This window comes from Cupressus sempervirens, chromosome 4 (genome assembly GCF_028749045.1).
Source record: "Cupressus sempervirens isolate cs-2001-9-10 chromosome 4, ASM2874904v1, whole genome shotgun sequence".
NCBI classification, from domain to species: domain Eukaryota; kingdom Viridiplantae; phylum Streptophyta; class Pinopsida; order Cupressales; family Cupressaceae; genus Cupressus; species Cupressus sempervirens.
Window position 1 is genome coordinate 91,200,816 of NC_143121.1, and position 72,089 is coordinate 91,272,904.

Consider the following 72,089-nt stretch of genomic DNA (forward strand, 5'->3'; position numbering starts at 1 on the left):
AGAGAGGAGAATAAGGAAAAAATGATGGCTAGATTTAATGGATGTCAGCTAACCCTAAGATCTACGGTGATATTTTAGCAACAACAGATCATAATTACCTATTTAAGGAGATATAATTTTTTTTATCAAAGGTTGGTTCATTGTTCATTGGCGATACTGAGGAAAACTCATGAAAATAGAGTAGTATAGAAGAAGTTAAGAGATTGGTGAACTGTGATTACTTGAAGGGATGCCAAGATTATCAATGATGGAGATGTTAATGAAGTATAGTCAATGAACTAGAAAAAATAGCAAAATGGAGATTTGAATCTACAAAGTGAGTTATATTTTATAGATCATACCTATTGTGATGTAGAGCCTAATCAGACTTATTGGTTTATTCGACGTGGTTTCTCCCCAGATTATTTCTATGCGGAGTTTGGGGGTAGTTTCCTTGCAGGGTCCTACACACCAAAAATGATGTTATATTGTAAAAGGCATCAACTGTTTTTTTTTCTATTGGATATCTTATTCTAGTCCTAATTTTGTAAGTGGTAAAAGGCTTGTATAAAAGGGCTTAGGGTTAGGGATTTTATAATGGATGATGATATTGTAGCTTCTTGCGATAGTATTGAGATTTAAGGGATTGCAGATTGTAATCATTAGACAATAATAATATTGGACTTGCTATTGGTGGATGTAGCCTAGGGATTGCGTGAACTGAGTTAAATTTTAGTGCCTTGCATTCTCTTCTATGCAATGTATTATTTTATGATATTGGTTATATTTCCATGTAACTACTATTTCAATCTAAGGTTAATCCTAACAATACCCATCATTACTTTCTAATCATTATGGAAGTGAAAATCCTTAATCAAGGTTTATGTATAGGTCATTTGTAAATCCTTTAATCAAGGTAACATTCTAAAGAAATGACACAAAGTCCTTTCACCAGGTAACTCCTAACAAGGTGATTAAATCCTTTAATAAGGTCACATTTAATAGTGTATTTTTTAACATTTAAAAGGATTGGCTTTTAGCCGAGCTCACTTCAGAAGAGTGAAAAGTGGTAGCATGCTACTTGTTGGTGTTTTACAAATTAGGATTCCATGTTTTGGATGAAAACATGTGTTGAGAGCTAAAGCTAAAAGTTTGAGAGTCCAATTCGATGACATGTAATGAAAGAATGTAAAATTGTTGCTCAATATTGTGGCCAAATAAAGGATGTTGTGAATGCTATTAGATAGGTCGGAGCAATAATATTTGATGAAACTATGATAAGTAAGGTATCAATAACTTTAATTCCTATACGAGAAATTAGAGTATTTTAAATTCAACAAATGAGATGTACACCTGGTAATGATCTAACCTTGGATATTCTAATTTGAGTTGTCAAATTCTAATAAATATCCCGATGCTAGTATTGAATGTGCTTCCAAGTCTCAACTAACCCTTGATAGATATAAGAGAAAGAAGAAGATAAAACACGTGGACATTGATAGTGAATCAAATGACGATCTTGATGATCTTGAAGTATTATTAGCAAGAAGGCTACCAAGAGGAAAATGAAACTACAAAGGTAAACTCCCTCATATATATTTTACATGTAACAAAGTTGGTCATATTGTTCCAAGATGTCCTGATAAAAATGGAAATTAAGAAAGGAATGATAGAAAATAGTTAGGAAGAAGAGAAAATAAAGAAAGTCTTAGTAACAGAGACTACAAAGGAAAAGCTAAGAAATCATGTTATATTGCTTAAGATGATGGATCTAATAGTGATTCTAATAAAAATGATGAAGAAGTTGCCTATGTTGTAATGAAAGATGAGAGAACTACACTAATTTCATATGTGAACAAGAGTGATAGATGAATAATTGATACTAGTTTCTCACATCATATGATTGGTGATACAATTAAGTTTGAAAATTTAGAAAACTATAATGGAAGTAGTGTTAAGTTTGGAAATGATACACCATGTTATGTGAAAGTTAAAGGATCAATTATAATGAATGATAAGATTAGATGTAGTGATGTGTATTGGGTTATTAATTTAAAATATAACTTGTTGAGTGTGGCATAGTTGATTAATTCAGGCCACCTAGTTGAGTTTCAAAACAAGAAGGCAATGATTTATTATGCTATTGGTAAACTAATTAGAAGTGGTGATCAAACAAGATGTAACTTGTTCTATCTAGAGGTATCTAAAGATAATTTTCTATTTGCACAATTTGAAGATATCGGTTATGGAATAAAGGCTATGCCACATGAATTTTGATAATTTGAGAAGCATTAGTAAGAGGATTACCAAGATTGAGTGAACCCAATAAGGTGATGCACAAACAATGTCAAATGGGAAAAAAGACAAAATCTAGTTTCAAGAGAAAAGACTTATTATTTTGATGATATTTTGGAATTGGTTCATACTAAATTATGTGGTCCTATAGGAATCTAAAGCTATTAAGGTGACAAATGTTTCATTCTATTTTTTATGACTATGATGATTGCAATGTTTCTAAAACAAATTTGATGCATTTCAAATGTTTAATTGGTATTTCACTAGATTTGAGAAAGAAATGGGAAATATTATAAAGTTCTTGAGATCAAACAGAGGAGGTGAATTCATATAAGATGACTTCAATATATTCTACAATGAAAAAAGCAATAAAGAGACAAATGTGTGCACCTAGGACTCACCTATACAATGTAAAATTATGAATATATCAACCATGGACTAGACAAGGACAATGCTGATGGAGAATAATATTTCACAAAATTACTGGAGAGAAGTTGTAAGTACTATAATTTATACTCTAAACTGAGTTCAAGTGAAGGAAGACACAAACAAAACACCTTTTGAACTATGGTATGGCTAAGCACCTAATGTTAGTTATTTTAAAGTTTTTGGAAGCAAATGTTACACATGGAAACATACAAGGAAAGAAAAACATGATGCAAAAAGTTATGAAGGCACGTTTCTAGGATATTCCACTAAAAGAAAGCCTTATAAGTTTTTGAATTCTAACACTAAAAAAATTGTAGAAAGTGTAAATGATAGAGTTGATGAATTTGTATAAAAGAATGAGGAAGAATGAAAGAAACAACCTACACACTACATAAACTTTGTCTAGGTATATGAATGTGAACCTAGCACCATACTTGAAAAAAAAAAAAAGGTTGTCAAGCATCAGTAGTTGGGTAATGTTAAAACAGAGCAGAAGAGCTCATTCAGGTATCAGTAGACTACCAAACATCAAGCTATAGGAGACAAGTTATAGATAGTAGAAGTCAAACATTAGAGAGAGGAAATGAAGTAACAAATAGACCAAGCCAAGTTATAGCTAGAGATACCTAAAGTAGAAGAGAAAGAAGAACCAAGTGAAATAAAAGACGAGAAGAGAATGCCTCAACCTATCTTAGCAAAGTTTTTAAGGAGGAATCATACACAAGACCAAATCATTGGAAGAAAAGATTTAGGAGTCATGACAAGAAGTAAGTTGAAGAATGATACACATTTATTATGTGATGTTAGGCCTAAATTAGTTAAAGATGCTTTGGAGAATGAAGATTGGAGTAGGTTAATGAATGAAGAAATTGGTCAAATAGAGAAGAAAAGAACATGGACATTGCTAACCAAACCAAAGGACAAGAATGTTGTTAGAACTAAGTGGGTATTTAGAAAAGAGTTGATTGAGAAAGGTGAATTCACAAGCAACAAGGCAAGACTAGTTTGTAAAGGATATGCACAAGAGGAAAGAATATGATTATGGTGAGATATTTTCTCTAGTTGCAACATTGGAAGGAGAAATAACTTTGCTTGCATATGTTTCTTACAAAGATTAAAGGTATATCAAATGGATGTTAAATTTGCATTTCTGAATGGAATTTTAGAAGAATTATACATTGATCAACTTGAAGGAGTTTTTGATCCTAACAAGAATAATATAGTACATAAAATAAAAAAAGAGTCCTATGGTTTCAAGAAATCCCCTAGAGCATGGTATGAAAGATTACACAATTTTTTGGTGAAGATTGGTTTTGCAAGAACTAATGAAAATAGCAATCTACACCTAAAAAGTGAATCTAAGAACAAGATAATACTAGCTAAGATTTTTATTGATGATATCATATTTGAAGGACATGGTATGTTGTGTAAGACATTTTCTAATGAGATGAAAAAGGAATTTGAAATGTCATTTTTTAAAGAGATTAAGACCTTTTCTGGTTTACAAGTTTATTAGATGAAGAAGGATGTTTACATTTTTCAATCAAAGTATATCAAGGATATATTGAATAATTTTGGAATGGAAGATTCAAAACCAGTTGGAATACCTATGGTTATCTATCAAATTTTTTTAAGGAATGATGATTTAGGTGAGGTGAATCAAACAATATACATGTCAGTGATTCTAAAATAACAATATTTTATGCATAGTAGATGCAACATTGCATTAATTCGTATTGTTGCTATATTTTATTTTGATCCTAGAGAAAATCACATGATTGTTGTTAAAAGAATACCAAGATATCTAAAATATACAAAAGACTATGGATTATGGTACAAAAGAGTGACAAGTTTCAACTAAAAGTGTACACATATGTTGATTGGGATAGAAACATTTATGAAATAGAGAGTAAAAGAAAAGGCACTTTTTTCTAGGAACAAGACTAATTTCATGGACAAGCAAGAAGAAAAATGTATTTCTCAATCCATAGTATAGGCTGAGTATGTTTTAATAGTAGTTAATTCTTCAACATTCTGTGTATAAAGAAATTTTTGAAAGGTACGAAGGAAGAAATTACTAAACCTATTGTTATATATTATGACAATGCAAGTGCTATAAACATATCAAAGAATCATGTGATGCACACAAAGACGAAACAAATTGCTATTAAGTATCATTAATTGAGAGAGTTGGTACAAGATGAAGAAGTGAGATTGGAGTATGTGAACACAAAGGACACAATTTCTAATATATTCACTAAGGCATTACCTAATGATGCATTATGAGTATCTAAGAGGCAAGTTAGCTTCGTGATTCCCCTATCATAAGTAGGCTGAATTGATATGTTGCATTGCATCAAATGATATGATAAAAATATCTTACACATTCATGCAAAGAAGTCACACTTTAGTAGCTAACTAAAGATTACAAATTTATGAACTGAAGCATGAGAAGGTGAGACTACAAGGAGTCAAGATAAAGAGAGAGTGAATTATCTATAACTTTAAGATAGCGATAGATTGGAGATATGTGTGAATGGTTGATGTCTTTGGAATTTGATGTGACAACTAGTCTTGCTCGTACCCCAGTTTATTCTAGGGTCTTGGGTGATCCCACAATAGTAGGTGCCACTTTTTGACCAATTTTGACACTAAAAACAATATTTTTGAAACAAACCTTAAATTTGAGTGATTATAGCTCTAAAACTATAAATAATTTCAAGATGACATAAACTAGTGATTTCTAGTACTCTGTTCCTACTTTGTATCCATATTTTTTAATTAAAAATAAATATTTAAGTCAAATTTTTGTTCTCCTTTGAAAAGTGGTACACATGAAAAATAAATATTTTAAAAGAGTGACAATCATTTTGACAAGCATAAATTTTTTTCTAGAAATGATAATGAGGTAACTCTTTTGGTATTGGATTTGTAACATCAATATCTAGAGGATGCATTTAGTTTGCTTGGATTTGGTTGAATATTGTATTGTTTATGAAGTGACATCAATCATAATTCAAACATATGTTCATTTTGACACAGACAACTTGAACTCAATTTATCATAAATCTAATTTTCTATTTTTAATAGAAAGTTATCTCAACAACCTATTTCCTAGATTTTTTTTTTTTTAAATGACCTACATTACAATTTTTTTGAAAGTGTCGAAGTTAGTTGATGTTAAATCATTAATGAAACTATAATGAGTTAAACTCATATTTGAAAGTCTTAATGAATATAATACTTGTATTACAATTATAGTCATTGGATATCTTGCTCCGAGCAACAAAAATTGGCTTTTTTAAATTTTATAGTAGGAGATCATTCGATCTCAATTTTGGGCATCAAAATAATCAATTTCAATTTTTTCAAAGAAAACAACACCAAAATTTTATAAATTAAGGTGTTTGTGTGAACACTATGTTCGTACGAACATTTTTAACATGTTTGTACAAACCTATGTTTACACAAACATAGAAGAGTAAATATTCAAGTGGCCATAAATTTAATTTAATGAGTTCATGTGAACATGTAAAATATTTTGTGTTCACCTGAACATGTCAAAAAAACAAATGCTGACATCACCTGGGTAGTGAGGAAAAAAGTTTGAAAGTGAAGCCAAATATTATAAAGTTACTATAATTTTTTTGTAAAGTTACTACAAATTTTTTAAGGCAAGGGCAATTTTTTTATTTTCATAATTTTTTGATAAGAAACAAGAAAGGAAAATAAAACAAAAATGCAAGGAAGAGATCTCATGAAGTAGAAAAAAGCAATCTTCAAAATATTTTGGTACGTTATTATCAAATTAAACAAGGTCTTATATATATATATATATATATATATATATATATATATATATGTATGTATGTATGTATGTATGTATGTATGTATGTATGTATGTATGTATGTATGTATGTATGTATGTATGTATGTATGTATGTACATACGTAAGTACGTACGTATGTATGTATATGGTCTTGAATTTAATTATGTATCAATCTTTTTTTTTTAATCTAGTTTGGTTCATTTATAAACTTGTTGTAGACAATCAACAAGGTGAAGGCAAAGGAAATGTGGAAGGAGGCTCAATAGAAGTAGAAGAAATGCATATGGGAGAAGGATCACGATTGCTCCCTATAGAATCTCAAAAAATAAATATTGAAGAAGATTCAAAATACCCCCTACAAAAATTCAAGTAACAGAAGTTGGAGAAGGGTCAAAATCTTTCCCTATAGAATCTCAAACAATGAATATTGGAGAAGGCTCAAGATTGCTCCTTATCAAAATTCCAGTAATAGAAGTTAGAGAAGGGTCAGGATCAGGTGTAGGAACTGGTATGGATGAACTCGTAAATATTACCCAATCTATAAAGAAGGAAATTTCTGATAAAAATTTAGATCATTTACTTAAAATGGATGCAGATAAATTAAGAACATTTATAGATATTTTTCTACCCTTAAATTTATATAAGAAAAGGTCAATGAATAAGAAGATAAGAGATATAATGACTAAATTTGATAATATAGAAACACTTGAACAAGTTTAGTTGCTTTCACTTTCACTTACACAAAAGAAGTTGCAAGAGGCATTGTAATATTTAGGTGCAGACACAACATCAAAGAAGAAAATATTTTCTAACATGCAAACTGATGTGATTGAAAATGTTAAACAAGGTTTGAGAAACATAGGAAAGTAGTCTCGAACTAAAGATAAGTCCATGACAAGAAAAGTGATGTTAATGTCTCTTGTAAGTAAGAATATGACCCAAAATAGAAAAATATGTTCAATTTCATCTAGAATGGGTTTTAGTAGGAAAGCAATGAGAGAATATGTTAAGAGAAGATTAATTCTGGATGATAGTACTATGGAAGGCAATTGGGCAATCATGTGTAGAGCACCTTGTTCTGATAGGAATGATGAGGGTTTAAAAAATTTAGTCATATCATTTTGGATTGATAACACTTGTCCTTCATCAAATAGTAGAGATGTTATCAAGCATAGGATTATATCTGGTCAATATGAACAACATGAGTTATATGTGTCCTTTTATAGTGAACATCCTAATTTAAAAATTGGGCAAACATTGTTTGAAAAATTGAAGCCACACTTTGTGAGGTCAAACGATGTGTTTGAAACATGTTGTTTTCATCATCATATCAAGTTTTACCTCCACTTTCATGTATTTCAAAAGTTTGTAGAAGACACATATGGTTTTCATGTTGCTCTTCCTAATAGGACAAGTGAGTCTATATCATCCATTCTATGTGAATGAATAGATGATCCAACTGGTCAAATAAATTAAATCAAAGGATTGTGTGAAACATATGGTGAATTGGCTCTATTTCCTTTGGAAATTGAAAATATTTATGTAACAAAAAAAAAATAATTGCAAAAGTTGCAAGTATGTGAAGAATGAAACAAAGATGGGGAAAGAGATAAAAAGTTTGGAATATGTTGAAGAGGAGTTACATATTATAACATTTATGGACATATGTAAGAATTTCATTCAACCTTATATTTGTCACACATTTTTTGCAAAGTGGCAAGTACAAAAGTTTCAAACTTTGAGAGATAATTTCCCCCTTGGAATGATTGTATCAATTGTTGAATTTGTAGAGAACTATTCCTTTGTTCATCAAAAAGCAATTCAAACATATTTTTTCTTTTCTAAGCAGGTCACTATTATGGTACATGTTTTTTATAGACCTGCATGGTTAGATTTGGATGGTGTTCAGAGTACAGTTGAAACACAAGTCATTAAAAAGGAATATCACTTTTATATAAATGATGATAAAGAACATGACATTCACTATGTAGAACATTGCTTCAATATGTTTTTTTCTTATTTGAAAGAAAGAGACATAAATGTTGATAAACATTATGCATTATGTAGGTATTAACATAATAAGAATATAAAACACATATGGAATTTCTTTGAGAGTGGGCATGAAAAAGGTCAACATGATGGTGTTGGAGCTTGCATCAAACATCCTCTACAAAAATATCAAATGAATTATTAGGGAGTTCATATAAATGATGCACATGATGTTGTTGAATAGTGTAAGACACATTTTGCATCAAACAAGGTTGGAACATCATCAACAACAAGTCGATAGCTACCATATAGAGTGTTTTGGGAGATAACAGGTATGGATGTGTACATTTGTTTAAATTTTATGCAATTAAGTTTAAAAATTCATTTTTAAGTTTTATCTTGATTCATTGAAGTTTAAATTTATTTTGTCCATATTTTTAATGTAATGAAATTTCAGGTGTTAATAGAAAAAACATGCATGGTTGCAAGAGGATACAAAAGACACATTCCTTACATTAGATCATGAGTACAGATAATCACAATTGCACATTGAAGACAAGAGAATACTCATGTTTTTGTGACAGTTGCATTGATGAAGACTATCAATGATGCATCAATCAAACATGTAGATACACAAGTGCATGGATTTCAGTACTAGTTCATGTTATCAATACATTTGATAAAGATGATGAAAATTTTGATGATATTCCATTGATTTTTTATGATTATAATCATATCTCTAAATTGGTAAAAGTGGGTAAGTCTCATAAAAATTAATCTCAACTTGTTATTTAATTATCAATGAATTATCTTATATATATTGTACAAATGTATGTATAATTGTTCTGCAAGAGATGTCTTTGTAGTGATTGCTAAGCCTAGAAATCATGAAGGTGTTAGTTATTATTTATTGGAATGTACTACAAAGAGAATTACATTATATGATCTTGAATAAAGTGATGAAATGTTGTTCCCCATAGGTATTATACATACATGTGCACATACATATATGAATTTATATATATCTAGGTAACTTTATATATATCAAGTTTTAAAATATTTAAATTTGTGGTGCAATTTATGTTGTGATACAAGGGAAATATTTGAAGCAAGAAAAAATAATCCAACATGGAACACACTTTGTTGATTATCAACCTGACAACAAGGTTTTACAATACAATCACCTGGTTGTTGCTACTAGTCTTTGTCTACATCTAGTCAAATTTAAGTGTGTATGTTGCAACTGGAGACTAGATAGTGAAGACCATGAGAATATAGACCTTTAAATGTAAAAAATTAGAAGGGATGAATGTTATATTAATTTAATAATATTATCTTAACTAGATATTACTTCTTTTTAAGATTTATTTTATAATAATTCGAATTAATTTAAAGTTGTTTGCCTTGATATATCAAATTTCGGGACCTTTAATTGTATACATTTTAATAATATTAATTACCATATATGAAGGTTTTTAAGAATATTATATTTTGTAGAAGTTTTTAAAAATAGTGTATTGGCTTACCTACTAGCATATTTTTATCCACATAAACCAAATATGTATCTTTAGCCCCACTAATTGATTTAATAGTTAGAAGGAATGAATGTTATATTAGTTTAATAATATTATCTTAAATAGATACTAGTTCTTCATAAGATTTATTTTATAATAATTTAATTTAATTTAAAGTTGTTTACCTTGATATATCAAATTTCAGAACCTTTAAATGTATAAATTTTAATAATATTAATTACCATCAATGAAGGTTGTTAAGAATATTATATTTTGTAAAAAGTTTTTAAAATAGTGTATTGGCTTACCTACTAGCATATTTTTATCCACATAAAACAAATATGTATCTTTAGTCCTACTAATTAATTTAACAATTAGAAGTGATGAATGTTATATTAGTTTAATAATATTATCTCAAATAGATATTAGCTATTCATAAGATTTATTTTATAATAATTTTAATTAATTTAAAGTTGTTTACCTTGATATATCAATTTTCAAAACCTTTAAATGTACACATTTAATAATATTAATTTGGTCATGGATGAAGGTTGTTAAGAATTTTATATTTTGTAAAAGTTTTTTTAAAATAATGTATTGACTTACCTAGTTAGCATATTTTTATCCACATAAAACAAATATTTATCATTATTCCTAGTAATTGATTTAACAAATATGTATCTTTAGTCATACTACTTGATTTAACAAATATGTATCTTTAGTCCTACTATTTGATTTAACAAATATGTATCTTTAGTCCTACTAATTGATTATTTTTTAATGATTACAAATAAATATAATGTTTTAAATTTGTAATCTAAATCATTTGGGTTAATTTAGTAGTTTTAAGCACCTACATTAATTCAATTCAATCACCCTATATTATTATTATTTTAAATTATAAATTATGTTCATAGATTAAGTTGGAACTTCTTCATATTTAACTATTGAAGTAGGTAAAGAGAATTTAATTTGATTATTTTATAATGATCACAAGAAAATCTAAAGTTTAATATCTGTAATCTAATTCATGAATAATGTTCTACTAAAATACAAAAATATACACATACATAGGTCTCAAGAATAAACGTCTACATCTAATATCTCTACTGAAATGCATATATGTGCAAACTATAAGTCTCGAATAAAAATGTATGTAGTAAAATATAAATAGTCAAATACATGTCATTCAACTAATGAAGTACTAAATAGTCAAATAAATAGTGAAATGTACATGTCATCGAGGTACTGAAATACACATGTATGCAAGTATCCAAAATATATAAGTCTCCAATATATAAATGCATCAATATATATATAAATCTACTACTATTGGAGGGACCCCTAAAGATGCATACAAATAGAATTAACCTTTGATTGAGTTTTATGTACATCCTGTGGCTGAGGTACAACAACCAAGCCCTACAAATATATATACATTAGAACTATCCAAACATATATATAAATGTGTATATGAATAAGAGTGCATATAGTTTGAAACATAAATAACTTTACAAACTATTTAATACTTGCACTTAAGCACTACTAGGTGTCTTAGTAGAATCTTCTCTCTAACGTACATGCCCTGACCCAAAACTAGATGTAATCATCTACTCAATGACATGTGCTGACATGATTTATTATAACTTTAAAATATCTATCTGAACTATTTTTAAATTTCATATATTTAAATTAGAAATATTATATGTATGTACCTAGGTCTTAGGAGGTGGAGGATGATCATCAGACTCCATCATATCATCTATTGATGCACTTCTAGTGTCAACATCTTATCCTAATACGCCAACATTATCTCCCGAAACTCTAACACCTACTAAACCACCCTCAATGCCACAATCTCCAACTACTAGTAATGATGAATGAAGTAGCATGTGTAACTAGATGGGTAATGGTGCAGAATCAGTACTGGGTCGAAATAAAATGTCCATGTATGATGAAAATCCCATGTACGATTTGCATCCTTTAGGATAACTAAGGTGCATCTTCGTCTTGAGCATTCGACGCAATTGTTGTCGCCATCAAGGTTGATGACTTGCATAGGAGAGAAAGCCTTGGCCACTAACTTCTCCTACCCCTTTTCTTTGTTCTTCTCATTATTCCCAACCTTTCTTATGTCTGATAGAGATGCTCCTCCACAAGTTGGAGTAATCTGTACTTTCTTCTCACATGGTTGATCTTTGCCTCCACCAACAAACTAGATTGAACCTATTAATGTTGAGGTAGCACTAGTCGTGGAGGTAGCTATAGTTGACTGACCAGTTCTAGAATCTACTTTGGTAGAGCATGTACTTCCCATTCATTTCTTCCTTTCTCTAGTCCATGTCACCCACTATTCTATAATTTTGATGATCCCATGCATTAGGACCTCCACTGTATTGACAATATTTAGGTGGAGTTGACACAATGGGAGTCTTCTTAATTTTCTCATAAGATAATGGATGCATGTAGGAGGCATCATTTGCAAGATCAAAAGCATCAACAATGTCATTTAAGATTTTAATTTCATCAATTGTTAACCTAGACCAATACATCTCACTAGTTTTGTATTCATCATAACATCTTGCCCAATAGTCTTCAATATCTAAAACAAATCTATCAGCATACCCAAGCTTCAAATGATCTCTCACAAAATTCACTAGGTCATATTGAGGTATTATCACCTCATAATAAACTAGTTTAATCTTGTTGTCAAAAATCTTGACTAGATTTTGTGCATTGGATCTAGAAGCACAGGAGTAAGGTCCAACCACTATTGGGAAGAAAATCCCAGCTATCTTTGTCACATTGGAACACACTGTGTTCACTTCTAGTATTTGTTGAAATAACTCAAAAAGAACAACCTTGACCTCAGGATACCTAGGAAGCCTTCTCAGAAAACTATCAAATGCACCAATCATCAGGTAGGAGAAGGTCAAAAATTGGATTAAAGAAAATCGAAGCTGGCCTATAGCCAAAATAGCTCTAGGTGAAAATCTTTCCTCAAGGCAGCCTTGCAATTCTTGACACAACATCATTGTGTAGGCATTATTAACTTTCACATACTCTTCAAAGCTCCTCTACTCTACAGCTATAGGTGGAGATAGAACTCATGGAATGCACCTTCATATTTCCATCATAGTATTTGATACTGGGAAGACTTGACAAGAGGTGATGTGTGGCTAAGCCATTTATTATGTACGAAGACATATAGAACTATCTGAATGCCTTAGCCAAACCTAGCCAAGAAGTAAGCTCTTCACGTATGATCTTAGCCCAATCAATTTGTAGTCTATTAGCACATATGACATGCACTAAGAAGAAGTGTTTTTTTCTGAAATCTAAGCTTTCTTCCCTTTCTTTCAACCTTAGAAATAGTGCCAAGGTCTCCGTAATCTCTCTTTTTTTAAATTGGTTCCAAAAAGAGTCTTTGGCATTTCACTCATTTTGGAACAAGGTGTTTGGAACCAAGTTCTTTGCATGTCTTCTCTTCTCAAAATCTTCTTTTCATTGAACATCAACACAGAGGACAGGAAGTCAATATCACAATATTACTCTTTTATTGGAATTCCAAATGCAGACTACATTAATACTTTGTATATAGACAATAGAATGGACAAATCAAGTAGCAATATTTTTTTATCTACGAATTGTACCTTTTGATACATTCCTTTACAAATTTTTCTACTTGCATAGTCATGGAGAATTCAATAGCTTCAACTAATCCACTTTCCTTCAACTTCGAGATTATTGGGTGAATTGTTTAAGACTTGACCTTCTATGCAAATCGCCTAGATCATAGAACTTGAATGAGGTATCTAAGAAGCTATTGCATTCACTTTCCAGACCAATTAGATGATCATACCCTATTTCTCTAATTTCCATTAGCTTACAATTTCATAAATGGGATAAGCTTCTCAAAAAATAGTTATTAAGACACTGGAGAACTATGCTTGGACAAAATCTGATCATATAGATGTAGAAATCCAAATTTTGATGCCACATGAATAAAGTAAATCACAACCAATGGCCATAATAGTAGGACTTGTAGTAAATCTGATGGTTAAAGGAAATTTAAAATTTTCCATTTCTACCCACAAATTGAGATTCATAAATCTAATAATCATGTCAGTTACTTAAAGCTCATATAGCAGGTAGAGTAGCCATTTTACCAATTAAGCAAATTTTGACTTTAATGGGAACTCCCCTATTTACTTCAGAATCTAGATCAAAGGATCACACAATAATTTTTCATATGCGAAGGAGAAAGCATAGTCCTATCTTTCTACAAGCTTTCCTTCCTTTTTACTTTAGGATCGTAGTGTGACCAATACTCCTTCAATACCTTGGGCACCTTGTTTTTTTGTTTTTTGTGCAAGGCTTCTTTTCTTAATTTCAAAACCTAACTTGGGGAATTTGGTGAAATAGATTTTGAACATTGATCATTTAAATACTTGATTTCTTTTATATCTAGGGCACACCTTTATGATTGACTTCTCTAGAAGCATCCTTTTGGCATCACGACAAAATCTTTTTGTGTTGTTTTCATATAATTCTTTTCTTTTCATGTTTTCTGGAAAAGAAGCCTTCCAAGGATTTTTCTAAAAGATGAAAAGGCACTATTGAGATCTTTGGTTTTCAAAGAGAGAAGTATTTCAAAGCATTTCCCTTTGACTTCACCTATTATCTTATATATATATATATATATATATATATATATATATATAATATTCAAAGTAAATTGCTAACCATGGATTCATCATCTTAGTGATGCACATCAAGGACCTAGATGAACTTCTCTACAGCATCACACCTTGGTCTACTTAATGCATAAAATCTTTTGAAAGGAGCATGGGTTTTATTAACTTTAGGAATAGAATAGAACATACTCATTTCTAGCAGATGGTTAGCTAAAAATATGAAGCTTCATCTCTCTACATAGAAATGAATTCTAGCTTCAGAATTTTGATGTGAGAGTTTCTTAGCTCTATGTCTTTTCTCCTCTTGGTCTTTTCAACATAAAATGAGTGGGTGTATATTATTCATATGCTATCATAATTTTGTTCTTCAAATTCTTGCTCGATAGATTTCACCAAAGGCAAATAGCTAGTTCGATGGTTCAACATTCAAAGAAGACATGCCTTCTAAGGTAGGAATAGAATCATGAAAACAAGTAATACTCTTCTCTCATTGAAAAAATGCTCAAACAACATCCCATCCATACCTAGATCACTTAAGACCTTAATGCAGTGGGATGACAAGAATCCCGCATGGAGGTATAAGGGGAGGTGGAGTAATGGAAACCCAGAAAAGCCACAAAGTGAGAGCCTTAGGAATCATAATGAGAAAAAAGCCACCTAGGGGTTGTCTAGAGAAACAACTGAATGTAATTTCAATGAATACAATCAAACTAGAAGCTTAAAAGGGATAGAGTGAAAGTCTTGGAAAAAAAAGAAAGGATAGATTGAGCCTAATTCAATTGAACCATTTATCATCATGCATCTAAGTTTGGCTCTTGATAATATTAAATTACCACTTAAAAGGGGGGTGTTCTCCCTAATTATATCAATATTCATCACCTCAAATTATTTTATGATTGATTCATAACAATTTATCTACAATTTAAATTAGTTTAAAAATCTTAAAATGTCAAGAAACCATTAAAAATTCAAAAAAGAAAGATTCAAAAATCCAAAAATAGTACAAAAGTTTTTAAAGAAAGAATATAAGAAAAAAATTATATCCTAAAAAAATATTTACTTTGAAAAAAACTAGGCAATAAGGTTCCTTGGTGATATAAAAAAAAGTGAAAATATTGAAAATATACAAAAAGAAAATCTGACAAAAAAAAACAACAACCTATTGTCTAGTAGTGAAAACACAACAATCAAGTACTTTGGATAAGTTCCATCATGAAAACCTATTTTAGGCACAATGAATAATAAACGTTGATCTAGTATCTATTAAGTTCATTCATCCCCTTTCACAAATTGTCCCAGTTGTCTCATGTTTGTGTAGGAGTCCTATATCCTTCACACATTTGGATCACTTGTTAGAAAGACCTATAGACATCTAGATTTTTTTCATGCATTCACACATCACTTTCATGATTCAAAATACCTCTTTTCTAGAAGAACATCACCCTATTACATGTCACATGACACTGAACTTAACCCCTTGACTCTAAGATTTTAAAAAATAATGACTATATAAGTGGTTAGAAAAATTAACATTGAGATTAAATTATTCAAAAACATTGTTCTTTTTATAGAAATTTCCATTAAACCTTCACACTTTGACACAAAAAATAATATACGATTAATAGTTTCTAGACTAAAAATCATTCCTTCCTAATTTGACTTATTGGATTCACCATCACAATTAACATTCAAGGAAAGAATTTTGGGCTAAATAACTACTTGATTACTTGATTACAAGCTCTTTTCATTGATTTCATCTTTGTATTTAACGTGTGACCTCATAATTGTCTCAATCATCAAAATCTTCAAGAAAATTGAATGATTATTATTGATACGTATCTCATTTGTAGTATGATATATATTCTACATACTTTAGTTCATCCTTGTTAATTCCTATTTATGGTTATGCATTTCTCACTTGTGGCAATGGGTTAGGAAACTTCCACCAAAATACATAATAACAATTTGGGTGCATGCCAAGACCTCTCCAATGTGTATTTGTTATTTGTTTCATCATGGTTATGAAATCTGAATTTATCTTCTTAAATATATCTATTGTGTTTGTGAGTCTATCCAATAATGTAACAAGCCTTTCCATTTGTGTTATTATAGCACTTTGTGCATAATTAATTCATTTCTCTATTTGAACTAGGGTGTATTGTCTTATATAAACACAAGTAAATCTCATTTAAATCACATAGTTGAAGATGCATAAAGAACTTGGTGAATTTAGTAAGCCTTGGTATGTTTTGTAGCCATTTTTCTAAGAATGGTTCAAAAACCATGGTCCAGTGAGTGTTTTGCAAAAAATGTCATACTCATGAAGATTCTAAATTATGTTTTAATTGTATTTTGGAGAATTGAAGTAGTAGATATGCCCTCTCAAATAAAGTTGGGTTTGTGTTAAAACATATAGGGATACATGAGAGAAAACTAAAGCCTTGGTTGAGCATCTCTATCTGATTGACAAAGTCGGATTACTCGTTTAGTGTTGGTGGTAGGGTTGTTGGAGATTGGTGAAATTGAATCATTTTAGTAGGAAAGACCTAGATTCAAATTGAGTTTGAAGCCTTTATCTTGATTGTTAATGTTTTCTTCACAATTGAAGCCTAATTAGGCATATTAGGCAGGTATTGTTCTAATATGTGGTTTTCTAATCAAATGTTGGAGTTGGGTTTTCAAAGTCTAGGATTTGTTATTTAGCCAAAAAGGGTGTTTGAATTTATGTTAAGTAATAGGGTCCTTTGGGCTTTCTAAAAGTAAAGACCTGAAAACTAGTCTTGGAGACCTAATTCTTAGCTAGTTGTTTCACAATCCCATTTGATGGAGAATTTAATTATGGCACAAATGGTGATCCAAATTGGGATAAATTGGGTTAGACAAGTTAGTCAGAATGGTTATTAGTCTCAATTGAGTTGTCATTGCTATTTGAGAAAGTTTTCATAAGTTTTGAGACAAGAGTCCATATTGGGGTCCATGAGATGAATGGTCAAACCTTGGTAATAGAGAATGGTCATGAAGTTATCCTCATTGTGAGGAATGAGTGATGATATTCTAATTCTCAAGATTGGGTCCAATATCTTCCAAAACAGCCCTACCATCAATTTTTTACAACTTATTTATTTGTCTAATGCTTTTTACTAAATTTCTTATTTCGTGGAGACCTAACTCATGTGGAGCATAACTTTTGAACCAAATGGTTGATTGATGAATTGTTTGAAGTGTTAAAAAGATTTTAAATTTCTCTATCAATTTGTGACTCACTATGTTCATTTAACATATTTTTTGGGTACTTTTAGAGCCTCTAAAAACTTCAATATTAAGTTTTAAGATTTTCCTTGCAACTTCTAGAACTAGAATTTTTAATATCTTCAAATCTAGACATGACTTTGTAAGGAAATTACCAAAATGTTAATCTATCAAGATATAGCTAGGGGTAAAATTTTGCACCAATCCATAATGAATTGTTAACTAACTATAAATAGTAACCATATCTAAATGCAAGTTGAGACACTATTTTCTTTATAAGCATACACCTTACCTTTTTAACTAATAGTCAAGGATTGAGGAGTAGTAATTCAACCAAATTCACTTAGGATGTAATCTTAGCCTTATCCCTTGTGATCTTGGAGGCTTGCACTTAGCAATAAATCATCCTTGGTGGGCTCATCAAGGACCTTTCAACTTCACCAATAGATCTAAGCCCTATTGACCCAAGCTTATCCTTTTAATCAATAACTCTTCATTTGTCTAATGCATTGATTAAGCATTGAAACATGGAAGGCAATGGTTATTAATGTATGTTTTAGCTCTTCTTATACTCGACTTTAACTCTTCTTTAAGTGAACTCCCTAAATTTCTCTATCTGGAGACTTGCAATTCCAAGCATGCATGAGAATGAATTAAAATATCTCACACATATTTGATACCCTTTTGAGAGAGAAAATGATTTTTATTTGATCTTGAATTTATTTTGCAAGTAGAAAATACCAAAAATATTCTTATTTACATTAAAATGTCAAAAAATAAAATAAAAAATAAAAATGTTGTTCTATTGTTGACCTTGGATGTTAATTATTAAGTCAGAGGTTTCCACGTGTATTTACCATAGAGGCACATAATAGTGCATAAACTAACAAAACCTTTATTTTTATTTAGGAAGAAATGTACATAAGTCATAACATTTAAAATCTAGGACTTCCAAATTTATTAGAGATAAATTAAGTAAAATAACATATCCCATCCCAAACTTTAATTTGGAATAGACATCCTTACATTATGATGAACATGGTGGTATATGCTATCTAAGCTTGATGAATCTATAATATTGTAGGTGTGTGTGTCTTAGGGTTGGGTTCATCAATCATAAACATAAATTTTTAGGGAGTGACATGATTAGACTCTCTCTCTCTCTCTCTCTCTCTCTCTCTCTCTCTCTCTCTCACACACACACACACACACACACACACACACACACACACAATGTAGTACATGCAATTTATATGGAGTCTTTCAATTCAGCTACTACAACTAAGGGTTTCTCTTTTGAATTAGATGTGCTAGTTTAACCATTTTATGTGCATATAATTCGATGGGAGTAATAAAAACTGGGGTAGGGCGAAAATTGCCCAAGTTTGAATGGTGCACATGTCCCAAGGGTACTAGTTTCACCCCACTTGCCTCAAAATGGACTACAGTGGATAGCAGAGACACCCCTTGATTTGAAAAATACAAATAAGAATAAGAAACAAATATAAGCTGATATTCCATAAAATTTTAATAAAAACATTTAAATTAAATTCCACGATATATCTAATTGAAACTCTATGGTAAACCAAATGTCTAGTATTCTCCTAAATAAATATAAAATATTACACAATTCCAAACCTAAACCATTATGTAACAGATCTCATTTAAACACGACTCTCATTTAAACCTTAGAATCTAGCACTTGAGCTCACTCCAATAAACTCGATACTAATTCAGCCTCATATTATAGAACAAGCTGTGCTGTATAATGGAAACATGTTTTTTTCAGACTACAAAGATTAAACCTTAAGTTTGCAATTTGAAACCCTTTTAATACAGTCGAAAATAAAATGTTGACAAATTTGAGCGGTGACTTGCAGATTATTATTAAATCTAAGGTGTTACGTTGGGACAACGTTAAAACTTCTATTGCAAGTATTGAAAGCAATCATTCAATATGACAGGCACAATGCGCGTTGATGTCAGATTTGGTTCAATTTTCTATGTACAAGTAGGAAGTTTTTATATTTAGTCTTTCCAAAACTAACAAAAACTTAAAGATTTCTCAACAGTGAGAAAGAGCATCATCCATGTGCTCGATTACCCAAAATTTATTGTGCTTGGCTGAAAACATGGCACAAGCAGAGGAAACGTACAAAAATCTTGAAAATAAGTACTACTAAAACATTTATCATGTCCAGCCCACATGATTTTAGAGTTTCTACAATGTTTTAAAATAAATCTTTCCGAGCATTGAAACATTCTAATGGCATCAAATCAGCCATCAAATCTGCTGAGAATGTTAAAAGTTGAGATTAGAGATAATTAACTATTAAAACATTGCACTTAATAAGGCATGTATGAAGCCTTTCCTTTTAGAGATTGAATAGCTCGAACTACTTATTAATGGTGTAGACACAGACTTTAGGAGGGAGGAAACGTATTTCATACAAAATTGTACCCAGTTGGCTCTAAAACCAATGAAGTTTGTACCTTTGAGAACTTATAGACCGAGTTTACTACTATGGGAATAATTCATTGTCATATTTTGTCCATTTGTTTAATGAAACTGAATAGTCTGATCTACTATCCCTTAGTTAAGAAAGAGACATTTTGAAGGATAGAGGGTTACTTTAAAAATAAGTATTTGTGCGCTCCTAAACTAATGAAATTTAAATTTTATACCTCGAATAAGAGATACACCGAATTTCTCATAATTTCATCCCATTCAATATCGGGTTAAGTTAACCAGAATACCAGAAAATTTTGTGTATATATAGGAGGGTGTGAGAGGAAGAATTTATCAGTTGTTTCAGTTTTTTTGTCATGTCCCCAATTTTCGGTGGCAGTCTGATTAATTAATTTGATTAACTTGGTTGTCCAAAATAATGAATATTTTATGAGGATGACTAATTAATCATTTTAATTAAATAAATAGATGATATTAAGTTAATTACTTATAAAATTATCAAATAAATAAATATTAAAAGATAACTTTATATTTAATTAATTAAATAAAGTGACTTGGATTATAAAATATTTAATAAAGTCACTTAAGAGATAAGATCAAAAATGTTCTAGAAGTCTCTGGAGAAGATGGAGAGAAAAGAATAAATAGGCACCCCGGGGCTCCATTCGAATCAGGCAGTTGTTTATCTCTCTTTTGATTTCAGATTGTGATTCAATCACGGGTGCATTGTGGAACCTAGGGTTTCTACAATTGTCACAACTGGCCATTGAGAACGATAACTCTCAATAGGTACGCAATTTTGAGGGTGTGAAATATCATCTGAATTATTGCAGATTGGAGGTGACATTCAGTCATTTCATCAGGGCGTCTATTTGTGGCTCAAGGCCAATTTTTTGTGGTTCTTGTATCACTACCCTTTGAAGGATCCGATTCAGATCATAATTCAAGGGCAGTATTGAGGAAGTCTGTATTGAAGGCAAGTTTCAGAAGGGAATTGATTACTAATTAAGAAGGGTTGATACCACTAGGCAGTTATCGAATTGGAAGAAGCAGCCAAGTTTGATGAATTTCCTGAATTTCTGAAGCTGTAATCCCCATTAGCAGACAGGCAGCATATCTCAATCATGCTCCATATTCACGCACGACTCAGGGCACAAGGTTTTTAATATCAAACGGGTCAAATCTTGTCTGTCAAGCTCCAATCACAAGTGGCGGAATCCTGTTAACTCGCACACAATATCCTGCAGCAGCGATAAATCTGAATGAGGATTCATCATTAATAGTCCATTCCAGTTCAGCGTAAGGAAGTTGCAGAGCATGTAAGAGCTTTGACATCCGGCAGGGCGGCCTCCCTCATTATAACGCAATCAACATTAAGACCAGCGTGGTACCGCAAGTTGAAGTTTGGCGGGTGACTGTATTATACCGGGCAGAGGTTAAAGGTGGAACTCGAGCTGGAGTAGAATCACTCTGCCACGCATTTGCAAGCAATTACACCCAAGGACCACCCACCATGATCAAGGGGTGAAATCGTCCATCCCCTCTAGACGGGATAGGCATAAATTATGACATACGTCGCTGAAGATGGGAATCTAGCGAACTGAACTGGCCGCGTTCTCATCAGCAGTAACAAACACCAAGATTGGTGGATTCGTGTTGGGCCCCAATAACAGTTTTGCGCAAGAAGCAATCCGATAGTAGAATTGTCATTCATCACTATCAAATTATATCAGGCGGATAGCATTTCCTATTTTGTGTGCAAATTTGGCTAGACGTCTAGCATTTGGATTCATACTACCAGCACCGGTATCTGCTAGCAATACTGCCACAATTGGAGTTGAAGTTTATTGGTCCTTGTCATAAATACAAATGCCAACAAATGTTCAGGTGCCTAGTTAGCAATTCGTTTATAAACTATAGTTGTAATGATTGATTGCAATTCATGGTTTGTTGTTGGCAATCTCAGTTTGTTTCATTTACATGTTATTTGTTTAAGTATTTATATATTCTGGAAAATTCAAATAAAAATCAAAAGCGTTCATCCAACACCATTCTAGAGAGCCAGCAGGACTCTTTCTGTGGTATAAGTTCAGTTTTGGTGTAAGTTAGTAGGTTTGTCAGAGCTTGTCTGCAAACTATTTGACTAATTGCCACAGTACAGTATTGGGTTTTTAGTGACCTTTATAGCAAGGGTCATTTCAGTGGTATCAGAGCAGCATTCCTGCCATCCTGTTGGGTAGCAGATATTATTTTCGGGAGAACAACACTTAAGGGCAGAGATATGGGTGAGAGACAGTCACAGAGTACTCCGAGACTTCCCAGAATTGATGCAACCAGAGAATTTTACAGAAACATGACTACCGGACAATATGGAATAGCTCAGTCACTACAGGATTTGACTACCTTAATGGAGATAGTTGTTCAAGATAGAGGTACACCGGATAATAGAAGTGCGACAGGCTCATAAGGTGCTCCCAGGTGCAAATCATGGACAGCAAATAGGCCTACTCGCCCCACCTTTCTACAAAAGGAGGGCTATTCAGACGTTCGAGATGAACTCAGGAAAATAAGGCATAACATGTCTGAACTGTTGGTTAAGCACCACCGTATGAATGCCAGGTTGTCCGAACCAACTAAGGTGAATAAGTCAACTGGATTTTGATTCGGAAAATCTTCTCGCAAAGCACTAGCTGATACAGTGGGCGATGTTACTAGGAACCTTAATGAGGAGTTCGAGAAACAAGTGTGCAATCGGTCAGAGATTTCAGTTCGGTCACAGGAAGAAGTGGTGAAGGATATTATGCTAATGGATAGTAACTGTCAACTTGATACTCAAGTTGAGATAGTTGAATACGAGTTTCCCAAGGGTGATGTCTCAGGTACTCAGGGTAGTTTGGTTCCGACCAGCAATGATTACAGTGGAGTAAGTTCAGATAATGATAAGAATGTTGATGGTGAGATACCTGGTAGAGTTGAGCAGCCATTGAGCATTCATGATTTTGCTGACAGAGAGTACCAGGCTCAGTTAGATGCTTTGTCACATGAGGTTGAGACTGGTAGTACTTCACATAAGTTGACTAGTTAGCTAAAGGTAAGCAAAGATTGTGTTGTGACTTCTTTATCTCATCATGACAGGATGCAAGAGATGATAGAAGAGCACATCCGAATGATTCAGTCACAAGGAAGACATAAGGGAGTTCAGGCAGAATCTTCTTGCTTTGACTTATAGGCAATTAGTGAAGGAATGGGAACAATGAAGTTGAGTTATCTACATCTTCTATCAGATCGGGACCATCTTCTTAGACTTGTCAGAGACTACTCAGATGCCTTGAGAAGGAAGGAGGAAATTGACAAGGTTTCTCGCGAGCTTGAGGAAACTTGAGCAACTTTGGCTTCACAGGACTGGGAGAGACATGAGAATGAGCATGGCATGGAGCTAAGCTTAGTTTCATCTGGCACGTCTGACACTCAGCTTTCTACATTTGATGGGTCATATGTGGTTGCTGATAATGTTGCGCATTCATCTAGCATTCACATCCAGGATACAAGGACAAGGTCAGACAGGTTTGTAGAGCCAGTTGGTCACATTACTCAGGTAAGGAGTTTGCTTGAGTTACCGGCTGTCCCTTGTTTACAGATATGGACTCGAGAATGTTTCAGCAGCATTTGGGATTCAGTTAACTGGAAATCTTTAACACTTAATAATAGCAATGTTTGTTTGAGTGCTATCATGGATTTGATTAGCAGAATACCCGGTGTTGTCTTTCTTTACGCCAGTAGCTTGACCGATGTTGGTATTGGTTTTTATACACCGTTGTTGGGTTTGGTTTATATATGCAGACGACCGTTCTTGCTAGAGGGTGTTGAAGATTTTTCATTTTTGGCAATGTGTACGGATGAGTTCCAAGATCATTTTGGCCCTAATGACATCCAGGAGGATGAAATGGACAGTTTAGAAGACACAGCTTCTTTGACAAATTCTTTGGGTACAGAAGAGCTTGACAGCAGTACTACAGCTTTTGACATTTTGGATGTTGATATGGACCTTGGAGATGATTCACGAGATATGGAAGATAATAATGAGGATACTCCTTTAGACCGAGCACCAGAAGAGGCTGGTAGGAGACAGTTTAGCCAAAGCCATCATGTGACTAGCCAGTTGAAAGTTGGTGAGCGAGACATTGCTATCGCTTGTGAGCATTTTGATACTGCTCGTCAGTTGTTGGCCGTCACTGGTTGGGGTACTTCTATGATGGATGAGTCCAACGGTGGTTACTTTTCTTTGGCAGAGATTCATGCCTTGTGTGAAGCTGTCTGAATTCTGAAGCAGGATTACTTACGATTGGTAGCTGACCGTGATCACCTGATTGAGTGGGGAAGTACAGCCTATGAGGCACTCTTGGATCGTGAAGAGGAGGTGAGTGAGCTTTCCCAGGAGCTCATAGTGACTACTGAGGCTTTAGAGGACACACGGCGAGATCTACAGAGGTCGCAGTTTCAGTTGAAGGAGGTGACCGTGGAGTTGGAGCATTTGCGGCCAAGACCAGCCCCAAACCTAGTTCATTTGTCTATTGAGGTGGTTGGTGGTGAGTATACTCCTGCAGTTGTTACTGAGAAGCATGTTGTTGAGGCTGACACACATATTCAAGATTTGGTAGTAGCTGGGCCTAATGAGTTCGAGATACCGGTAGAGTCGAGTCTCCAGATTTTTTCTTCGCAGACAGATGACAGTGTGGTACGGTTGTTCGTGCCACCCTTACAGGAAGATCAGTTGTGGTGTGCAGGGGAGTATGTTGATGCTTCCTCGTATAATTTTTACTGTACTGAACCGTTCATGGAGTATTTTCTGAATAGTGCATGTATTCGTCTGGACTCACATAAGGTGACAGAAGGTGTTCTCATTCGATATACTAGTGTTATTCGCAGATTGGTTGAGAAGATTATAGGGGTCCTTTCTACTATGCTACCTCACAGGGATCTCGAGGAGGGGTTTTTTGAGCAGAGTGCACAGGATCCTATCCAACCTACAGTCACTCGGAGTCAGAAATTGGAGCCATCTGTTGATTCTCAATTCAGTGATGATGAGCCAGCAGTAGAGTTTGGAGGTTCTTATTGGTGTTATGCGGTAGGGTATGCTCATCATTTTTCTTTTGACACAGAGATAGAAGATTTTATTTCACGCAGATGTAGATTGGCTCCAATTTCTTACCATCCATTAGGGGATAGATTGGCACCATCTTTTGAAAATAAAATTGGTAGTAGCAAGTTACTCAGCCTGCAGCATCGACACACCTAGAGCAGTTTTTCAAAGATTGGATTTGATGGTAGTGATTCAGGCACCTATGGCTGTTGTCATATCTACAGTGCAGTTGGGTGCAGGTGTCATTTTGACAGGGGTTTGAGTTTTGATAGAGTTGATGTTTCAGTTGGCTTGAGTTCTGCAGAATGGTTTCTTCTACCGACATCTACAGTTGGTTTTCAGATGATTTCATCAGAATTGTCAGTTGTTTGGGAATTAAGTACAGTTTTTTAGCTGTTGGTAATAATGTTTTCTCCACGAGAGTATGGTGCAGATTGGGATGATACACAGATTTACATTTGGGATCCAGGCAGACTGATTGGTTCATGGTTCAGCCATTGCTTGGGGACAAGCAATTTCAGGAAGGGCGGACTGTCATGTCCCCAATTTTCGGTGGCAGTCTGATTAATTAATTTGATTAACTTAGTTGTCCAAAATAATGAATATTTTATGAGGACGACTAATTAATCATTTTAATTAAATAAATAGATGATATTAAGTTAATTACTTATAAAGTTATCAAATAAATAAATATTAAAAGATAACTTTATATTTAATTAATTTAATAAAGTGACTTGGATTATAAAATATTTAATAAAGTCACTTAAGAGATAAGATCAAAAATGTTCTAGAAGTCTCTGGAGAAGATGGAGAGAAAAGAATAAATAGGCACCCCGGGGCTCCATTCGAATCAGGCAGTTGTTTATCTCTCTTTTGATTTCAGATTGTGATTCAATCACGGGTGCATTGTGGAACCTAGGGTTTCTACAATTGTCACAACTGGCCATTGAGAACGATAACTCTCAATAGGTACGCAATTTTGAGGGTGTGAAATATCATCTGAATTATTGCAGATTGGAGGTGACATTCAGTCATTTCATCAGGGCGTCTATTTGTGGCTCAAGGCCAATTTTTTGTGGTTCTTGTATAACTACCCTTTGAAGGATCCGATTCAGATCATAATTCAAGGGCAGTATTGAGGAAGTCTGTATTGAAGGCAAGTTTCAGAAGGGAATTGATTACTAATTAAGAAGGGTTGATACCACTAGGCAGTTATCGAATTGGAAGAAGCAGCCAAGTTTGATGAATTTCTTGAATTTCTGAAGCTGTAATCCCCATTAGCAGACAAGCAGCATATCTCAATCACGCTCCACATTCACGCACGACTCAGAGCACAAGGTTTTTAATATCAAACGGGTCAAATCTTGTCTGTCAAGCTCCAATCACAAGTGGTGGAATCCTGTTAACTCGCACACAATATCCTGCAGCAGCGATAAATCTGAATGAGGATTCATCATTAATAGTCCATTCCAGTTCAGCGTAAGGAAGTTGCAGAGCATGTAAGAGCTTTGACATCCGGCAGGGCGGCCTCCCTCATTATAACGCAATCAACATTAAGACCAGCGTGGTACCGCAAGTTGAAGTTTGGCGGGTGACTGTATTATATTGGGCAGAGGTTAAAGGTGGAACTCGAGCTAGAGTAGAATCACTCTGCCATGCATTTTCAAGCAATTACACCCAAGGACCACCCACCATGATCAAGGGGTGAAATCGTCCATCCTCTCTAGACGGGATAGGCATAAATTATGACATACGTCGCTGAAGATGGGAATCTAGCGAACTGAACTGGCCACGTTCTCATCAGCAGTAACAAACACCGGGATTGGTGGATTCGTGTTGGGCCCCAATAACAGTTTTGCGCAAGAAGCAAGCCGACAGTAGAATTGTCATTCATCACTATCAAATTATATTAGGCGGATAGCATTTCCTGTTTTGTGTGCAAATTTGGCTAGACGTCTAGCATTTGGATTCATACTACCAGCACCGGTATCTGCTAGCAATGCTGCCACAATTGGAGTTGAAGTTTATTGGTTCTTGTCGTAAATACAAATGCCAACAAATGTTCAGGTGCCTAGTTAGCAATTCGTTTATAAACTATAGTTGTAATGATTGATTGCAATTCATGGTTTGTTGTTGGCAATTTCAGTTTGTTTCATTTACATGTTATTTGTTTAAGTATTTATATATTCTAGAAAATTCAAATAAAAATCAAAAGCGTTCATCCAACACCATTCTAGAGAGCCAGCAGGACTCTTTCCGTGGTATCAGTTCAGTTTTGGTGTAAGTTAGTAGGTTTGTCAGAGCTTGTCTGCAAACTATTTGACTAATTGCCACAGTACAGTATTGGGTTTTTAGTGACCTTTATAGCGAGGGTCATTGCATTTTTTAAGCTTTATAAGCCTGTGACAACTGACAAATATAGCAATGATGAAGATTTTAATGGTGATATTTACATTGGTATCTTGTTAGGAACCTGTGTGTTCCTTCTGTTTATTTTGTCAGAGTAGTGTTGTTGGACGCATATGCTTTGTAAGTCGTCCCGTGAGTATATTTTATTATCCCACATGCATAGGTAGTATTACTTTTCTAGATCGTACTCAGTATATAAGAATAGGTTGAGGCCCTTGATGGGCACAGACGAATTTATTGTATTGAGCTTGCTCAAAGGAGGTTACCCCCTCGAAGTGGCCTGCGATCAGTAGATTCATTCTGAGTTCTGCTATCACTTTGTATTCTGTTATTTCGAGCATTCTCACGATATTGCTATAAGGAGGTTCTTCACATCTGGTATCAGAGCACTCTCTTGGGCTCGCTGGGTGGAAATTAAATCAAATTTTTTTTTCTGTCGTGGCCTTCAGGTTCCTCTCACTTCTAATATCTCTTGTTATTGCAATAACTCTTTTCAGTTGTTATGTCTGTGAGTGAATTTTTCTAAGTCGACTGTTCAAAAATAAAATTTAAAAAAAAAAAAAAAAAAAAGAGTAAAATTTTTTCTGTTTTTTAGTCGTAGCTTCCTTGTTTGCTTTCTGTTTCTGCTCATACTTCCGCAGAACGTCTGCAATATCATTTCGCATACTTCCTTCCTTGGCGACCCAACCCCAAATTTTACATATCAAAGCCCTAAATCCCTCATTTATCTAATTTTAGGGTTTGCCCTATCTTTTTCACCTCTCATCCAATCGCCACCAAACTGAGCCACAAGATTCAATTCCTCATTTTGCTCCCTTATCCCTCTTGGACTGTTCGCCTCATTTCGCCTCCCTACCCTTGAAACCCTCATTTTTCTTTTTCCCTTGTCCCTAGATAGTCTCCCACCACTCGTCGAACACCCATTTCCTATATGAGTTTTACCCAAATCCAAGTTTGCCATAACTAAAAAAGTTTTTGTTTCTCATCTTCTACCCATTCCAAAAAAAAAAAAAAAAAAAAAAAAAAAAAAAAAAAAAAAAAAAAAAAAAAAAACCTTGCTTTATGGTTGTTACGCGTACAGGAGCAAAAATCATGGAAGAGGAAATTGCATCCCTCAAAACCAAACTTCAAGATCTGGATGACAAAATTCTGGGTCTTAACTTTCAGCAGTCAGCCATGAGCCGAAACCATTCAGGAGATACTGGGTCCTCTTCTGGCAATTTCCGTGGACCAAAGCTTGATTTTCCACGCTTCGATGGTTCTGATCCGACTGGATGGATCTATAGGGCAGAGCAGTATTTCAGCTTGCATAATACTTTGGATAACCACAAAGTCCCCCTTGCATCTTTTCATTTGGAACATGAAGCTCTTCAATGGTTCCGTTGGTACATCAAGGCTAATGTAGGCCCAATGTGGACAGAATTGTGCACCCTCATTTTGGAGCGCTTTGGCCCTAGTTCCTTTGATGATTTCACAGGAGCACTCACTAAACTATGTCAAACAGGCACTGTAAGAGAATACCAGACAGAGTTTGAAAAATTAGCTAATTACACAGAGGGCTTGTCTGATGAATTCTTCCGTAGTTGTTTTGTTAGTGGTCTGAAGGATGCACTTCGCTCAGAAGTCAAAATGTTTCGACCTACTACAATGATGGAAGCCCTTGGGTTGGCTAAGTTAGCGGAAGACAAGATTAGTGCTCTACAACGCTCCAGATCTAATTTTGTTCCATTCAGAAATACAGGTTCTCACAACCCTCCAGTCATACCAGCTCCCAGAACTACTCCGATCAAGCACTTGTCTGAAACAGAGATGCGAGTCAGGCGAGACAAAGGGCTTTGTTATAATTGTGATGAGAAATGGTCTCGGGGCCATAGATGTGTTCAGCAAAAGCTCTATCTCTTGGATGTGGATTCTCCACCGGAACTGGAAGAATATGTAGATGCTCAGGAAACAGTGGATGATGAGGTTAAGCCTCACCAGCCTGAACCTCCCTCACCAGAAGCTCCACCAGAGATATCTGTCCATGCTTTGGCAGGAGTCACTACTCCACAAACCATGCGGGTCCAGGGTTTCTTCAAGAAGATCCCTCTTACTATACTCATTGATTCTGGTAGCACTCATAACTTCATTGATCCACGAATAGCCAAACAGGCTGATTGCTTTATCCATCCCTGCTCTAGCTTTGAAGTCATGATTGCCAATGGGGGCACTTTACCTTGTAAAGGGAAATGTCGCAATGTGCGTCTCTCTATTGGCAATTATAACATGCGCTCTGACATGTTTGCCTTACCCTTAGGTGGCTGTGATGTGGTTTTGGGTGCCCAATGGTTACGCACTCTTGGCCCCATTCTCTGGGATTTTGCTGAACTTTGGATGCAGTTTTCAGCCGAGGGGCACCAACACACTTTGAAAGGCTTACAACCAGGGTCTCTCAGCATCATCAGTTCACACCGTATGGAAAAACTTCTTAAGAAGAATTCACATGGTGTCATCGCTCAGCTCCATTCCATTCAGATGCAGCCATCAGCAGTCTCTAGCACTCTTGCCGATCTCCAACACATTTTGGACACGTATTCTGGTGTATTTGCTGAACCTGTGGGATTACCTCCTTCTCGTCCAGAGGACCACCGTATTCAGCTCCTTCTTGGCAGTGTTCCGCCCAACATCAGGCCCTACCGCTACCCATTTCATCAGAAGACCGAAATCGAGATACTTGTCCGTGACTTACTGAAGCAAGGTATTATTCACCCTAGTACCAGTTCCTTTTCTTCTCCAGTTCTGCTTGTTCACAAAAAAGATGGGTCATGGCGACTCTGCATTGATTTCTGAGCACTTAATCATCTCACTATAAAGGACAAGTTTCCCATTCCAGTTGTTGATGAACTTCTTGATGAACTTCATGGGGCTCATTTTTTCTCCAAGTTAGATCTTCGTTCTGGGTATCATCAAATTCGGGTTAATGAGGAGGATATACCTAAAACTGCCTTCCGCACACATGATGGTCACTATGAATTTTTAGTCATGCCCTTTGGCCTCACGAATGCTCCTTCAACATTTCAGGCAGTGATGAATAACATATTTTGACCATACCTCCGGAAATTCATTCTGGTCTTCTTTGATGATATCCTCATATATAGCAAAACTTGGGCTGAGCATCTCCATCATCTGGAGCTTGTCTTGCAACTTCTCTCTGATCATCAACTCTGTGCAAAACTATCTAAATGTGTGTTTGGCCAGGAGGAAGTGGAGTATCTCGGGCATATTGTTGCACACCATGGAGTGCGGGTGGATCCTACAAAAATAGATGCCATGAAAACTTGGCCGCATCCTAAAACTCTCAAGAGCCTTCGGGGTTTTTTGGGGGTGACTGGCTACTACCGCAAGTTTGTCAAAGATTACGGGAAAATTGCAGCACCATTGACAGCTCTGTTAAAAAAGGATGCCTTCTCCTGGACCCCTGTTGCTGAGACTGCATTTGAACAACTGAAACAGGCTATGTGCAGTACACCTGTTCTCGCGAAGCCAGATTTTTCCAAACCCTTCACTATTGAGAGTGATGCTTGCGGCAATGGATTGGGTGCTGTTCTCCTGCAAGATGACCATCCTATTGCGTTCACTAGCAAAGCCCTCTCTGGTAAGAATCTAGCCCTCTCTACTTATGAAAAAGAAATGATGGCTATTTTGCATGCTGTACAGAAGTGGTGGCCATACCTCTTAGGGAGTCATTTTTGCATCAGAACCGATCACCAAAGTCTGAAATACTTCCTGGAACAACGGGTATCCTCTCCTACACAACAGAAATGGGTCAGCAAACTCATGGGGTATGATTATGAGATCACCTACAAGAAGGGTAAGGAGAATATTGTGGAAGATGCTCTTTCTCGCACATTTGATAATCAAGCTTCCCTTTCCGCTATTTCTATGCCCATTCCCAATTGGTTAGCGTCTGTTCAGCAGGGCTATGACAGTGACTCTTCTTTATCTCAAATCATTCACCAGCTAGCCAATAATCCTTCTGCTATACCACATTACTCTTGGGATGGTGCTTCTCTTCGATACAAGGGTCAGCTAGTGCTTCCTCAGAACCCAACTCTACATCAGGCTATTTTTTATGAACTCCATGCTTCTCGTTCAGCAGGGCACTCAGGCTTCCTCAAAACTTATGAGCGAGCAAGGAGAAACTTCTTTTGGAAAGGGATGAAACAGACGATTCAACAGATGGTGGCTGAATGTGATACTTGCCAATGCCACAAGGGTGAAACGACCCTCCTTCCTGGCTTGCTCGAACCATTGCCCATCCCTACACGGATTTGGACTGATATTTCTATGGATTTCATTGAAGGGCTTCCTAAATCCGGTGGCAAGACAGTGATCTTGGTTGTGGTTGATCGTCTCTCAAAATATAGTCATTTTTGTGCCCTCAGCCACCCCTATACTGCCTCCTCTGTTGCACAAATCTTCATGGACCAGATATTTCATCTTCATGGACTCCCTTCTTCCATTGTCTCTGATCGTGATGCAACTTTTACCAGTCATTTTTGGACTGAACTGTTTCAGAAAACTGGCACCAAACTGAAGATGAGTTCGGGCTATCACCCACAAACTGATGGTCAAACTGAAATTGTCAATAAATGCTTGGAAACTTATCTTCGTTGCTTCACTTCCGAACAGCAACATCAGTGGGCCAAGTGGCTCCCTTTAGCTGAATGGTGGTACAATACCTCTTACCACATTGCCTCTAAAATGACTCCATATGAAGCAGTCTATGGTCAGGCACCTCCAGTGCTCCTTCCCTACACTCCCAACAGCTCACCAGTCCAGGCAGTTGACATAGTTCTCTGCAATAGGGATCAGATTCTTCGTACCTTACAGGATAATCTTCACATGGCCCGTAATCAGATGAAACAGCAAGCAGATCAACACCGTTCTGAGCGCTCATTTCAAGTTGGGGATATGGTTTTTCTTCGTCTACAGCCATACAAACAATCCTCCCTAAAGCTGAAAGGGCGTCATAAGCTGGCCCCAAAATTTTATGGGCCTTATAAGGTTCTGCAGAAGATTGGTTCAGTTGCTTATAAACTGGAACTTCCTCCTTCTTCCCGCATTCATCCAGTCTTTCATGTTTCTTGTCTAAAGAAAGTTCTGGGTACCACTGTCAGAGCACAAACTACTCTCCCTAAAATGGATACGGAAGGATCCATTATCCTGGAGCTGGTGGCAATCATTGACCAGCGCACTTGCCAGCTTCGCTCTCGCTCCATCTCTGAGGTCTTGATTCAGTGGCATGGCATGCAACCAGAGGATGCTACCTGGGAACCCCTTCTTCAGATTCAACAACAATTTCCACACCTTAAGCTTTGAGGACAAAACTTTTTTCTAAGGGAGAGGGGATGTTAGGAACCTGTGTGTTCCTTCTGTTTATTTTGTCAGAGTAGTGTTGTTGGACGCATATGCTTTGTAAGTCGTCCCGTGAGTATATTTTATTATCCCACATGCATAGGTAGTATTACTTTTCTAGATCGTACTCAGTATATAAGAATAGGTTGAGGCCCTTGATGGGCACGGACGAATTTATTGTATTGAGCTTGCTCAAAGAAGGTTACCCCCTCGAAGTGGCCTGCGATCAGTAGATTCATTCTGAGTTCTGCTATCACTTTGTATTCTGTTATTTCGAGCATTCTCACGATATTGCTATAAGGAGGTTCTTCACATATCTCTTGTTGTAAGAGCAGTACTAGTTCAGGGTTGGACTGCAGCCCATGCTACATTTTATGGCGGAGCCGATGCTTCTGGAACCATGGGTCGGTTTCCATTTAACTGTTACTAATTCATGGCAGTTAGTCTTATTTTGTTGCATGTGAGATGGCCTGAATTTAATTCTGTTGGCTTTTTTTTTTATGTGTTGTAGGAGGTGCTTGTGGGTATGGTAATCTGTACACTTTTGGGTATGGGACAAATACTGCAGCTCTAAGCAGTGCCCTGTTTAACAATGGGGCATTGTGTGGAGCTTGCTATCAAATACAATGTGATGCCACCAAGGTTCCTCAATGGTGCCTGGCTGGCACTTCCATTATAATCACTGCTACTAACTTCTGCCCACCCAATAATGCTCTGCCAAATGACGATGGAGGATGGTGTAATTTGCCTCTCCAACATTTTGACATGTCACAACCTGCCTTCTTGCAGATTGCCAAGTACAAAGCTGGAATTGTACCAGTTCTATATAGGAGGTAATCAAATGTTTTTTTTCTTGTTTGTACAAAATAGCATAATAACATACAGATGCATCCCCCCTTTTCTTGTTCCATGTCTCGGATGTTCCACATCGTGGAGACGGGGCATATCAGGGATTTGGGGTTGGACACTCAAGACTTGGAGACTTTGTCTCCCGTTTCCAGCAGTGCCATCAGATTCTGCCCCCTCTTAGAGGATTGGGGATTCAATCATTTGTGTTCCAATTCAATGCAATGTTTAAGTATTTACTTGCTTATATTTTTATATCTTATTTTACAATACATATTTTCATAACTACCATTTTAAGTGCATTATGTATAGTATAGACAACTCCCATTATCTCGCCACCGTTCCCCCACCCCACACTGTCTCCAAATTAAAGCCTCTCTATCCCCGTAACAAAAACTTGTGCCCCCATTGTGTCATCCGTCATCCCTCACAATGGTCTAACTATGGAAAATAGTGAATTATACATTATGAGATTCTTATAGATGTAATATGTTGAATTGAATTGCAGGACTCCTTGCAAGAAGAGTGGTGGAATACGGTTTGGCATAAATGGAATAGACTACTTTGAGCTAGTGCTGATAAGCAATGTGGGTGGAAGAGGAGATATCACAGCAGTATGGGTAAAAGGGTCAAATACTGGATGGCAACAAATGAGTAGAAATTGGGGAGCCAATTGGCAGAGCAATTCTTATCTGAATGGACAGAGTTTGTCATTCAGAGTGATGGATAGTAAAAGAAGAGTTCTCACCATGTCTAATGTGGCTCCTTCCAATTGGCAATTTGGTCAAACATTTTCTTCCTCCCAAAATTTCAGTTAAAAATTAAAAAAGAATGAATGAATTGTAGATTTGTAAATCAGCTCACTGCTTAGTGAGAGGCCACTATCTTATTGAATAAATAAATGCAGTTTACAAATTAAATGCTAACTTGTAGTTATTGGTAAATCAAGTATTGCGAAAATTGTTTGAAGGAATTAATGCAACTGAAATGTTTAATATAACTGCAAACTTCTTTGATGTAAATTCTGTGTGTTCAAATATACAAACTGTCGCATCTTGCTATTTATTGTTTTATTTCCTGCCTCCTCTGAAGACCTTAGTGACCTATGCTCTTGTATAAAGGGGAACAGTGTAATTTGTTTCTTATAAAAAAATTGAAAGCAATGTTCCAATTTAATTCAAATTAACAATTTTATAAAGATTATCTAGATATAATTTAAATCTACTGAATTTCAGATTAAAGATAAATAACAAAGATGAATTGCATAAATGTAAACATATTACATATGTTAATATTTTATGCCAATAACAAACCCAATTGCTATTAAAATTTAATTATTCTTATTTTAATTGACTGAACAATTTTAATCTAATATAGAGTTGGTTTATTGTCTCACCAAACACAGATCTAGTAAAACTCTATGCCACAATCTAAGGTACTTATACAAACATGGTAAACTCCTAGATCGTAGGGCCATCTCTAGAACTTGACTTAGATCTAGACTTCAATGGTTCGTTCATTGTAGGCTTACCTATGGATTCCCTTACTTATAATCAAAGGCTTCAAAATTCACAATAGGACAACAAACTTTATCCCCTCCTTTAATATGCGATCCTTTTTTTTTTGTAATTCAGATTTTATTTAACTAATTCAATCTATAATTATAGCAGTAGAAAAGAAAAAAAACATTTGGGTCAAATGTTAAAGCAAGTTAACATATGCAGCAAACATGTACTAAAGAACTTCCAACCCCATGATACCAATATGATACTATGTTCCCAACATTCTACACGTGTGAAAGACTCACTTCTAAAAAAGAGTGGCATTTAGATCACACTTAAAGTGAATATGCATGTTTGCACATTATTGTTAGACTAGTGTAAATGTTTCTTTTCTCCAATGAACCTAATGAGTCTTAGAGAGAAGTATCATTGAGATGTCTTTGTGAAGGATTAAAAGTGGACATATCTTCGATGGACATAATCCCCAAGCTGTCAATTAAGAATCTACAATGATCATTGAAAAGCATTCATTATAGTAAGTAAGGTTTCATGAGGATCAAATGGAAAGAATATGCAAAATGATAGTCTTATGCTTGATAGTACGGATAGTCATGGATAGTCGTGAGACTGCTAGAGGGGCCAATAAACGGTTAAAGGGTTCAGAGGAGATTATCATGAGTAGGTCTGTCATGATATGCCTATGAAAGGCAAGACTGAAGACACAATCGTCAGAATAGAATAATAGTCATACCAAGAATGCATGCTGATCAAATAACTTAGTCATCTAAGGTATGACAGTCACGAGACAACCATTAGACGGCTTCATCATAATCAAGGATAAATGGCAGAACTCAAAATTGTTAACAGCCCACGAGGATCATGGTATATGTAGCAAGCACGGTCAAAAGAGATCATGCAAGTTTCAGGTGGTGTTATTTCCCTTTGCAGCAATCATGCAAGAAGACAGATCAGGAAGAAAGTGGCAAAAAAATTGTGAGGGGAGAATTGGAGAAAAATAGTACAAGTGGAGCGATAAAGTACACAATACCAGGGACCTAATGGTAGTCTACGACATGACATAGTAACGGTTTAAAGAGATGGAATAGTTCCATGAACAGTTAAAATGAGGTCACTACATAGATATAAGGACCGTAGACAATCTTATGACCACATGAGGAAAAAATGAGATAATCCAAGAGACAGATTAAAGAGAACTCTACTCTATGAAGAGCATACAGTGAGGCCAAAGGAGTAGCCAATAATCCAACATTAACAGTGGATAGTCACCATGTGAAAAGGGAAAGAAGAGAAACAAGGATAGCATTCAGTGCCATCATCTAGTTATACATTGGACATGAAACAATGAAACGGTCATAAAACATGGCAATCAATAAGAAAAGCAGCATGACCATACAGTCTATTTAAGGCAGAAATAGGATAGGTTTTAGGAATGGAAGGTATTAGCGGGGAGAGTTAGAAGACTTAAGATATCATCCATGAAGAAGCATGTTTTGAATGGCTTTGAACTTGTGACATTGATAGATGATGGTGAGAAGAGCATGATACAAAGGAGGCACAGTATGCGAAGCTGAAAGATAGGATATAAAAGAGTTTGCAGAGTCTATATGGAAATAGATGGGGTCTTTATTCCCTAATATTTCCTTCTTTTCAATGCCCTAGAAGTATGTAAGACAATAGTCTCAAACCTAAAAGAACTTTGCGGCATGTTTATCAATATGAACAAAATAACAATCAAGATAAGTGTTTTCTCCTTTAAACGGGCATTATTTGATGTAGTGATGAAAGCAATGGTGGTGGCAGAGAGCAACTTGGCAGACCTATTGACAGTTTAATGCTAGGACAGTCGAGGATAGAAGAACATATAGACATGACAGTCCAAATGTATGCATCTAAGTTACAAGTCATATGGTAAAATATGTTCAGTTTGAATGTTAACAGTGCACAGGAAAGAGGGATTTTGAAGGCTATTTTTATTGTTACAGCTATTTTGATCAAGTGCATTCTCAGTTTTGATGCACAACGATCAAGGGACACATAGATAATCTATTGTAATTTTAGCACCCAAGAAGACATTCAAGAGAGGATGCATGGCAGCGGTGGTAAGGGTTGACACTTCATGGATACTAGTAGTCTGCATTTTCTTATGACCTAAAGTGCCAGTGGGTACATGGAGATTAGAGAACAAGCATGACACACTACAATATTTGGGGTCAAATTGTGAAGGCAATTTGCAATGGTAGTGTAATTTGTGGTGATTTTCATATTCTTTTTTTTACAATTGTCTCTGACGCTAGCATCATAATTGCGACACCTGCATAATGAAACAAAAAAAGAAAAAGAAAACATGACATAAATCATTCGCCATTTCTTTCAATTGTGTAGAGCTGCACACAAAAGAGGGTAGAGAGCTCCGAACGAACATGGAGAGCTTTGAACATTGTCGTGCTCTTGTGATCTCTACATTTTGTTGTCACACCCTTGCTCTAGAATTTCGTTGTCATGCGTTTGCTCTGCGATTTCGTTGTCGTGCCCTTGTGATCTCTGTATTTCATTACCATGCCCTTGCTCTACGATTTCCTTGTCATGTTATGCCCTTCTGATCTTCATGCCCTTGATCTGCAATTTCATTGTCATGCCATGCCCTTGTGATCTTTATGCCCTTTCTATGTGACTTCATTGCCATGTCGTGCCCTTGTGATCTCCATGCCCTTGATCTATTATTTTCTCTAAGGGATATGTAAATGTTCTTTTCTTTTCCTTCTAAACATGTGTCTCTTTATATTTTCTTTTGAACATGTATATCTTAAAGATATTTTCTAAGGTGCTTATTACAAATTAGCACAACAACAAAATTGATCCAGCTGCATTTATTTTCTAGAATCTAAATAATACAACAATAAAAGTCACTCAACTCATGCTAAGTGACTTACCTCAAGAGCCTCCACAAAAATAATGCAAACTAGGAAAAAGGGACAGAGTTTGCAAGAAACTTTATAGAAACATATCATAGTAGATATTTTTAGAAAGAAACTAGCCATAACCCAACTAAATGGGTCTAGTTGTTGATTAGTTGTCTTGATTACAAATTCCTATAGAACTGTCATTAGATTCAATACAATAAAATGAACAATTAGCTAGTCCTAGCTAGTAGGATCAAATACATTTTTCCAAGGTGATAAAATTGCATATGCAAATGTGTTGTTTGCATGCTAGGCATGAAGCACATTTCCCAATTTATAACGAATGGTTTGATATAAAGGCTCCATATGCTGGGCCAAAAATGGAAGCCAAGGATGTAACCATGCATGTATTGACACACTCTTCCTCCAAGGATCTCAAGTATCTACTATTGTTGTTAATTTGGGTATCACTATATGATCCAAAATGTTATAAAGTACTAAAGCCAGTAATAATTTATCCCATGTCTCTAGAAAATGTAGCATAGGTTTAGGGTCCCTGGGCTCCCCAGAATATTTAGTAGCTATTCTCACTACTTGAAGAATAACTCTAGTGAAGAATTGAGTGTAAGGAGTTAAAGAAGCATGTTCTACTTCTATATAAATGTCATAATCACAAGGTTTATTTCCTTGTAGAAGTCTCTACCACAATGGCATTAACTCTAAACCATGTAAAGGATCTTGAAGTGGTTCCCAACCTTGAAACATTCTTATAAGAATTTGATACTTGGAATCATTATAGGGAGATTGTGCCAATACTCAAAACACTTTTATAAGAAAATGTAGATGCAATACATGAAAAATTGCACAAATTGTAATCCTCCCAATATTTGAACTAAAAATTCCCAAGGTAAAAGCACAAACCTATGTCACCCTTTTACAAAGGAAAATGCTAACAAAGGTAAAACTAATTACCTTCAATGACATAAAACTGGCATTATTATTCAGAATTTTAAAATAAAGTAAACTAATAAAAATTTTAGAAATCGATGAAGTTTAGGATCATAATATCTCCCACCACATTTTTCAAAATAAATCTATTCCAACTGGAAGAAAAATTATAAATTCTTGAAGAAGACTCCATAGAACATCATATAATTTTTAAATTTTTTGTGATATGATTTAATATTTTTTATCCTCCAAATTGACATCTTCTTGAGTGTAAAAATACATACTTGTAGAATTTTCTAATTACAATATACTATATCTAATTAAAACACTATGAACTCTATATAAGAATATTCTTGACTCTGAGCTCTATAAAATGGTGTTTATATGCAATTAAAATAATATCATAAAACATAGTAAGAGTTATTGCAATGTTAGTTTTCTGAAATAATTTTATTTCTTTAATAATTAGATACAAACTAGTATAAAACATGCATTTAGTAGACATTTCCAATTGGAAAAGTGTGATACCATATATAAGTTAGCTAGAATAAATTTATCAAGATCATATGTTTGAACAAAATTGACTTTCAGATAGAAATACACAAATTTAGTCATTCTGATAAGTCAACCTAAAAGTTGACACAATTTTGTACTTTCACCCCTCAAAGACACTTACAAGTTATTCCAATGTCATAGTACATACGTCAACACTTTACTGAATTCTATCCAGTGGCTCCCATAATATCATCTATGTTGTCTGGTTGTTGATTCTGTCGAATAGTCTCTTTCTAAAGTTGCTCCTCCTTATCTCTCATGCCCTAAATTTTGATTATCAGATTTCTGAATCTCTGCCTCTACCATATCTAAAATCAACTTCATATTGTGTTGTAACTTTGGCATAGGTGTTTGATCATTGATAGCTTTCATTTATATTCAAGTTTTCAAGATTGGTCAACACCCTCAAGTTTGGACCTCTCATGTTAAGCACTTACTTTACTATTTCAACATCATGTCCTTACTTTTGAGCTATCAATTCTTCTGGTGCATATTTTTATAAAAAAAAAAATTTTGTTGAACAATTGTAAACTCTTAGAAAGTGCATTGTTATTTCCATGTATGTATGTATATATATGCATATATGTATGTATGTATGTATGTATGTGTATATGGATGTATGCATGTATATATTTATATGTATGCATGTATGTATGTATGTATGTATACATACATACATATATGTATATATGTGTATATATACATACATACACACATATATCTATCTATCTATCTATGTATGTACATGTATATATATAGAGAGATCTCGTGGATTGTGGATTATGGATTATTAAATAAAAAGTATGAGATTAATCATTCCCCATTTGTTTTGATCGATTGTGTAGAGCTATGTATGAAAGAGGTTGAAGAGATTTGAACAAGAGTGGAGAGCTCTGAACATTAGTGGAGATAGTGGAGATCTAGGATTTCATTGTCATTCCCTTGTGATCACTGCATTTTTTTTCCGTGTCATGTCCTTGTGATTTTCCTTCCCTTGCTCTACAATTTTCTTCTTGGGGACAAGAGACACTTGGCGTCTATCCCTAGTAGAAAATTGTGGATGTTTGGCATCTATCCCTACAATTTTCTTCTAGGGATAGATGCATCTATCTCTTATTGATATATAATAGATGCTTGGCCAAAGAAAGGAATCAAAATCTTACAACCATAGACTGCTTAACCCAAGATTGGACATCTCAAGTGGTTCTTACCCAACTCATTTGGACTCATTTAATTTATCAACCAAGGACATAAACTTGAAATGGTGTTTGCAAAATATATGCTTCAAACTTATCTCAACTTAAGAACTACTCTAAGGAAATTGAAATGCTTAACCTACAAGAAATCTAAGCTAAACCTGAGAATCAAATCTATTTTAATAAAGCATGAAAATATAGCTAAGAATTACTTCAACTACCTATGTTGAAGGAACATTCCACTAATTCTATTATTAGTGGTTGCAAGAACATTAGAGTCTACTTTGGTTCTATTAACTGAATGTAAATCCTATGCTAACTAATTAGTTCACTTCTTGTGTAGGCCTCTATAGAGAAGTGAAGTAGAATAACTAAGAAATGAAAACATAAAATGATCCTTTTATTCATAATAATGATAAAATGTACATATTGATGAATAGCAAGATTGTATTCAACACTATGCAACTTCTTCTATTGAAAAATAACCGACTAAAACTTAGCACCTCTGGAACATAGACTTCTAGTTATTTAAAAACATGAATTGGGAATAGAATTCCTAGATTTAAGACTTATCAACTACCAAAACAAATGACTGTATTGATTATTACAACAGGTCTATTAATTCTAGGACCAAATAGAATAGGAAGTTAGGAGCTCACGACCCCTAAATTTCCTCCACTCAAGACTAGTCTATTAACGCAAGCAATCACTTTGACTCCCATTTGGTTGAGTTGACTTTTCTTTTATATCTGCACAATATTAGCACCTCCAAAACAATAACATACATCAAGACTTATTCAAAACATGTTATCTAAATTAATCTACCCTATGTCACATTGTTGTAGGAGAACTACCCAACCTAGATAAGGAAGAAAAAGCATCATTCTCACTATTTTGTAATTAAATGACGTATCTTTTCATAGCATTGAATTTGATCCTAAAAAGTAATTATGCACACATTTGTCTGAAATCATCATAAACATCATGTTCTTGAACATTAAAGTCTTTAAAAATTTTGCAAATTAAACTAAAAATGAAATGACAAAACAGACCATATTCTGGTCTCATCATTCTCCCCAAACTAAAACTTTGAATCGTCCTCAAGAAAACATACAAAATTTCACCCTTGTAGCCATCCTAAAATGTAAATCAATACTCTTCCCTTTACATCTTGTAGCAATGTTCCAATAAAAACTTTTACTCTCCATGTACCTTTCCCATCTATGAAGCTCTTCTATCATATCAACTTTCTCTAAATCTTACTGATTAGCAAGCAATGGGGACAATAGCAAAAATTTCTACACAAAGATCATAAACAACAAGGGTTCTATGAGAGACAATCAAATTACCAAGTATAACAAGATCACTCAACCAACCTATATCTAGGAGTAGAGTTTCTACATGAATCCCAATGAATAATAAATCACCGAGCATCTTGAGCTCGCTCAACCGGCATGAATCCAAGAGTATGGATTCTACATGAAACCCAATTTCCGTGAAGGGGAAACATAACATGCAAGGAAACATGGAACATAATCCATTTCCACCATCCACAGAAACAATGCCAAAATCCAAACAAAATATTACTAGCTTGCAAACTAAGGCAAGAATAAAAAAGTTTGAAACTCAAAGTTTTTGGATAAAAATAAAATTGAAACCTCAATTCAAGAATAGGGTCAAAATACCAAGACTCTAATAAAGTTCACAAAATAGGCTCAGATTCCCAATCTAGAAAATCTGACAAAAGACACAAGTCCACAAAATCTACTATGGAAACACAAGTTCAAATTGGGAAACAAAATACCCCATAATATCATATAACCATTCTGATTACATGATCCTCGTCATTAAGGCAAGGGCTACAAGATCTAATCTCTAAATAAGTGAAACAAAGAAATGGATGAAAACCTCAATGGTATGCAAAATGTTACAATGCCAAAACACCCAATACTAAAACATCTTTGAATTTGACAAAATTGAAAATCCTCTAATCAAATCTACCCAATATCACACATTTCAAATAAAATCATGGATCCAGAGACTTCATGAAAATCCAATAGCATAATGGTGCCTAAACTTGCATTTCTAATTTTCTATGAAATAGAAATTCTCACCCCTATCCAACAGAGTGATATGAATGCATAAAAATAGAGGAGAAAACTAGTTCTCCACTCCTTAACATTTAGCAACATGAAATAGAAGCTGAAATGGAGTAAACCATTAAAATCAAAAAGCCCTACCTCATAGCCAAGAGGGCAAAACATGAAATACCATTGTAAAATAATAGGGACGCCGAATCAAATGAACCATTGGCATAGAAGAAAAATCCCAATACGAATCCAATGAGACTAACTTCACAATGAACCACCAAGCCAAACTCCTGCAATGAGCAAAACACCAATTTCTCACAAGAGGCTTTGGAGGAATTTTCTCCAAAACCATCAAATAGCAAAGTGAGAAGTGAGAATAAACTCACTTTTAGGCAATATATGCACTTTTTCAAACTAACATATTAACTAGATCATTTCAATTAAATAATCTAATTGGCCTCTCTTAACCCAAATTAATTTAGGTGATTCCAATTGAATTGGAATCCAACTAGGAAAAAATTGCTGGCAATAAAATAAAGATTAAATCAAATAATTAAAATCACTCTAACCCATTAAACATCATTTAATTTAATATTTTTCATGACCTTTATGGAATCCTAAATGCAAAAACACACTCACAAATCTAATCACATAATGCATTATGAATATGGATTTACCAATTACTAGAGGATTACAATGGCATTAAAGATTCATCGCCTATACTGGGAAGATATTGGCTTAGCATGAAAGGTCTAATCACTAACTTCATATGCCACTACCAGGGATATATCCTACATAATAAAAAAAAAAAAAATCAAGTGTAGATGCACAATAATAATAGTTGAAGCGACAATTATGGGAAATCACATAATTAAAGAATCTAATTAATTTCATTTAGATAATCATTTAAATAGCCCATTTTGCATAAATTACTGAGATGAACAAGGTACTTATCAGTAGCACTATAAGCAATGAATCCAACATGGATAATTCATTTCTAATTATTAAAGAATTTAATAATGAAATTAATATTAGTTGTTAAACAACATAAAAAGGCATTGTGTTATGGCCAAATACATGACTAACCACTACTATAGGAACCTAGTAAGGTGTAGCAACATAATAATAAATAGTATAATCTTTGCACATACCTCAGGGTAATCATGGGACAACATCATGATACCACATCAATCCTGGTAACCACTGGCACAAACCTCAGTGATCTAGCACATCATAATCTCATAAATCAGCCATAAGCATAATCAATCCAACTAAAACAATAACATAAATCTAATCATCCCCAAGGGTGTAGACCACTCATGATCACTCACAAAGAAATATCATCAAGGTTGCCTCGATCAGAATGACTTACATAAATTGAATGGGAGAGGCACTACACATTTAATGTACTTCTTTCTTTTTATGAGGACATATGTTGCATGTAGGCATTAGATTGTATTTTTCTTGTACGTAAACATCAACAACACTAGAGCTTCTTCATTATCAAGGATATCATGTCACCTTATTTCCTTCCTAGGGATGAATAAGGGTTTGTAGATAGAAGATGTATGCAGTCCTTTGATATGTCTTTAGTCCTATGTCCATGCATCCTCTTTTTCTTTCTCTCTTTTGGAGGGGACTTTTATCACATGTGTTATTTTTCCTTTTCTCCCCTTTATGAGAGATTTCTTGCATTACATTTTCTCTTTAGTTGGGAACCATCTTGCATTGTGAGATTAAGTACATTCCCCTAAGTTTAATTTTAAAGGGAAAGGGGGAAGGCCTATTGGTGTAGCTAAATATTCATAATTCTAGTTTTTTTAAGCTTTCCTAGGATAGTGCATCACATAGTAGTATGTGAATGAGAAGCCTTGGATTTTACACCTTATTTACATTTGGTGTAGGAAAAATTTCACTTTAGGTGGTGATAGTTCTTATCACATTCCACTTTATGCATTGACTCTACATTTAAGTCACTTATCACATTATCATCCTTCAAATCTTACACATACTTCATTATGTAATAGAGGGTGATCTATCATTGGTGGACATATGATTCTACCTTATGTGGGTGATAACTTATCTACTCCTTATCATGGTCTCTTATTGTCTTTCTCATATAAAAGGCTAACCATATACATTTTATTCATATCTATTAGAAATAATAACATTCAAGATTACATCTTCTTGTAATTTTTTTCCCATTCTTGTGTGGAAGTTAGATCTAGGTCTTTCATTTAATCTTTATAGTATTGTAGAGTCAACAAAAACTTTAACATGATCACATATGATAAAGCCTTATGTTCACCATTTGAAGTACTGATAAATGAATCAGCCAAAGGTCACAAATAAGCACCACCTTAGCCTTTGCCTCGATGAAAGAAAAAGGTTAAAAAAAAGTTAAATAAGGTTTTCCATGGTTGGATTTGATTCAAGGCCTACTTATTACAACTTAATAATTAGTATGAATTTAAAGGGTATCCTGTACACAAACTATCCAATCAAACAAAAACAAACATTTCTAATGAGACACATTAGATAAAATTATTGAACTAAAAGATTGATATGTAGTATCGCTTCAGAAAACATTACTTGTGAAACACCTTGGGTATAACTTCTATGGATATGTGTGTATTTAAGTGTGATTTTGGAAGGTAGTCTATGCATTAAATATTTAATTAAATAAAAATATTCCCAATTAATGATACATTAAATAGAATTTAGTGGTGTCTCAATTAAAGACATACCTTATGAAATTAATTAAAATTTAGTGGTGTCTCAATAAAAGACATACCTTATTAAATATCTTGGGTACACACTTCTTGGGACATTTATCTAGGGGTGTTGTTTATTCTTGTCAAACCAAGCTATCAATTGTAGTTACAATGGAGTCAAATATTGAGGCCATTTAAAATGGGAAAAATGTTCGTAGGTTGAGGAATGAATAGGGCATCACAATAAATGAAAGAAAAAGAAGAAAAATCTTATTTTTTATTTTTTAAAGAAAACATTGACAAGTATACACAATAGAAACCATAATAGAACTAATATAAGTTATATTTTTTTCCTATTTAAGATGACCTTGGTCCTAATTATATCTAATATAATTTGTTTAAATGAATAAACATTGTGATTGTTCTATCATCAATATAAATGAAATATCCTTTTTTTTTTAAAAATGTTTACCATCAATTTTAAATTTCAAGACATTAAGTATCAAATACAATTTCAAAGCTAATATATATTTTGGGAAAAGAAACTTTTTAATTATATTTTACAAAAAATTAAATTTATATTCAAATAATATAAATGGACACATGAAGGTGGACATTATCTAAAATAAAATGATAGACAATAAAGAAGGTTACACCAAAGTAAAACTCAAGGGCACGTCACTGTAGCACTCATAATGTACTGTTTTTAAAATTATTTATTAAATTTAAAATAAACAATAAAAATATAAGGAGTATGACAATTTTTAATTAATTAATAATAATAATAATTGAAATATTTTTCTATACAAGACAATACAAGTAATAAAACTTAATAAGATATGTAATGACAAGGTTAGGTTTTAATTAAGATAGAGAAACATATATAAATAGATAAGAATGTCCAAAGATTTCTATTGCGAACTGAGGAGACATATGAGGAGGAGGAGTTGTTCGACTTTTTAGGTTTATAAAAAAAGATTCCGGATCAATATATTCATAGTTCAAGATTGGCAGCCATTAAGAAACGAAGGAGGGAACTCACAAACCCGTCCAAAACAAATAAACTCAAACCAATATTTTAAGCTTTGGACTTCAAGGTGAAACACTTAAACCTATATTTTGTTTTTGATTTTTTTAAAGCAAAGTAGAAGAAATTTGTGAAATTAGAAGGCCTTGCCCGAACTAAGAAACCCAATGAATGCAGGCAACACCTCAAGATAGATATGAAGAATGTTCATTTAACAAACCCTACCCAAAAGTATCGTAGGAGAAGAAATGCCCAAAAAAGAACCAAACTTGATGGTAAGGCTAACCCTAATCAAGATAACAGTTCTGGCCAAGTCACAAATGACGGACATGTCATTACAAAAGATGGGCACAATGATAACACTATTACAAATGATGGACAGGCCATTACTAAAGATGGGCAGAATGATGATAGCACTCTTCAAGAATCAAAGTTTCTAAAAACCCTACCAAATCTGTTTGAAAAACCTAAACCTGAAAGTCCACCTGTTGGATTTATATTCTTATGTAATAGAAGAACAATGCTGCAATGCTTTCAATATGGTGTGTTTGCATTGCCTCAATCACAGTTAAAAAAGGTACAGAAAATTGTCCCGGGAACAAAATTATTCCTTTTTGATGTAGATTCAAGAGAGCTGCATGGAATCTTTCAGGCAACTTCACAATGTGCTAAGAATCTACAACCTATGGCTTTTGGCAGATCTCTTTCTTCTCAGGTGAGATTTGACATATGTAGGCAATGCAAGCCTATAGCTGAGAAGGAATTTAGAAATGTCATTGAAGAAAACTACTTTACTTGGAACAAGTTCAAAAACAAGTTAAACTGACAACAGGTTCTGGGTCTCCTGAAATTATTTGGTTACAATGAAAATCAAGAAAGTTGTTTGTTGGCAGAAGAAAGTAAATCTGAGAAAGTTGTGAATATCAGCAAGGGAAATCAAATATCTGCAGTTAATGATGATCAACAAGGGAATACTGAAGCATCTACAGTTGATTGGAGATATCATATCAGTGAACAAAATCATCAGGTATCCAGGGACTCAATTGAAATATATAATCATAATCATGGGACGACTTCTACAGTTGAGAATTTAGAGACATGTGGTTATTCATATAGAAGTGGGTGTGTATATGAAGGGAAACATCTTTATGAAGATAAAGTTTCATGGGGCTGCTCAGAGTCTACTGAGTGTCAGATAAACATGGAATGTAGTGGAAGTATAAGCACTTGTAGGGATTTTGTAGTGAAGGATTTTATCTTTTTAACTCAAGCCCTCACAAGGAAGTGGAAGTGTCGTTGAGTAGCAAGAACTTTTCTACAGGTGAACTCAATTTGGAACAGCCCATCAGCTGTAGCATAAGCTCTTCTCAGGATCATCTTAGTATATTTCTCCCTCCAAAAGAGGAGAATCGTCCAAGAATGAAACATACTGGCTCTTTCAACCACATTCAAAAGAAGAGAGAATCAGAAGGTAATCTTTATGATTCTTGTCTGTGGAAAGAAGAAAGAGCTTCAATGAGTAGTTCAAACATTTCTCAGCATCAACCATATACGGAAGACACCAGCAGGATTAGGTCTCCTGAATCTAGTACTCTGAAGAAGATAGTGACAGATGATTATGGAAATGGGAGAAAATATCAGAAGTTGGGAGGAGAAAGTTGTGATAAAAGGTTTGATTGATCCCCCATTAGGACCAATCTTAAAATTTACAGCTGGGCATCTCCCTACATCAGTCGCCTCTCTCAATTTGCCTGCCCCACCAAACTCCAACAGCTTAAGTTTTAAAAATTATAGAAAGCTTTAGGTTTCCTCTATTAAATCTAATCAATAGATCAGTAAAATTCTGAGTCATTTTGAACTCTTCTTTTTTGTATATAAATTCTAATGACAACCTTGCCGATTTCACAAAATTTGAATATTTTTATCAGTTATTTGGGTAAAGAATGGGAAAATCTCCATCCCTTATATTTTTCCCTTTTCTTTGTAAACTCAAATTTATTTATTTATTTTGATAGAATTCTCTGATATAACTTCTGTTACTTTTGTAATTTCTTCAAGTCTGTACATCTATATCATCAGCCATTCTTTAAATTAAATATCATAGTTGAAGCAGCTGGAAATTATACAAATGTGCCAATCATTTGCAATTAATTAGAGGACTGATGATTGTAAAAATCAAAACTATTTATAGAAATTAAAGAAATTTAAAATAATACTTAGTTCTAAAAGTGATTGCAGGTAAATGATGTACTAATATTCTGATTATTGCAAATAATATAGTTAGATGCTTTTCTTTTTTTTTTGCTATGATCTCATTTATTTTCAGAAATAACTGTTACTATTTATGGTTTTATTGATACATATATATCAACACAAATTAATGTGTTGGAATATTCTTTGAAGAGGTTAACTTTCAACAAAAGGAACATAAAATTTCTAAAAAGTATTTCTAAAACACATATATGTATTGTGATATTGCTATCAGGATTTAACTGTGTGATTTTGAGTCATGTTTCATGAGCAGTGATTCGACATGAATCCATCTCTCATGAGAATGAATGGAACACTTAGCACTCATTGGTTCTTGGTGATGCTCACAAGGGTGAAGCACCGGGACTTCCTGGGAGGTCACCCATCTAAGTGCGCTTAACCGAACTTGAGTAGTACTGGGATGAGTGACCTCCTAGGAAGTCCCGGTTCTTCACCCCCGTGAGCATCACCTAGATCCAATGAGTATGAAGTGTTCCATTCATTCTCATGAGAGATGGATTCATGTTGAATCACTGCTCATGAAACATGGATCAATGAGTTTGACTCAAAATCATAGTTAAATCCTGATAGCAATATCACAATTTGACTTGCTGTAAAAATGATCTCCTACATATGTGTATTGTTCATTCAATCTGACAAAAATGCCAGCAATATCAAAAGAATCAAGATACAAAATTGTTGTGTTGTTATATGTGCTATGATTGCACATATTTCAGGTAAAAGTCACACATATTTAACCCTAGTATTTTGTGCTAGGCTCCTAATGCCTCCTGAAAGTTCACAGTTTCCTAAGCCTATAAAGAGACATGGACAGAAACTTCAAAAAAACTGAAATTATGTTTGTACAAGTACATCAAAAATGATTTCATATTTTGATAAAACAACATTCTTTTTGACTGCTTGTGATATTGGTAATAATATTCAATATTGATTTTTTTGAGGTTAAGAGCATATTGGTGATCATGATTTTCATTGTACTTCAGTTGGACAGGGGTTATAATATTCAATATAGATCTTGGTTTCCAAAGTTTAATTATTTGTCTTGTTAGCTCATTTTCACATTTTTAGAACTGGTCTGTATGATCATAAATATAAAATTTCTAACGTTTCTGTATGTGAATATGACTTTAAGATTAATTATTTGTTATTTTAGAATAGTAAAATCTTGAGTATAAGAATTGAAATTTTAAGATTCTTTCTCAACTTTCTACATCTAAATTTAGACAATCTTAAATGAATCATAAGAATAAATTAATAATCTTCAACTTAGAATTAAATATACAAAATTAGTACAAAGATAAATATAAATCAAACAACAAGCCAGTTCAGAAAATAAAACAAATGATATTGAATTACATCACAACTTTACACAAATGTAAATATATTAATTTTACTTCACGAGTACAACTGTTTAGAAGAATTGTTTACTCTTGGAAAATTTCTATTTTCCAAAAAAAAAGTAAAGGAGAAAGTGATGACAGGCTTCCTGTCCAATAATGTCTGAAGTAAAAGAGAAAAAGGGTCCACTGAATTGGCCCCGAGGCAATCCCCATTATCAAACCTTGGTAAGTCACGGATAACAATGGAGAAGTATCTACCCTGCTTAAGAGACGGAACATAACAAACATCTTAGGGTCTCTAGACTATAATTGTTACATGACCAAGTTAGAACCTTCCCGCAAAGACAGCCTACATTTTAGCTGCTGACCATTCTGCATTCATGTTATATAAAGCAATCTAGAAATAATGCATTCTCCATAGTTTATATAATATTCTTTATTCATTTGTTTGGCAGATTTTAGGCCCTTTTGATTCAATCATGTCAAACAGTCAAAGACTGGATTGTATTGTGAGATTCATGAAAACTGTAAGAGATTTCTTTTCTCTGATTTTGATAAATTGCTTGAGATGTTCAGGAAATTGGAGAGAAATATATGAAACCGTGAGATAGCAATGAATATGACAGAGGAAGGATATTATAGTCTGAAACCGTGTTCTTCTACATCTACTGTATCTTTTCTTATCATATATTTAGCATTGAATAAAAACCTCATGGAGACACAAAAATCATAAAAATTGACACAAGGTTTTTCCTTGTAATTATAAAAGATATGTAGGAATGACCTGGGTTTGCTTTGCATGATAAAATGATTGAGAAAGCCAATTAAACTTTACACGCTAGAAATAAAATGTGTATTACTTTCAAATGTCTACATTGGGAAAAAATAAAAAATATACGAATGAATTTCACTGCTTAGATTTTTGTTATTTTATTGTTAAATACAATAAACAAATTATCTTTGAGATAATTGATTACAACATTGCTATTGAAGAAGTAATAGTAGTAGATCAATAAATACAACAAATAAATTTACAAATATATTGGAGAGTGTGAAAAGACTTTATATCTACTCAAAGATAATTGTTTCTTTTTACTGTGTTGTTCTCCTTTTTTTTTAAAGCTATATTTTATTTTTCTTACAAAAATAGATAAATATCTAATTAAAACATGTAAGATGAAATTATATTTCAAAAAGTTTAGATGAACTGAAATAAAGTATTGCCATAGTCTAAAATTTTCTCAATAAGTAAAATGGGATTATCCTCAATCACTACAAAATTAACATCAAGTCCAAAGAAAAGGAGATATGGTCACAAGCATTGACACCTTGCTCACTAGAATAGTCAAACACTAAAATGACTAATTAGCAATATTAAAATCAGGAAAATAGAAACATGTTGCGAAGCATAAAAATAAAATTTCAGCAACAACCAAATGCACAAAAAGCACACCAACAAGCTACAACCAAAAATAGCTAACTAACTAAATTGAATCAACCACATTGGTGAGCACTGACCTCCAACCAGTGCACAAATCACACCAAACCAACAAATACCATCCACAACTAAAACCTTTTATCATTAAGAACCAAACACCAAACACCTGACACATACCGTTTTGAGGTAAAGGGATAGAAGACCAAATAACTACTTCCACAACTCCTTCATCTAGTCTAGGAGCTAGGAAGGATCACTTGGGGAGATGCAAGGACATGACCTCACTTGTCCCTTAAGAAGCCTGCCATCCTCTTTACTCTGGACCTCCTCACTTCTTTTTCTCTTCACTTTTCTATCTTCCAACTGAAGTTTAAGACCATGAATATTATCCTCCATCTTTCCCTAAACAAGCTTTTTCTCAAAAGCCAAGTTTTTAATTTTATCACCAATGTGATGTTGGGCTTTTTTCATAGCACTAAAGCTCTTGAGTATTTATTTTTCTCTTCTTTTGTGATATTTTATTGTGAATATTAAGCACCCACTCCTCTAGTTGCTCCCAACTATGTAATCTATCACCCAAAGCCTTACCCACCTCCCACCAAGCTTGATCTCTATGACTTGTAGTCCAATTTCCTACCTTATGCTCAACTTAGTAATAGACTCCAATTTATTTATTTTCCTATAGTTATTATGCATTTGAAATAGTAACCATCTAGTCACTGCCTTTAACCTATTATAGTAGCTTGCCATTTTGTTTGAATGTAAGGGTAGCATATCCAAGTCAATAGTACCATCCACCTTTTGAGGAATTGGAGATTATTATATTTCCTAACTTTCCAACAACCTTAAAGTTGAGCCACATGCCAATCAAAAGATGGCAGGGTAGGATAGGGATGGACGGGATTCAAAGTCTTCAAACTTTCCTGTAAATTATAGATTAGGCACATGCAAGTCAATTTAGCATATTTTCATTTTTCCTTCAAGAATATATTGTTTCTCTCCTTCTAAATAGACCAAATCCCATAAAGAAGAGGCTGCCACTAGATCTTGAAGATAAAGGGATGTGAGGTCAAGGGCTTTCATGAGTTAAGTACCTTTCTAGGCTCTTTGCTCCAAACCACTGCAAATTAAAATGACTAGTAGTGTGTTGTCATGTTCCCTATCTAAATGGATAGGAAAAAAGGGCATGATTAATGGTTTAAGTATCCTTATCACACACAACACATCTATTAACTTAATTAATTCCTCTCTTTTGAAGACTATCCAAGGTAAGAATCTTTTTATGGCATGGAATTAAGATAATTAATGAGTTGAGAAACTATATTCTTTGGGATAATCTCAAACCATTTGATGTTTATGTTATATTTAATAGTGTTCTCCATAATCACCAAGTAGTCACAAACCTTATTACCTAATCACTCTATCAACACACTCTTAAGAGCTAGTGGAAGACGATGAAAATAAAGCAATGGTTGATACCCCCAATTATTTTCACAAAAATCAACCACTAGACCATCCCCAATAAGCCATGAAGTACCTTAAGAAAGAAGAGGGATAGTCTTTTATGTATTGTTCCAAATTATAGACCCCTACATCGGTGGGGGCATGAGAAGGCTCAAGCTAGCACCATTATTTTGGTACTTGGACCTTAAAATCTTAGCCAATTCCACATCCAACCTCATGACACACCAACCTATGTTAGAAATGATGGATAAATTCAAAAGATGTTTATCTCTTATATTTAGACCACCTTGATTCTTAGGAGTATAGATTGTATCCCATTTAACCAAAGATAGACATTTATTTTTCTCAACACTCACCCATAGGAATGTCCTTTTGATAGAATTTAATTTCTTGACCCAAAGGATAGTCATATGGATGAGAGACATAGTATAGTGACTACTATTTTATAAAATAATTATGAGCATGCAATGTTTACAAGCATTGCTAAGGAGAGCTCTCTTCTAGACTCTCTGCTTCAATTGTATACACTCTTGTACATTTGACAAAAATCCTATCATCCACTTTATGATAGACCATGGGAAGGTGAAAACTTTGACAACCTATCATCTTAGCAATTGAATTTTGAATCTTGTCTGGGTTATTGAAAAAATAAAGTCTACACTTTTCAGGAGGTTTAATCTTTGATCAAATACAAGGACACACTCCCCCAATATGCTCTTGCAAGATTTAACTTCATCTATTTTGGCCTCACTAGCAACCAAAGTCTCATCCATAAACTATTGGTTGGACCCAATCTTAGAGGTTAAAGAGGGTCTAAAGCCTTTTATCTATTCATTATCTAACATCCTGCTAAGATATCTAGCAAGGAAAATAGCCACAATAATAAAGAGGCAAGGAGAGAGAGGATTACCTCACCTTAAGCCATGTGAAACACAAAAGTATCCCTTTAGGAATTCATTTACAAGAATAGATAACTTAGGCATTTTGAAGTACACTTCATCAAATTCAGGATTCTACCCTTGCATTGAACTTTCTTTAGGAACAATAGAATAAAATCCTAGGAAACTAGGTTATGCATTATAGAGATATCTAATTCAAAGATCATACTTTCCTTTCTCCCTTCTTCCATCAAGTAGATGACCTCATGAACAGTGCGAATTACATCCATCATCTGCCTCCCAGGAACAAAACCCAACTTTTAAGGATCAACAATACAATGAAGGAATAATTTAATACACGAGACCAAAATATTAGAGAAGATTTTATATATTTTCGTACAAAGAATAATAGGGAAAACTTCCTTCATTTTGTTAGCTCTGTCAACCTTGGGAATGTGAATAATGAATATATTGTTTCATTCTTCAAGAATATTCCATGAATACACAATTTTTTTCTCCCCAAAACATATCTTTACCTACTATCTCACAATACTTCTAGAAGAAGGGAGGAGGAAATGCATCATGCTTGGCAATTTATATGGCCTAAGGGAAAAGGTAGTAGTGCTAACCTCTTCCAAAGTGACTTGTTGCCCCATCTCCAACACATCCCTAGTCATTATGCTGGTTAAAACATGATGGAATAGATTAATCAATCCATCATTAGAGATGGGATTAGGCAAAAAATAGCTCAATAAATCTTTTAAATAAGTGACATCTTCCCAATCAATCTCCTCTTTATTAGTAATATTGTCACATTCTATGATTGGTTCCTTGATCAAGTTTCACTTTCTATGCTTCAAAGTTGATTGTTGAAAATAACCTAGAGCCTTCATCATCCTCTTTGATCCACTAAACTCTAGATCTCTACTTCTGGTAGGTCTCCTCCTTTGAAATAATATTACACAAAGAAAAAAAATTCTCCTTTTTGTCTCTACTTGTCTAACCCTTCAAATTCAGTTTCCTTATAAATGGAGTGTAGATTTTCCTTAATAGTTTCATTTTATTCAAATATGTTACCAATAGACTTCTTGTTGTAGTTCTCTGGATGGTCTTTAACTATCTTAAGTTTATTAGATATATGGAATATGTTAGTTTCTATTAGCTAGAAATTCTACAATTCTTTAAGCCAAGTAGAAAAATCTGTGTGTAGGGTCCACATAGCCTCAAACTAAATAGGGAATTTATCCAATTATAAGAGAGAAGATTGTTGTGAGTCTCACCTAACTTAGACCATTATAAGAGTGCATCTTGGACCAAGTGTTGTTACCACCCTATAGTTCCAAATCCAAGACTTTCCCTTCAAAGATAAAGTTGTGTACATCTTGCATTGAATTTAAGAAATTTGTTTTGCCACCTTGCTTCTTTGAGGGTTAAAGAGGTGTATTAAAATTCCCCAATCATCATCCATTAGTCAATTTTATTTTTCCTTTTGTCCTACATATAGTGAAATCCAAGGCCAAAAGAGGGGAAGAAGGTGGGACACAAAACAAAGGGAAGGGGGGAGGGGAGGAGACATAAAGAAGAGGGGAGGAGGAAGGAAAGAAAGAGGCCCAAAGACAAAACCATACTCACAACCCACATGGGAAGAAGCTATTAGAAAGTAAAGTCCACCAAGATAACAAAGAGGGGGGGAAGGGGAGCAGGTTAATTATCTATGTGATAAAAATAACTTTAAACCAATCTATAAACCATATCCTTTACCTTTGTCAAATGAGAGCCATCAGATTGTTTAATGTATACCTCTTCTTCAATTTTTCCATTCAAAAAAGCTGACTTGACATCCATATGATAAACCTAAAAGTTTTAATTAGTTTCATATTGTAGAATTATTCTAACTACCTCTAATCTAGCAATAGGTGCAAAAGCTTCTAGAAAATCAGTTCCTTCTTGCTGTGAATAACATTTGAATATTCAGGTTAAGGAAGAGCTAACAATAGTTCTTCTTTAGCAAGCATATTCTTCATGGATAGATCTTTATATGTCTATTCAAAAGAATCAAGCTTAACTTCATCTATTATAGCCCTATGGTTAAATTTAACCAAAATTTGGAATAGATGTACATCAAGTGATTCTTTATCTTTTTCTTCCATATTCCATAACTTTTCCCACCAAACTTCATACTTTCTTTCTCAAAATAAGAATCTATTAATATCCTTAAGCTATTAGACTTTTTCTTCAAGGACCTACTTCTCTAATACAAATAGTTAAAAAGTAAAGGCCACCAATATAAATGAGAGAGGGGGGTGAGTGTGGGGTGAATCACTTATGTGGTTAAAATAACACTTACTAACTTTATTAAATCCAAAAAATGTAAGATCAAAAGATACATAAATCATAGAAACATAACCATATATAATAACACTAGAGTCCTTAACTAGGGAAACCCTCGATCATAGAGATAACCCTCCTAGGAATGATACCCACAAGATGATGTACTAATATAAGAAATTCCTTGTGAAAGGATTTCACCATATTAGGAGTCCAATGAAATACAATTCGTACATATGTATCCCAGTCAGGATATTTTGAATCCTTTTCAGGAGTTTCCAACCCTATTAGGAACTCTACAAACCTTGTTAGGGGTTGAAATGAGGACAATTGAACCCACTACTCAAATAGCCTTGAGACCGCCTTCACCATATGGTCTTCATGGTAACATGTCCATGCTCTTGAACTAATTTAACAGAAGCTCCTTTGCTAATACAATTTCTTTGAAGCTCACATTACATCAATGACTTCAATTTCTTTTTTGATTATACATAATTCACATCCAAATCTCAAATAACATTGTAACCATCCACATTCGATCAAATGAACAATTTACCACAAGGAAATAAATTCCTTTATACCAAGTCCTAAAATAAGTATTGAGTCAAACTTGAGGGTTTCTCAATTTACAATGAAGAATATAAGACCAAATTAAGATATTACATTTACACATTATAGTACAAATAACACTTCCCATAATGATACTAGCAATATCCCAGTTCTTGGCAATAACATGCTAAATATGTACTAAACAACTCATTATAGAATGAACATTTGATTTTTTAATGTTAACCATAACATCCTAAACATGTCTTCTACCATAATATATGCCCATTGAATGATCTTTATGCCTCACTGAAAAGATACAACATAATTACATGAAATTATTTACTAGAAACTCACTATGAGAGCAATCTCCACAAAATCCTCTATAACTCATGTAAATATTCATATTTCTTCCTGTGAACATAGATAGAGCATCAAAACACATTCCTCAATACTCCTCTAAGTGCACATAGCATAACTCTTTGACCAAAAACCTTGTCAAATGAATGTTCTTCTACAACTCTGGATGAACTTCCAAAATTTTGATATGTTGTCAACAATGATAAACACTATCATGAGTGCACCACATAAGAACTTAATCATCTCTCTGTCATACTGATAAACTTCCCCATATGATAACATCAAGTATTCATGCCTAAGATAAGAAACCAATGATGGAACAGGGAGGGAGGCATAAAAGGAAAGGGAGAAGGAACAATAAGAGAAGGCAGTGAACTTGCAAGAACCTAGAGGGAAAACTAGATAAGATAGAAAGCCTTAACCCAATACTTGGGAAGGTCACAAACATGCGACTAAAACTCAAGATACCTTTATCGATCCCATCAACCTTAAGAGGAGAAGAATTGGAAGGGTGAAGCTTCAAGAACTCAGAGAAAAAATTACATGTAGAGGAACAAAGTTAAAAGAAAGTCATATAACTCTCATACCCCAAAGGTTGAGGGAACAAACCCATCTTAGACACAAGGAACACCGAAATGTGTATTCCTTGAGCTTGGAGATGCCCATTCATTCTTGATAAGAGTATTGAACATTTAAGAATGGAAAAATTATATTGAACCTCAAAGTTTTAAGTTTTGTAAATTTCTAAGTCAAGTGATCAAGACAAATTAAAAACAAGTTAATTTGAAATACATGAAATTTTCTAATTGTTTTAATATTTTGGTAAACTTTCATTGTACAAGGAAAAGAATGAGAAAGATCATATATGATAATGTCAAATTTCATTGCATAATTGTAGTGTTGACATTTTATAAATCTTCTGAAGGGTTTCAAAGCTTGGAGATGCCTTCATATCTGTTCAATACTCTTATCAAGAATGAATGGGCATCTCCAAGCTGTAAGGATTCGTGTATGAAGGAGCAATACTGACTGGAAAAAAAATTGGTTACCAAACCAATGATGGATATGGACAACTATATAAATATTTTCTTTTGAGCAGCCTCATGATGAAAGGACGAATATGATAGCATGTGAAGCATGACAACTTGCAATGAACTATAGATTAACCATGTTGAGGGTGTATGGAACCTACTGATGAAAATAGTAAGGTGGTTTCAAAAATTACAGTTGAGGGACATATTCAAAATCTTTATGACAATGAAGCTAAGTAATTGTTAGTGAACAAATTGTCCTTCGAGAAAGTACATGCAAATCTGACCCTGAATACCCAAGTGAGAGGACAAACTAACACCAACAGTTGGATAGGTTATCATGGATTGATAACCTTCCTCTAAATTATTATCAGGTACAACTCCCCATATGAAATATTCAATGAATTAAATGTGAGTGCTTTTACCAAAAAGCATAAAAGGATATCAAACATCTACCTGTAAATACAGTGTAGATGCGAAAACCTGTACTATTGCATAGAAAGAAAACAAAGAACATCAGATGACACAAAGTTCATTTGCTGAACACTACATTGTGTAATGAAAATGAAACTATCTTTTTCATCTTCTTGAGGGAATTAAAATCAAAGTTTTGAAGGATGACATAATAAAGAAACAACGATATCAGACTGTAACTTCAGAGAAAACTGAAAATGACTCAAAGTTTGAATTCAGTGAAAGGAAAAATACATCATAACCAAAGTTTAATGTGTTTAACCTCCAGCCTCCCTTCCCTGAATATAAATATTACAAAGCCTCTTTCACACATTAAAATCTAGCCATTATTCAAAGAAAATAGAAACTTTCTCTACAATATTACATTAAACACCAAAATTTATCTTGATCTCAAACACATAGTTCTAAAAAGAAAGAAAATCTACCCATGCTCTGCCTCTCACTGTCTCTCAAGAAAATGAAAAGATTTTACAAAATCCCCTCCCTACTTGGAGCCCAAAGTCTGTAGTCTGGTGGAAGGAAGAATTCGAACCCTTTGCACCTCTGTTGCTGGCTTATTTATTGTTTGATTGCCTTTGTGACCTTTTAGTTACATAACTGAATCTTGAAAAGACTTTTGAATTCTCCCTTCCTCTTTTTTAATATTTCACTCTTCTATCGGCACCATCTTTTAGATAACAAGGTATGATGTGTTTTTATCCTTCTTGATTCTCAAAAAAAGGCATTTCTTTAAAGTCTATAACTAGTTTCTATATGGTATCCCTTAAAGTAGGCCTTTATTATTTTCTGCACTTATGTTTTACAAATATGTGTTGCATGAAAAATATAAATTAAAGCTCCACATATATATGTGTCTTTGATCTGTTTCACTCCATTTTCTTATTTAAACTTGATGAAGCTCACATCTTCATTTCTCAGCTAGTCAACATGTGGCCTTTATGATATACTCATGCTAACAGGTGGCATTTGCTGGTGATGATGTTCTATCATGATTTTGTAACTGCCATTGATAGTTTTGATAGAACCCTACTCAATTGGTTGTAACTCATTAACTAGTAATAATTTTGAAGATCTCTTTAGTCAGGTCCTATGCAAATTGCCTCTAAACATCATATCAAAGATTGAGCTTGATCCAACAGTTCAGTTGGAAGTTATGGCCCCCACATTGAGACCCAATTTGGTTGTCTGCATTCTGTAACTACTTTGGATGAGTCGATAGAGGTGCAATCAGTGATGTATATCTCATGATTCTGGACACATTTTGGAGATCGCTCTAGTCAAAAAATAGAAAACTAGGATTGAAAACACATATCCAAGATTGAGCTTGATCCAACAGTTGAATTGTGAGATATGACCTTTGAAATATGACTGTTTGTTTTGTCATCAGAGAATCTATGTATGCAGGTTATATCTTGCATGGTGTTTTAGGTTTTTTGTCATTGGAGAACCAATGCTTGTCTTTATTAATTCTTGTAGACATAGGCTCTGATGCATGTTCCACCATTTCCATTGATTACAAAAGCTAGTGCATTGAGAAGAATTGGCTATCGAGTTCTTCACACAGGGAAGGATGTGCTGAATAGCATGCTAAGGATCTTAAATTCTACAAAAATTTGTCACCTTTCTTGCAACCACAATATGCACTTTTGCTTCATCATCCATGAATTATTCACTAGTAGCAAGCCTCTTCATAGGTGGAATAAACAAATCGATCAAATCACCCTCCTTCACGTGAGAACTAATTCGACATAGTGGTTAAACAGGTTTGTTTCTCACATATGTTTCCTTTATTGTACAAAGACTTTCCAAAGGAGGCAGCCAAACATGAGCATGCTGGACTCCACCGATACATGGTATAAAAATTCCTGATTCTTTAACCATTATAAGAAAAACATCATCATCAATGTCATTGTTTTCACTCAAAAATGATATTAATTCCTTCCTTGTCCTCTCTTCACCAAGAGCACGAGCAATTATTGAAAGCCTTCATGTGGAGTTTAATCATAATTGGAAGTCTTCATTTTTATTGATGTCCCTTGCTGACACTTCATGTACTAACTATAGTGGAGCTTCTCAAAATAGATCATTGAACTTGACAACTTTGAGCCTAGACTTGAATTCACATGTTGAACCAACGAACAACCTTGGACCTCTAAACCATTGAATGACTTTGAACGACTTTGAACTTCAGTTCAAAGTGGTTCAATGACTCTGAATTTGAAGTTTTACTTTGATTGTATTGAACCTGTAGAATGGGTTGTCTAAACCATTGAACCATTTCAAACTACTTTGAACCAAGGTTCAAAGTGGTTCAAAAACACAAACTTCAAGTTTTAAAACCATGCTCATATTGGTTACTATTAGTAATATACAGACTTACCTATTGTCAACTATAAGATAGTAAACAAAGCCAAGAAACTTACAGATACCCCTGAGCATGAAATGGTATGATAAATATCCAGTTTGAAAGATAAATAAAGGATTTGAAGAAGAAGATGTTGGTCTAATAAACATCAATGCTATAGAACATCAGCATTTGAGAGGAGTATATATGGGTGTCATGGTTAGTTGCAGATCTTGTGCAGAAGCATGCACGACTGTACTCATATCATTTTGAAGGAAAATTGATGCTGGTGACTAACCTATAAAGAATTGCAATAACCTACAAAGAATGGTGATCATGTTATTTTCCACCAATAGAATCATCCCTTTGCAAGAATAATTCACTATGAACCATATAGTATCGTTGTTAGAGTATTAAACATTGTTGAAACATAGGACAACTCTGATACCTATTTGATGAAACACACAATAGATCTAATGCCAATTTGAAAGATGTAACACATAACAACAATGTGCTTCCGCACAACAAAATATATTATATTTTATTCCACCGTTTTTCCCATATCAATTACATTACATGTTGCCTCTATTTATAGAGGTCTTAAATTATTTCTGGAAACATCTACATTAGCCGACATAGGAGAAATAAACTTTTCTAGAACTATCTATGACTTCCAGAACTTTACCTAACCCTATTCGATAATCCAAAACTTTACCTAACCCTATTGGGTAATCCTCTTGATATTTCTAGAATCTTCTATTATTCATTTACAATTCATTTGAGTTGAAATTACACATTCCAACACTCCCCCTTAATTTCAATCTCAAATGTTATTACATACAAATGCCAAAATGTTTTCTTTTGCAGAATGCCAAAATGTCATTTTTCAATAATAATGCCTTTGTTAATACATGCTTGTTGTTTGCCTCATCTTTCAAAATTGTCGATAACCTTCTTCTTCTACTTTGATGCCTTGCTCTAGTCTACTTTCCAATGCTGTTGTATTTTTCTTACTCTTGAACATTTATGCTTAAATAAATTTTTGATTGCACCTGTAATCTTCTGCCAACTCGATCCGTGGTTCCATCCACAATCCAATTTGATGCAACCTACCATAAAATCCTTCTTGCACTTGTCCATACAAATATTTTTACACTCCCTATTCCAACACATCTTTTCATTATGACTCTTTAAGCCACAAATATTACATGGATGAAGATCCCAACATTTGTCTTCCGTGTGTCCTTTGCTATTACAATTTGAACATTGCATATATTTTTTACTTTCAACAAATTTCTTTGAACTCATGACATCATTACTTTCATTTGCTGCATATCCTAGTCCTTCATATTTTTGTCTCATGATTGGCTCAATAGGCTCTATGATTCCTTGTTGATGTTTTCCCAATCCTTTACCTTTGTAACCCATTTTCTTAATTATATTCCATCCAACATTCTTATCTTTGGAGATGGTATTATTCGATGCCACATTTTCATACTCCTTCTTACATTCTTTATCACAAACAACCTCAACAGAGTCACACTTTTCTAATGTTGAATCATCTGTACTACATGAAACATCACATACTGATTTTTCTTTGACACACGCATTTAACAAATCATTTTCTTCTTTTAGTCTCTTCATTTCATCCTCTAATTCTTCATTTATTTTCTTAACATCATCAAACATCTTCAATTTTTCTTCTAATTTCTCCATTTCTCTCTTTTTGTCATCATCATGTAGTTTTAACATTTCTTCTAATTTCTCATTTTTTTGTTTAGCTTTGATCAATTCCATTTGTAAATCTTGAATTTGACACAAATACTCATAATTTTGTTTTCCAACTTCTTTGAAGCCTTTTATCAAATTTGAATTTGACTCTTTAACATTCATCAATTCTTCTTCCAAACTATCTTTTTCCTTCTTTACTCTTTTTCCAACTTTCCCCATTGAAACACAAGAATTTAACACAGTTTTCTCTATCTTTTAGAAAATTCTAAATATCTTTTTACTTCTAGAATTAAATCTTCAACAGCTTGAAACAACCCTTTTAGATAGCTAAAATCCTCACAATATTCTTCTACTATTATAATTTCTTAAATGCCATAAAAATTTGTGCCATACCTTTTTTTTGAGTTGCCCTCTTTCTTGCTCAACACTTCCTTTGCGGTCTTCTTTAGAACAATTATCTTTCTCACAAAAATCCTCCACCATTTAGAAGCACAACACACAATCCAAAATTTTGTACAACTTTCTATCCAACCAGGCTCTAATACCAATTGTTGAAACATAGGACATCTCTGATACCTGTTTGATGAAACACATAATAGATCTAATGCCAATCTGAAAGATGTAACATAGAACAACAATGTGCTGCCGCACAACAAAATATATTATATTTTATTCCACCATTTTGCCCATATCAATTACATTACATGTTTTCTCTATTTATAGAGGTCTTAAATTATTTTTGGAAACATCTACATTAGCCAACATAGGAGAAATAAACTTTTCTAGAACTATCTACGACTTCTAGAACTTTACCTAACCCTATACAACTTCCAAAACTTTACCTAACCATATTTGGTAATCCAAAACTTTACCTAACCCTATTGGGTAATCCTCTTGAAATTTCTAGAATCCTCTATTATTCATTTACAATTGATTTGAGTTGAAATTACACATTCCAACAAACATCAATTATGGATTTCCATATGCTCCTAAAAAATTAGAGGCATAAGATATCAAGCAACTATTACTTTAAAACAAATGGTTGCAGGCATAGGAATGGAGAATAGGCATGTAATATTGGGAATAGGAATGGCTATTCCAATAACAATTTTTTTTTGGAATGCGTATAAGCTCATTTTAGAGGCAAAATGGGAATACGTATTCCTATTCCCTATTTCAAGTGATGAATCAAATAGAAAATAGAAAACACATTTCAAATTTTCTATTCCTATTCCAACAACCAAATGGCCCTAAAAATGAAAAGGTACGATTAAGAAATGTAATTTGTATTATATAAAATTGTGACTTTTTGAAGAGTCATATTCTATTACGAAAAGTCATGAGTAAGATATAAATAAGAAAGCATTTGAAAAGGACTAAAGAGAAGACATATCTGACTAATTACATTCAGATTTACTCTGAAGAAGCATTTTTATATTTATATATTTTTGTAAGGAGGAATAAGGGTTCAATATGGCTTTGTAGTGTAAATTTCATTATTTTATTTTTAAAATAAAATAAAATGTCTTTTGTTTATTTTTAAATGGTGTGGAGTCTTCAATTTAAATGTTGTATAAGTCGACATGATCATTTAGCATTTTAAATTTGATCATTACAAATATTGTGAAATGTTAAATCATTTTCGTATTTGTATCCAGTTTGTCTCCCTACCAGAGGAGTTAAAATTAGATCTGGACTAATTTAAAGATTGTGTAATAATTGATATGTCACATTTTGATTATTTAATTGTTGGTAGTAAAGTGTATAAAACATTATGAAGTTGTACGTGAAAATTCAGTTGACTCTATAACTTGGATGAGTAGAGGCACTGGTCTTTTTATTGAAGTCAAAAAATCTATATATATTCCTTCTACAAGCATCAAATTCATGATTAACAAAACTTATACAAAACATTCAATTATTGAATATTCAATATCCAAATTTATTTTGATCGAGTTCGAGGATCTTGCTAGCTGAAGAACTCTAAAGTTTAAATTCGCTATATAAAGGCCTTGAACCAGATAGTCAGTGTTTGAGGTGAAGGTTTACCCGCCTAGGTGTAGCGAAGCCTGGAGTGCAGGGGAATAAAGAGGTATTCCCATTCGTTGGCCAAAGCTGATTGAGAAATTCTATTGGAGAAGTGACAAGCTCTTGAATTTTCAATCTGTGATTTTGGGAACCAACAGACTCTACCAAAATAAGGGTTTAAAATTCTAATTAAAAGTAGGTACAAAAAATACAAAGCTCTAGAATAGTGGTCCAGGTTTTGTGAAGTATAACTTTTGAACTAAGACTTCAATTAATGACTTATTTACACCATTGAAAAACTCTTTGAGTACTCTATAGTGGATAAGATCACCAATGGTCATTTCCCATTTTTGGGGCCATATGAGGTCATTTAGCACTTCAAATTGGACTTTGAAGATTTTGCAAGGGGTTTTTGGAAACTCAAAACTGCAATAAATCTCAAAAGTGGGAACATTTTTACCTGACATTTTTTCTAGAGTGCCTAAAATTTGAATTACAACCTTCCCTTGAACTCACATAGTCCAATTCTTTATAATTATGACTCCCTTATTAGAGAACTCATATTTTCTATATTTTTACATTAGCCTAAAATTTTGAAAATTGATTTAGAAAAATTGCAGTGGAAATATTAGAGTTGGATTCTATAAATTTCTCAAAAGGGTATCCATAAATGAAATAAAATATCAAATAGAAACTACCACTAGATACATTTTTAGGTGATGCAAGATTTCATTTAGATTGTTGGATTGTAGGATTGCATCCCACATTCATATTGATTTCTCAATCACTCATTATTCTCCTTTTTGTGATAGATTTTTTGTAAAAAATTGGTACTAATTCAAGAGTGAACGTCTATGTTATGAGGGAGAAGATTTGAATTCAATATCACATAAGTGTCAACAATATGGTCTTTTCTTTTGACATAAGTGTCACTTGACTTAAGTCTATATTTTAAAATTTACCTTAAATTGGAGCATAAAATTAGTTGTCAATTAAAGTTAATAAAACAATACAAAATGTAGATATCTTTAAAGTAAAAAATAATTAAAATGCAATTACTTCTTAAAATAGTCCACTCTTTCTTGTTAACCAAGATACACTAAGCATGATTTCACTACTTACATGAAGTTGAGGTTCCAGTAGAAGATTTAGAAAATGTCAACACTACAACTATGTAATGAAATTTGAGGTTATCATATATTATCTTTCTTATTCCTTTCCTTGTACAATGAAAGTTTACCAAAATATTAAAACAATTAGAAAATTTAATGTATTTCAACTTAACTTATTTGTAATTTGTCTTGATCACTTGACTTAGAAATTTACCAAATTTAAAATTTTGGGATTCAATATAATTTTTCCAATCTTAAATGTTCAATACTCTTATCAAGAGACATTAGAATCTAATTTTTTCCTTTTAATACAAAACCACCAATAACAAATGTGTTTCACCAAACTTACACATATCTAAAATGATTGCTAGCATTTGGATTAAGAAGTATGCGTAAATAATTCATATTTGTTTAACAAAATATTGGTCTTTAGTTGTGTCTTATCCTAGAAAAAATGACACATTTTCATGCTATCTTCATGTTACACTCAATGTTAGCTTTAATGCTATTTTTCTTTCATTTTCACAACTATATTGAGATAACATAGGTTTTTAGCTAAAAGGAGATGTCATGTATAACGTTTCACTCGATCGTAACTTTGAATCCATGGTTTCTCTTTCAAAAGCCCTTTCCATGAGTTTAGATTCTTTCTCTTACCTCTTGTTGAAGCTTCCATCATGAGGCTATGCCAATAATAATGTCACTCAAAAAAATCAAAATGAACTTAAAAAAAGTTACAACATATTTAAGTCTATATATACATTTGACTAAAAACCTCTTCAAAAAATTTACTAATATGTAATCCTCAGTTTTAACTAGGAAAAAATCTAATTTTTTAATAAATCCTCGAAGTCTATTTTTCAAGTAGTCTCCAATTTGACCTAAAGAAACTCTAATATGTCTCCAATCAAAGCCTCAAATTCTATTACAAAAATATCCAAAATAAGAGATAAATATATAATTATGACCTTCTAAAAAAAAAAATATTATATTTCTTGTCATCAAATATAAAGATAATTCATGGATATTATTTTTAATAACATTATTTATACATACTAAAATATAATAGTAAAAATTCAATAAAAATTTATAATAATAATCATAGTATACATTTATAGGCCAAATATCTTACTAAAATCATTTTTTATAACATAATTTTTTTGGTGTAGCAATCTTTATACAAACATCTAATTGATAGATAAGTAGGAGATAATTTCCATAGCAAGTCAAATTGTGATATTGCTATCAGGAATTGACTGTGTGATTTTTTAGTCAAACTTACCCATGTTTCATGAGTAGTGATTCAACATGAATCCATCTCTCATGAGAATAAATGGAACACTTAGCACTCATTCAATCTAGGTGATGCTCATAAGGGTGAAGCACTGGGACTTCTGGGGAGACCACCCATCCCAGTACTACTCCAGCCTGAGCGCACTTAAATATGAAGTTTCCTCCATTGTTAAAATCAAAGCTTGCAACCCCATTTGCAAAACCTTCACCAACTATTTTTCCTTATGCTTCACCCTTTGAGCAACGACTAGATCCAATGAGTGCTAAGTGTTCCATTTATTCTCATGAGAGATGGATACATGTTGAATCACTACTCATGAAACATGAGTCAATGAGTTTGTCTCAAAAATCACATAGTTAAATCCTAATAGCAATATCAAAATCTAATTGATAATTTATTTATTTATAATCATAATCATACACTCATAAATAGCTCAGTGAAAAATAATGCTAGCGTCAAAGAATATTTTAAAACAAGTAGCAAATGCAATATAAAAAAAACTTGTTTTTCATACGATAGAGTTTGTTAAGATCTATATTTAGCATCAGTAAAGTTGTATGGAACCTATTCATTTTTGTACCCCATGTACAAAGTGTGGATCCCAATCTTAATCGACATTCTATATCACACAAATTTCTTCCCAAAGGTTGTTTTAACTCACATTATTCATACAAATGAATTAAGGTACTCATCAACAGTTGTGTATTCAACATCTAGGTATAACTAAGTTGCTTCCACTCCATTAGATCCAATTTCAAAATTAGTTTGATCCCCTCTTACATACAAACTGTGAAAGCTTGCTATTTTGATTTTGTTTGGAAATGGTGTCTCTACATCATCAACCAAATTTGAATAGAATCATTACCCACAAAGAAGTTGTTAAAAATTTCTAATGATATCAGAAGCTAAGCCAATTTAACTAGAAAAAACAAAACGAACCATCATCAAAGCATTTGAGCATTGTCTGTAAGTATTCTCCAATATAAGGATCAACTTTTACTCTTTTTACTTCCAGTGTTTTTCTCTAAGTGTTAAAGGAGGGATATTTTCTTTACAAGATTTTTCTAAAATTTCAAGAGATGGGGGAAGAAGGATATTGCTGGTCAAAATATTAAATTCATCTGAGTATATGTAATTTCAAAGAAAGAGAAACAAAATTGAAATATAAATTCTAACCTTCAATTAATTTAAGAACCTTTTCCTCGGATAAATACTCTTTTACAAGTGTCTTTCCAATTTTCTTCTCACACAGGTCAACAAGTTCATTGAGTGAAAGTGTATTTGCAAGAAGCCTCAAGTATAGGATCTTATTCAGGGTTCTAGGATCATCCACTGCCTTTATTATATAGGCTCCAATGTCTTCTTCTTTCACATATATACCTAAATTCTCATGAGAAAGATGAATTGGCATAATAGAAAATAAATCCCTTATTCAAAATCCTTGCTTCGCTTAATGAAAATAAATAATTTGAATAAGTATCAATTTTATGATTATAAATACCTTTAGTATTTTCATCTCCATAAATCACAACCTTATCTCTTGGAGGGGTCATACGGTCAAGCTGCACAAAGTTTGGAAGAAAGTAGCCTACAAAACATTTGGAAGCAACATATGTATATGGAATACATTATGCTTCAATGGCCCGCCTCAGTTTTGTTTGAAATTTAAATGTTAATGCCTGCAGGTTGTCCTCGAGCCCCAAACCCATCTACCCTGTCAGCTCACCGCAGGCATCCATGGTCAGTAGGCATTAATTTCTGGTAGGTAAGTTTTGAAATTTGAATGTTGAGAGGGAAAGGAAAGATGTGAAGAAAAGGATGTTCATTCAGATATTTAGTAGAGTTTGCAGATCAAGCAGATCAGAGAGAAGTTGCAGAGCTGAGCAGAGAAGGAAGAAGGAAAGAAGTTTGTGCCTGCAATTGCACGTGTTTCCCTTGTTCACTGATTAAGTTTTTTGTTGTTTGGATTTGTCCTGTTGAAGTAGTGATTGCTCTAGGCACCATTGTATGCAACCATTAAAGTTGCAGGTTTAAAAGCTTATTGATGTTTGAAGTATTATCAGTTTAGGGTTATTTTAGGGTTTTCTAGTTGAAGCCGAATGCTCCCAGATTTTATAATAGTTTAAATCTCAGTTGAATAAAAAAGAAAGTAGGCATACTTGAATCTATTGTTCTTCTTCTTCTATTCATTGCATTTGAGAAACTTGGTTGAAAGGTTAAAGCTCGGCTCTTTGGTTTTAATTGTGAAAGCATTCACGTTAGATTGTTTCTAAGTTATAAATTTTATTAGTTGGAGCCGACCTTACTTGGCATCCATTGTCTTCTTTGAGCGTCAAGCTAAATCGGCATCTACTACATTTTCCTTTGTGTGCCGAGCTCCCTCGACACCTATTACCTGTCACTCAGCACCATCAAGTGCTGAGCAAAACTGGCACTCAACACTTTCATGTGCCGAGTATTTTTCAAGTGCCGCATAAAGTTCTCTGAGTTAGGGGTGTGAGTATTAAATTAATTTTTAATAGATTTCTCACATGGTATCAAAGCTTTGAGGCCCCACATCCACAATGAGTTAGGGCATTTTTTTTTTCTAAGGATATTTGACATGGCAGGAGATGCAGGAAAGATATGGCAGCAACCACCACCCTTCAATGGGCAGAACTATGATACATGGGCAAAGAAGATGAAAACCATTATGGTTGCAAATGATTTGTGGAAGTTTGTGGTAAATGGATTCAATGATGTGACTGATCTAACTCAATATGCTGCCCTCACAAATGCACAAAAGATTCATTTGAAGGAGTCAAGGAGGAAGGATGCTAAGGCATTAAGCCTTATTGAAGTAGCAATGATAGAGACAATATTCCCAAAGATTGCAGCAAAAAATTATGCAAAGGAAGCATGGGATATCCTTGAGACAAACTTCAAGGGGACTGATAAAGTTCATACTATAAAGCTATAAAACATTAGAAGGGAGTTTGAGAACCTTCAAATGAAGGAGAATGAATAAGTTGCAGACTTTAGTTCAAGGACCTCCAATGTGATTAACCAATTGAAGTCAAATGGAGAAGAATATCAAGAGCAAAGGATAGTGGAAAAGATATTGAGGAGTTTACCTAATAAATATGACAATTTGGTCATGACCATAGAAGAGGCAAAAGACCTCACTGTTTTGACAATGGATGAGTTGATGGGTACACTTCAAACCCATGAGCATAGTATCAATAGATCCAAATCTTCTAATTCCCAAGAGCAAGCATTCAAGGCTCAGTCAAATCCAAGAGGAAGGGGGAGAGGAAGAAATGGCTCAGGCAGAAACTCTAGAGGTAGAGACCAAGGAAATGGAGGACAAAGAAATGCTGCAGCAGAAAGCTTAGGAAGAGTAGATGGAGCAAGTAGCTCACAAAATACCTCAAGAGGAGGTAAGAAAAATTACAACTCAAATAAGAGTAATGTAGAATGGTACTACTATCATAAATATGGGCATTATGCAAATGAATGATGGAAGAAGCAAAATGATTAGTCAGGACAAGCAAATGTGGCTGATGTGAATATGGGAAGTGAAAACAATGCCACTGCCTTCATCATGTGTAATGTTGGTGAAGAAGGAAGCCCTGAGGTTTGGTATCTCGACAGTGGATGTAGCAACCACATGAGTGGTAATGAAACTTTGTTTTCATTCATTGACAAGAGTTTTAAATCTGAGATTAAAATAGGTAACAATGGAACCCTACCAGTTGTGGGCAAAGGATCTATTATGGTCCGCACCAAGAAATGTGAAAAGAAGGAAATAAAAAATGTGTATTTTACCCCTAGTATGAAGCACAATTTGATGAGAATTGGTCAGCTCATTCAAAATGGATACAAAGTGCTGATGGAGAATGACAAGTGTGTCATTCATGAAAAGGATGGGAGCAAGAACTTGCTTGCAGCAATTCAAATGACAAAGAACATAATATTTCCCTTGAGGATAGAGACATGTTTCTCATCTCAAGTTTGTGCTGCACCACACACATAATCAGCTCTAAGAAGTGTGATTGAAGACCCTTCACGATTGTGGCATCTTGGGTATGATCATCTTGGCTATGTTGGTTTAAATTTATCGTCAAATAAAAGAATTGTAGATGGTTTGCCACATCTAAGAAATTCTTGTGACAAGTGTGAGGCTTGTATTTTGGGTAAGCAACATAGGCTTCCCTTAAATTCTGGAAATTCTAGGAGTGCTAGATATCCATTAGAGTTAGTCCATACCGACCT

At 33.9% G+C, this 72,089-nt stretch overlaps 1 protein-coding gene and 1 pseudogene across 4 annotated transcripts; one reads left to right on the forward strand and one right to left on the reverse strand.

Moving 5' to 3' along the window:
- Positions 1-24,271: 24,271 nt before the first annotated feature.
- LOC149560068 (putative expansin-A17) lies at positions 24,272-35,061 on the forward strand. 4 transcript variants are annotated; one of them, XM_089824498.1, is made up of 4 exons: positions 24,272-24,313; positions 33,744-33,801; positions 33,909-34,230; positions 34,752-35,061. In XM_089824498.1, exons 2-4 carry the CDS (start codon positions 33,798-33,800, stop codon positions 35,059-35,061), a joined length of 636 nt encoding a protein of 211 aa, XP_089680624.1. In that variant the 5' UTR covers positions 24,272-24,313; positions 33,744-33,797. The 4 variants fall into 4 exon arrangements, with proteins under 4 accessions (XP_089680624.1, XP_089680623.1, XP_089680620.1 ...); XM_089824497.1 differs by lacking the exon at positions 24,272-24,313 and adding an exon at positions 24,456-24,484 and having other exon boundaries at positions 33,728-33,801; XM_089824494.1 differs by lacking the exon at positions 24,272-24,313 and adding an exon at positions 28,019-28,048 and having other exon boundaries at positions 33,702-33,801.
- Positions 35,062-68,501: 33,440 nt separating this feature from the next.
- Positions 68,502-72,089, reverse strand: part of LOC149560069 (phenylcoumaran benzylic ether reductase IRL1-like) — a 15,822-nt pseudogene continuing 12,234 nt past the window's right edge.

Bases quoted from the DNA above. Each gene is read 5' to 3' on its own strand.
- LOC149560068 (XM_089824494.1), top strand. From the start codon at position 28,019: ATGAAGATTTTAATGGTGATATTTACATTG. The intron at 28,049-33,701 runs GTATCTTGTTAG...TGCTATAAGGAG, and splicing joins TAATGGTGATATTTACATTG to GTTCTTCACATATCTCTTGT. The intron at 33,802-33,908 runs GTCGGTTTCCAT...TATGTGTTGTAG, and splicing joins CGATGCTTCTGGAACCATGG to GAGGTGCTTGTGGGTATGGT.